Raw genomic sequence first — 72089 nt, 5'->3', positions numbered from 1 at the left:
ACCATAGACAGGTGAAAGAGGTTTTCAGACATCTCTGGTCTTCTAGTCTCTATTGTAAGTTGGAAAAATGTCTCTTTGAGCAAGAGAGGTTTCCATTTCTCGTATTGTGTGCACACAGGGTCTGCAAATTTATTCAGAGCAGGTGGCATCAATCCTCAATTGGCCTCATGCTTCTGGTCTTAAGGCTATCCAGCAGTTTGTAGTCTGTGCTAATTATTACCAGCAATTAAAAAAAAAATAATATTTTATTTTGCTAAACATTTTGTCTTAATCCATGAAAGGCAACATGGTCTCTATTTTTCATGCACTTTCATTTTATCTTTACCTATAGAGCGGGTTCCAAGAATAAAAGAGCTGGTGCTCTCTCCTGCTCTTTCAACACCATGGACCACCAAGCTACCCCCGAACCTAAACCAATTCTGGATCCAACCAGTATCCAACAATTAAGCAGCACCTCTCCCAAATTTCCACCACCAGGTTGTTCCTTTCTAGATCCCAAATTCCATCCTCAGGTGCTTTCCATGGCTCCAGACTAGGCGGATATGCAGGAGGTAAAAAAAATGTTTCTTTGATCTCAAGGTATTATTGGTGGCCTACTCGTCTTCAAGATGTCCAACTATATGTCAGGTTTGTTATATTTGTGTTTGACATACGATCTCCCGCCAGGCTCCCTTGGGTCCCCTCCAGCCATTATCTATCCCGTCTGTTTCCCCATTGGTGGTTTATATATGTCACAGCCATAGTGTTGTCAACTGAATTCGAATATTCTATCCCTCAAGAGTTTCTGAGGCAGATGGAGAGCATTTACCTCCACTCTGAGCTCGAAAAAATGTATGGATAGCCTTTTGAGGGTCTAAGTCCCTGCAGTCGGAGGTTCAGCGTCACCACTCCCTACCAACTCTCATCTGTGGTCACGATGGTCCAGTCCCAGATGACCAAGGGACGGCCCTAGCTGAGAACGGTGTTGCCAAAAGAGGGTTGGACCCTTGAACACTTGACTACAATCCCGTTTTGGAAAGTCAAGAGTGGAAGCGAGCAAACTGTACTGCTTGGAAGCAAGATACCTTTTTCCCCATTAGCTTCATGCATTGGAGGATTAAGAGGTAACAATCATCTATTACTGAATGGCCAGAATCTTCTATTACGGTAAAGGACTCTTTCACAATTGTTGCCGAAGAGAAGGCCCAGTAAAAACATGTGCTGGGCTGGGACAAGACTGGACTTTTGATTGTTTATTACCCAGACCTATGAATCTAGCTTTTCCGCTGTTAAGTGCATATGGGTCAGGAGCAGAGATCGCCTTTATTAGACGGCTGAGACGGCAGTAGAAAGACAACAAGCTTAGTTTTGGATATGTTGAGCTTGTGGTACTGTAGTACTCAGCCATCCAATTGGAGATGGCAGAGGTGCAGTTGGACACACTGGAGAGAAAAGAAGTAAAGAGAAGAGAGGGGAGGAAGATACATTAGGGTGTCATCGGCATACAGGTGATATTGGAGGACAAAGGAGTGGGTGAGTCGACCAAGAGACGAGGTATACAGAGAAAAAAGCAGTGGGCCAAGAAGACAGGCTTGGGGGACCTCAACAGATAGAGGGAGAGGAGTGGAGCCAGAGGAAGAGATGACAAAGAGCAATAAACCAGCGAAATATAGATAAAAATGTAAAGTAGTGTGTATAGTGTATTTAAAATACTAAGCACCCTGGCAGTGGAAAATATAGGGTATTACAAGGGCCAACATAAGGTATATTTCATCTATCCAGGAAACCGTTGTATATCCGATATGAGTTCCACACAGGGATAGTTTCCAAAGTTACATAAGTCTGCCTATGGTCCGTTTAAAGTGTGTAACCCATATATCAATCCCAATCCCTATGCAGTAAAACTATAAAGGGGGGAGATAGTACCCCAGATATAGATGAGCATCCATATACAGCCATATATTGGGGGTATGCAGGGCTAAGGGGGAGAGGTTTATCACATTATATAAATGGTCGCCATCAAACACTATATGGCTCTACATATGCGAGTACATATTTCACCCAGTTTATTTAACTCAGTCCTCTATGCTGTTTAGACCTGATACAAGGGTTTTAAAACAGTGTGCTATTATAGCCAATAAGGAATGGAGATATTTAGTGAAATGCCCGTAGGTTATATTTAATAAGGGCTATTGACACGATTGACAATATATTCCCCTCAGACATCATTATATATATATGTCTAAGGACCTCTCCTACTTGGTGTTATTTGTCTGGCGACCATTTATATAATGTGATAAAACCTCTCCCCCTTAGCCCTTATGTTGGCCCTTGTAATACCCTATATTTGCCACTGCCAGGGTGCTTAGTATTTTAAACACACTACACACACTACTTTACATTTTTATCTATATTTCGCCGCTTTATTTGATGTTTTAAAATGAACCCAATAAAATTTAGTTTTAATTGATATTATTGTCTTTGGGACTGGAGTGCCTCTATTTACTCTTTTTCTCTCCCCCCCCCTTTGACCATGATCAAAGTATACTTTAGAGTGCACCCCATCTTCCCTATGAGGTTATTTTGAGTACCAAGTATAGATGAATAGTCCCTAATTGTGTGCGACCATATCTTGTGCTTTTGTATGATATTTGTTTTTCTGAGGTCTTTCTCAGTCTCTGTGGTCAGCACCAATAAACAACTCTTTGTTATAGACTGGAAATTTAATTAACGATTTGTAATTTAGCATTAAAACCGTCCCTACTCCCCTAATAATATACATATTGATCATGACGAACTTTAATTTAAAAGCAGATCTCAATAAATACTGTGAAAGACGAAATGAGAACTTAGACTCTATATTTTTTGGAGGAAATGAAACTGATGCCGCATTGGCAAATGGTGATTGGAGAGAAGACCTGTATCAATTAAAAATTCTATTACGCAAACAGAGTCAGATTTGGTGGGATCTAACAACTATTGAAAACTATCTTAAAAATTCACTGACCCCGCGAGGTCTCCGTCCAAAAGTCTTCCCCTCGTATGAACTGGCAACTCCAGAATTGAAAGTTGAATGGGAAAATATCCTGCTTAAGTGCTCCAAGGATCTGATCCAGATTATACTTAAACATGATACACTTATGCTAGATCAGTATTCAAAAGAAATAGAACTAATTAGCACTAGACTTAAGGATTTTGAGAATAATGAGCTATTTGTTCAAACATATGAAAAGAATAAAAAAGAACTAGAACAATATGAAAAATTTATTGTAGAAAAGAAGAGGTCAAAATTTATACGTGATAAGAGAGATTACACCAGTGGTATTATTTTCAAATGGAATACCAAATCTAATCGAAGAAAGGATGATAGAGAATTTTCCACCAGTGGCGACTCCTCGGATTTTGAAACGTCTGATAATGAGTTTGGAAATAGGCGACGCTATAGAAATAAAAATAGGCATACTCCTAAGGATGCTACAACTCATTTTTTAGATCCAATTACGAGACCCCAAGAAGACAGAGGGGCTCTAGATCTAAACGCATCAGGAGAGGGGGGAAGAAGTCTGCGGGATCTAAATCAGTGGGGGTGGAAGAATTCGTACAATCCAGAGAGAAGACAGGGCAGGAGGAAATAAACGAGACTACATCACTCCAAATTATTAATCTTTCCGACAAAATCCTCCTAGAACAACATACCAACCTTTTATCACGAGGTTTATCTTTCTCTCCTAACACTAGATTTGATAGATTTAAATGGGAGAAGGACTTACATCTTTTCACCAGAAAACTCAAACTTACAAAAATCTTTACCCAAAAAAATTTGAGAGTAATTAATGGAGAAGAGACGAGGGAAAGTGGAGACATTATGGACCAATCAATACGTCTCAACTCTCAAGAAGATTTGGAGGCTTTGGGAAATTTGGAAGATCTTTTTTTGGAACAAAACAATCAGGAGGGATCTCCTGATTTATCCTTTAGTACTGCTAGTTGTCTCTCAAGGCCTATATGTAAGAAAAAATCTCAATTCTTCCCGATCGATAATGTGAGCCCCCAGATAGATACTTTTGAAAGGATGGTGTCAAGAGACCTTGATAATTTGAGGTCAAAATGTAGACACACATCAAATGATAATCTGAGTGTTATGGAAAGACAGGCACTCAAAGAGATCATGGACTGGGGAGATGTAATTATTAAGCCCTCTGATAAGGGTGGGAATGTTGTAGTGTGGCCTGTTGAAATGTATAGAAGGGAAATGGACAGACAACTGAGTGATGGGAAATGCTACAAACGACTTTTCTCTAATCCTATAACTGATTTCAAGATCAAATATGATCAGTTAATAGAACAAGCATATAAGAATGGTACCATAAATAAGACGGAATGGACTTTTCTAAAGGTAGACGACCCAAAGATTTCTACCATCTATTTATTACCTAAAATCCATAAGAATAAAGAAATACCACCGGGGAGACCAATTCTATCTGGCATATCTAGCTTGACGGAGCAAGCCAGTATTTTTGTTGACGTTCATTTAAGAAAACACGCAACTAATTTATCCTCGTATATCAAGGATACTTCAGACGTCCTCAAGTTAGTGGATGGTCTCTCTCTTGATGAAGATATGTGGATGTGCACAATAGATGTTGAGTCCCTATACACTAGTATAGGCCACAAAAATGGCATTGAAGCTGTTAAATTCTTCCTACGTTCTGAACAAGACCAGGAGTTCAGTGCCTTTTTGGTGGAACTTTTAGAATTTATTCTAAAAAGGAATTTTTTTGTTTTTTCCAATCGCTTCTATCTCCAAATACGAGGCACAGCGATGGGGGCGGCTTGTGCCCCCACATTTGCCAATCTCTATCTTGGCAAATGGGAACAGGAAGTCGTTTTCGAGGATGGAATGTATATGTACACTGACCAGATTCTATCATGGGTCAGGTACATAGATGACATTCTGGTCTTCTGGAAGGGTAGTAAAGAACTTTTTCATCAATTCATTAATGTTCTGAATGACAACCCAAACGATCTGAAACTTACCTTTAACATGAGTCAGGAAAAAGTAGATTTTCTTGATATCACTATTCGGAAGAGATCCGATGGCCATATTGAGACAGACCTCTTTAGAAAGTCTACAGCTACCAATAGTGTTCTCCATCATAGCAGCTTTCATTATCCCCCAGTTATTCGGAACATTCCTAGAGGGGATTTCCTAAGATTAAAACGGAACTGTTCCAATCATGTAGATTATGAAATCAGAGCTAAGGAACTCACACTTAGACTGATTGAAAGGGGATACAGTAAGAGATCGATTAAAAGAGCTGCTAATGATGTTAGAGGAAAAAACAGAAATGCTCTAATTTACTCCTCTAAAGTACCAATTGCTGGGAATCCCATCCGGTTTATAGGGGACTTCTGTGACGAATGGAGACAAATCCAGACCATCATCCAGAATAATTGGTCTATCCTTCTCCTGGATGAGGATTTAAAAAGTGCTTTAGGAGATAGAGCACTCTTTAGCTGGAGACGGGCAGCAAATCTCAAGGATAAATTGGTTCAGAGTCATTTTATGGAGAAGAAATCAAAGGATACCATTAAGGGGTCATACCGATGTGGATCATGTAGGGCATGTGATCATATGGAAAAGACACTACATGTCACAGATAGATATGGAAGTGTACATATCATTAACGAGTATATTAATTGTAATACTAGTGGAGTTGTTTATGGCTTGAGATGCCCATGTGCTAAAATCTATGTGGGCAAAACCAAGCGTAAACTAAAATTAAGAATTTTAGAACATATAGGATCAATTAGGAATGCTCAGAGGGATAAAGAACATTTGAAACAACTATCTCCAGTTGCTAGACACTTCCTCCTCAAACACAACTGCAATACGGGTGGTTTGAAGTGTTATGGTATAGAAAGAATTAATCTTGGGATTAGAGGGGGAGATGCTGACAAAGTTCTACTTCAACGAGAGTGCAAGTGGATTTTCTTGCTTGACTCACTCTCCCCACTAGGACTTAATGAATATAACAGCTATGCGAGTTTCCTTTGAAATGTAATTTAACTTAATCCAACCAAGGGATATTGTTCATATATCCCACAAAGCATCCAGAACCGCAAATGTATCTTTCAGTACATTTCCCTTTAAATGATGAACCCATTGATGATGGGTAATATAATTCATTTTGTTATGTAGGCCTAAAATTTGGGCATTATTATACTATTTAATTTAGAAAATAATTGGAACTACACTATTGATATGTGAGTGTAAGTGGTTTTTCTTATCTGATTCACCTCTCCCATTAGGATTTAATAAATACAACAGCCATATGAGTTCCTTGTAGAATACAATTTATTTGTCTTCTACTTAGGCTTATTATTCATAAATTCCATGTAATATCTGGAGTGATGGATGTTTCCTCTCGGTATAGTTCCTTTTAAATGATGATCCCGTTTTTGATGATGGGCCACTAAGAACCTACTGCTATGTAGACCTAGAACTTGGATACTCCCATTATGATAAGGACTGTATTAAACCATACTATACTTACCGTTAATATGGATTTCACTGTTGTTCTTTTTCATAGCCATGTGATGCTATGTGAGTTTCTTACAGAACACAATTTGATTTATTTCTATTTAGGTCTATTATTTATAAATTCCATGAAATATCTGGAACAATCAATGCAAGTCTCAGTATACCCCCCTTTTAGACGATGATCCCGCTGATGATGGGCCATAAAGAACTCTCCGTTATGTGGACTCAGATTTCGGACTTTTCTATCATGATAGGGGCATTATACCATACATACCGTTAGTATGGATTTCACTTTCACTTTCTCTCTATATATTCATGTGATTCATACTATAAATGATGAGACTAAGTATCTCACTGAATGCTAATCCATTCTGAAACGTGATTTGACGTTTCCTCTGTCAATCAGTTTTTCTGTTAGGGGATTGGACGGCTTACATATTTTAACTTCCCGAGGCTGTTGCTCGGGTTACCTGTGTGAAAAAGCAAAGTGCGAAACGTACGTCGAGGCTTAGTGGCGTCATATGTGACGTCACAAGCACCCGACAGTGGCACCTGGTCCCGGCTGTGTATGCCGCGGCTAGTGATTCCGTGTACCTAGTACAAAGCGCTGGAGGTATTTGACTTACCCACATATTAATAAGCGCGCCTGTGAGATGCAGTGATTAAACTATGAGTGCATGTATATACCGAGTGGGGCACAATGGGAACTGAGGGAGGTAGAATGGTAATGATGCCACTGCACTTCTTTGTTAGGTGCTAAAATGGCAGTATACCTGTAAAGGGACAACATCAAACACTATATGGCTCTACATATGCGAGTACATATTTCACCCAGTTTATTTAACTCAGTCTTCTATGCTGTTTAGACCTGATACAAGGGTTTTAAAACAGTGTGCTATTATAGCCAATAAGGAATGGAGATATTTAGTGAAATGCCCGTAGGTTATATTTAATAAGGGCTATTGACACGATTGACAATATATTCCCCTCAGACATCATTATATATATATGTCTAAGGACCTCTCCTACTTGGTGTTATTTGTCTGGCGACCATTTATATAATGTGATAAACCTCTCCCCCTTAGCCCTGCATACCCCCAATATATGGCTGTATATGGATGCTCATCTATATCTGGGGTACTATCTCCCCCCTTTATAGTTTTACTGCATAGGGATTGGGATTGATATATGGGTTACACACTTTAAACGGACCATAGGCAGACTTATGTAACTTTGGAAACTATCCCTGTGTGGAACTCATATCGGATATACAACGGTTTCCTGGATAGATGAAATATACCTTATGTTGGCCCTTGTAATACCCTATATTTGCCACTGCCAGGGTGCTTAGTATTTTAAACACACTACACACACTACTTTACATTTTTATCTATATTTCGCCGCTTTATTTGATGTTTTAAAATGAACCCAATAAAATTTAGTTTTAATTGATATTATTGTCTTGGGGACTGGAGTGCCTCTATTTACTCTTTTTCTCTCCCCCCCCCTTTGACCATGATCAAAGTGTACTTTAGAGTGCACCCCATCTTCCCTATGAGGTTATTTTGAGTACCAAGTATAGATGAATAGTCCCTAATTGTGTGCGACCATATCTTGTGCTTTTGTATGATATTTGTTTTTCTGAGGTCTTTCTCAGTCTCTGTGGTCAGCACCAATAAACAACTCTTTGTTATAGACTGGAAATTTAATTAACGATTTGTAATTTAGCATTAAAACCGTCCCTACTCCCCTAATAATATACATATTGATCATGACGAACTTTAATTTAAAAGCAGATCTCAATAAATACTGTGAAAGACGAAATGAGAACTTAGACTCTATATTTTTTGGAGGAAATGAAACTGATGCCGCATTGGCAAATGGTGATTGGAGAGAAGACCTGTATCAATTAAAAATTCTATTACGCAAACAGAGTCAGATTTGGTGGGATCTAACAACTATTGAAAACTATCTTAAAAATTCACTGACCCCGCGAGGTCTCCGTCCAAAAGTCTTCCCCTCGTATGAACTGGCAACTCCAGAATTGAAAGTTGAATGGGAAAATATCCTGCTTAAGTGCTCCAAGGATCTGATCCAGATTATACTTAAACATGATACACTTATGCTAGATCAGTATTCAAAAGAAATAGAACTAATTAGCACTAGACTTAAGGATTTTGAGAATAATGAGCTATTTGTTCAAACATATGAAAAGAATAAAAAAGAACTAGAACAATATGAAAAATTTATTGTAGAAAAGAAGAGGTCAAAATTTATACGTGATAAGAGAGATTACACCAGTGGTATTATTTTCAAATGGAATACCAAATCTAATCGAAGAAAGGATGATAGAGAATTTTCCACCAGTGGCGACTCCTCGGATTTTGAAACGTCTGATAATGAGTTTGGAAATAGGCGACGCTATAGAAATAAAAATAGGCATACTCCTAAGGATGCTACAACTCATTTTTTAGATCCAATTACGAGACCCCAAGAAGACAGAGGGGCTCTAGATCTAAACGCATCAGGAGAGGGGGGAAGAAGTCTGCGGGATCGAAATCAGTGGCGGTGGAAGAATTCGTACAATCCAGAGAGAAGACAGGGCAGGAGGAAATAAACGAGACTACATCACTCCAAATTATTAATCTTTCCGACAAAATCCTCCTAGAACAACATACCAACCTTTTATCACGAGGTTTATCTTTCTCTCCTAACACTAGATTTGATAGATTTAAATGGGAGAAGGACTTACATCTTTTCACCAGAAAACTCAAACTTACAAAAATCTTTACCCAAAAAAATTTGAGAGTAATTAATGGAGAAGAGACGAGGGAAAGTGGAGACATTATGGACCAATCAATACGTCTCAACTCTCAAGAAGATTTGGAGGCTTTGGGAAATTTGGAAGATCTTTTTTTGGAACAAAACAATCAGGAGGGATCTCCTGATTTATCCTTTAGTACTGCTAGTTGTCTCTCAAGGCCTATATGTAAGAAAAAAATCTCAATTCTTCCCGATCGATAATGTGAGCCCCCAGATAGATACTTTTGAAAGGATGGTGTCAAGAGACCTTGATAATTTGAGGTCAAAATGTAGACACACATCAAATGATAATCTGAGTGTTATGGAAAGACAGGCACTCAAAGAGATCATGGACTGGGGAGATGTAATTATTAAGCCCTCTGATAAGGGTGGGAATGTTGTAGTGTGGCCTGTTGAAATGTATAGAAGGGAAATGGACAGACAACTGAGTGATGGGAAATGCTACAAACGACTTTTCTCTAATCCTATAACTGATTTCAAGATCAAATATGATCAGTTAATAGAACAAGCATATAAGAATGGTACCATAAATAAGACGGAATGGACTTTTCTAAAGGTAGACGACCCAAAGATTTCTGCCATCTATTTATTACCTAAAATCCATAAGAATAAAGAAATACCACCGGGGAGACCAATTCTATCTGGCATATCTAGCTTGACGGAGCAAGCCAGTATTTTTGTTGACGTTCATTTAAGAAAACACGTAACTAATTTATCCTCGTATATCAAGGATACTTCAGACGTCCTCAAGTTAGTGGATGGTCTCTCTCTTGATGAAGATATGTGGATGTGCACAATAGATGTTGAGTCCCTATACACTAGTATAGGCCACAAAAATGGCATTGAAGCTGTTAAATTCTTCCTACGTTCTGAACAAGACCAGGAGTTCAGTGCCTTTTTGGTGGAACTTTTAGAATTTATTCTAAAAAGGAATTTTTTCGTTTTTTCCAATCGCTTCTATCTCCAAATACGAGGCACAGCGATGGGAGCGGCTTGTGCCCCCACATTTGCCAATCTCTATCTTGGCAAATGGGAACAGGAAGTCGTTTTCGAGGATGGAATGTATATGTACACTGACCAGATTCTATCATGGGTCAGGTACATAGATGACATTCTGGTCTTCTGGAAGGGTAGTAAAGAACTTTTTCATCAATTCATTAATGTTCTGAATGACAACCCAAACGATCTGAAACTTACCTTTAACATGAGTCAGGAAAAAGTAGATTTTCTTGATATCACTATTCGGAAGAGATCCGATGGCCATATTGAGACAGACCTCTTTAGAAAGTCTACAGCTACCAATAGTGTTCTCCATCATAGCAGCTTTCATTATCCCCCAGTTATTCGGAACATTCCTAGAGGGGAGTTCCTAAGATTAAAACGGAACTGTTCCAATCATGTAGATTATGAAATCAGAGCTAAGGAACTCACACTTAGACTGATTGAAAGGGGATACAGTAAGAGATCGATTAAAAGAGCTGCTAATGATGTTAGAGGAAAAAACAGAAATGCTCTAATTTACTCCTCTAAAGTACCAATTGCTGGGAATCCCATCCGGTTTATAGGGGACTTCTGTGACGAATGGAGACAAATCCAGACCATCATCCAGAATAATTGGTCTATCCTTCTCCTGGATGAGGATTTAAAAAGTGCTTTAGGAGATAGAGCACTCTTTAGCTGGAGACGGGCAGCAAATCTCAAGGATAAATTGGTTCAGTCATTTTATGGAGAAGAAATCAAAGGATACCATTAAGGGGTCATACCGATGTGGATCATGTAGGGCATGTGATCATATGGAAAAGACACTACATGTCACAGATAGATATGGAAGTGTACATATCATTAACGAGTATATTAATTGTAATACTAGTGGAGTTGTTTCTGGCTTGAGATGCCCATGTGCTAAAATCTATGTGGGCAAAACCAAGCGTAAACTAAAATTAAGAATTTTGGAACATATAGGATCAATTAGGAATGCTCAGAGGGATAAAGAACGTTTGAAACAACTATCTCCAGTTGCTAGACACTTCCTCCTCAAACACAACTGCAATACGGGTGGTTTGAAGTGTTATGGTATAGAAAGAATTAATCTTGGGATTAGAGGGGGAGATGCTGACAAAGTTCTACTTCAACGAGAGTGCAAGTGGATTTTCTTGCTTGACTCACTCTCCCCACTAGGACTTAATGAATATAACAGCTATGCGAGTTTCCTTTGAAATGTAATTTAACTTAATCCAACCAAAGGATATTGTTCATATATCCCACAAAGCATCCAGAACCGCAAATGTATCTTTCAGTACATTTCCCTTTAAATGATGAACCCATTGATGATGGGTAATATAATTCATTTCGTTATGTAGGCCTAAAATTTGGGCATTATTATACTATTTAATTTAGAAAATAATTGGAACTACACTATTGATATGTGAGTGTAAGTGGTTTTTCTTATCTGATTCACCTCTCCCATTAGGATTTAATAAATACAACAGCCATATGAGTTCCTTGTAGAATACAATTTATTTGTCTTCTACTTAGGCTTATTATTCATAAATTCCATGTAATATCTGGAGTGATGGATGTTTCCTCTCGGTATAGTTCCTTTTAAATGATGATCCCGTTTTTGATGATGGGCCACTAAGAACCTACTGCTATGTAGACCTAGAACTTGGATACTCCCATTATGATAAGGACTGTATTAAACCATACTATACTTACCGTTAATATGGATTTCACTGTTGTTCTTTTTCATAGCCATGTGATGCTATGTGAGTTTCTTACAGAACACAATTTGATTTATTTCTATTTAGGTCTATTATTTATAAATTCCATGAAATATCTGGAACAATCAATGCAAGTCTCAGTATACCCCCCTTTTAGACGATGATCCCGCTGATGATGGGCCATAAAGAACTCTCCGTTATGTGGACTCAGATTTCGGCCTTTTCTATCATGATAGGGGCATTATACCATACATACCGTTAGTATGGATTTCACTTTCACTTTCTCTCTATATATTCATGTGATTCATACTATAAATGATGAGACTAAGTATCTCACTGAATGCTAATCCATTCTGAAACGTGATTTGACGTTTCCTCTGTCAATCAGTTTTTCTGTTAGGGGATTGGACGGCTTACATATTTTAACTTCCCGAGGCTGTTGCTCGGGTTACCTCTGTGAAAAAGCAAAGTGCGAAACGTACGTCGAGGCTTAGTGGCGTCATATGTGACGTCACAAGCACCCGACAGTGGCACCTGGTCCCGGCTGTGTATGCCGCGGCTAGTGATTCCGTGTACCTAGTACAAAGCGCTGGAGGTATTTGACTTACCCACATATTAATAAGCGCGCCTGTGAGATGCAGTGATTAAACTATGAGTGCATGTATATACCGAGTGGGGCACAATGGGAACTGAGGGAGCTAGAATGGTAATGATGCCACTGCACTTCTTTGTTAGGTGCTAAAATGGCAGTATACCTGTAAAGGGACAACATCAAACACTATATGGCTCTACATATGCGAGTACATATTTCACCCAGTTTATTTAACTCAGTCTTCTATGCTGTTTAGACCTGATACAAGGGTTTTAAAACAGTGTGCTATTATAGCCAATAAGGAATGGAGATATTTAGTGAAATGCCCGTAGGTTATATTTAATAAGGGCTATTGACACGATTGACAATATATTCCCCTCAGACATCATTATATATATATGTCTAAGGACCTCTCCTACTTGGTGTTATTTGTCTGGCGACCATTTATATAATGTGATAAACCTCTCCCCCTTAGCCCTGCATACCCCCAATATATGGCTGTATATGGATGCTCATCTATATCTGGGGTACTATCTCCCCCCTTTATAGTTTTACTGCATAGGGATTGGGATTGATATATGGGTTACACACTTTAAACGGACCATAGGCAGACTTATGTAACTTTGGAAACTATCCCTGTGTGGAACTCATATCGGATATACAACGGTTTCCTGGATAGATGAAATATACCTTATGTTGGCCCTTGTAATACCCTATATTTGCCACTGCCAGGGTGCTTAGTATTTTAAACACACTACACACACTACTTTACATTTTTATCTATATTTCGCCGCTTTATTTGATGTTTTAAAATGAACCCAATAAAATTTAGTTTTAATTGATATTATTGTCTTGGGGACTGGAGTGCCTCTATTTACTCTTTTTCTCTCCCCCCCCTTTGACCATGATCAAAGTATACTTTAGAGTGCACCCCATCTTCCCTATGAGGTTATTTTGAGTACCAAGTATAGATGAATAGTCCCTAATTGTGTGCGACCATATCTTGTGCTTTTGTATGAGCAATAAACCAGGACAGGAAGATGATGCGAAGGCCAATGGAGTGAAGGCCGTCACGGAGGAGAGGGTGGTCCACTGTGTAAAAAGCAGTAGAATTATCAAGGAGCAAGAGCAGGGAGACGTGGCCCTTTCACTTAGCCAGCAGTCACCTTGATAAGGGCAGTCTCAGTGGAGAGGACAGAAACTCGATTGTAAGGGGCCAAGGAATGGTCAGAGTGTGTTTAACAGTTGTAGACTAGTCGATCAAGTAGTTTGGAAACAAATGGAAGTTTAGAGATGGTTTCTTGACAACAGAAGTAATGAATGTGTATTTGAAGGTGCAATGGAAGATGCCTGTATATGAAGAGATCCTGCAATGGATTTGGAAAGATCTATTTGTGTTTCAGACAAGCCGCCACTCAGGGTTGGTTCTAGATATGTTTTTGGGGAGGGGGGGATTTAGTCCCGCCCCCCTTTACACTTTGTTCAGTATGGACTGTTTGCTGTCACACACTATCTGCAGGTCCGTGTAGGCAAGCAGAGTATGCCATCCAGCCATTCTGATCGTGTTTTATACACAATCTGAGCAGCCGGGCAGGATTCTGTCTGCTGGGTTGGGTACGCTTTACCGATGTCCACTACTCCAACATGGAGAAGGTGTCACGGGCACTAGAAGTTTTACCCAGAATTCATCAGGTGTAGCTACACTTACCAGAAGTGCGGACCTCTGGGAAGTGTGGTGAATCAGTGGAACCATACAGTAGAATAGAGGAAAGGAATATCAATAGTATAATTGCTGAGTCTTGGCACTGTGGAACTGTGATGGTACAGCAGTTTAGTAAACAGGATAAAATGAGGAAAGAGTCCAAGTGCCTTAGCACGCAGGTAGCATATAGCAGGCCAGTACTTGATAACTGGTAACGTTAGGCAAAGACCAATCAACAATATAGTAGAAGAGTCAGCGACTTGCAGCTACAATACAGAGGCACTTGCAGACTTTAGTCCAGCTAATACATACAGAGTAGTAGCTATATCACAAGGAAACATGAATGGTCTACAGCTGGTAAGTTTCACCACGGATATGTAGAGAAGACTTGTCCAGCGCAGGTGTGTAACAGAATAGCGTGAGTGGTCTGCAATTGGCAAGTTGAACCACTGATGTGAAGGGAAGACTTGTCCAGGCGCAGGCATGGAACGGAGTAACGTGAGTGGTCTGCAATAGGCAAGTTTTACCACTGATGTGTAGAGAAGACTTGTCCAGGTGCAGGCGTGGAACGGAGTAATGTGAGTGGTCTGCAATAGGCAAGTTGTACCACTGATGTGAAGGGAAGACTTGTCCAGGTGCAGGCATGTAACGGAGCAACGTGAGTCATCTGCAATAGGCAAGTTGTACCACTGATGTATAGAGGAGACTTGTCCAGGAGCAGGCAGGTAACGGAGGTAGCGAGAGTGGTCTGCAGCGGGTAAGTTCTACTACCGATGTGGAGAGACTTGTCCAGAAGCAGGCAGGTAATGGAGGTAGCGAGAGTTGTCTGCAGCGGGTAAGTTCTACTACCGATGTGGAGAGACTTGTCCAGGAGCAGGCAGGTAACGGAGGTAGCGAGAGTAGTCTGCAGCGGGTAAGTTCTACTACCGATGTGGAGAGACTTGTCCAGAGCAAACGGATAACACGAGCAGAAACAGGAAACACCTCAGAGTCTCAAGGAATGAGAACCAAGAACAGGCAAAGGTAATAGGGCAACAGGTGCCTTAAGTACTGAGAGGTGATTAATTAACCAATGAGACTAGAGGCATGAGTGGTCTGCAATTGGCAAGTTGAACCACTGATGTGAAGGGAAGACTTGTCCAGGCGCAGGCATGGAACGGAGTAACGTGAGTGATCTGCAATAGGCAAGTTTTACCACTAATGTGTAGAGAAGACTTGTCCAGGTGCAGGCGTGGAACAGAGTAACGTGAGTGGTCTGCAATAGGCAAGTTGTACCACTGATGTGAAGGGAAGACATGTCCAGGCATGTAACGGAGCAACGTGAGTGGTCTGCAATAGGCAAGTTGTACCACTGATGTATAGAGGAGACTTGTCCAGAAGCAGGCAGGTAACGGAGGTAGCGAGAGTAGTCTGCAGCGGGTAAGTTCTACTACCGATGTGGAGAGGAGACTTGTCCAGAAGCAGGCAGGTAACGGAGGTAGCGAGAGTAGTCTGCAGCGGGTAAGTTCTACTACCGATGTGGAGAGGAGACTTGTCCAGGAGCAGGCAGGTAACGGAGGTAGCGAGAGTAGTCTGCAGCGGGTAAGTTCTACTACCGATGTGGAGAGGAGACTTGTCCAGGAGCAGGCAGGTAACGGGGGTAGCGAGAGTAGTCTGCAGCGGGTAAGTTCTACTACCGATGTGGAGAGGAGACTTGTCCAGAAGCAGGCAGGTAACGGAGGTAGTGAGAGTAGTCTGCAGCGGGTAAGTTCTACTACCGATGTGGAGAGGAGACTTGTCCAGGAGCAGGCAGGTAACGGAGGTAGCGAGAGTAGTCTGCAGCGGGTAAGTTCTACTACCGATGTGGAGAGGAGACTTGTCCAGGAGCAGGCAGGTGTAACAGAGGTAGTGAGAGTAGTCTGCAGCGGGTAAGTTCTACTACCGATGTGAAGAGGAGACTTGTCCAGAGCAAACGGATAACACGAGCAGAAACAGGAAACACCTCAGAGTCTCAAGGAATGAGAACCAAGAACAGGCAAAGGTAATAGGTCAACAGGTGCCTTAAGTACTGAGAGGTGATTAATTAACCAATGAGATTAGAGGCGAGGTATTAACAGTTCAGGGTTTCTGCACATGCGCAATCTTAGTCAAGATGGCGGACGGCCGCGGCTCAGGAGAGGCGCCGGCAGGAGCTAGAGAGATCCATGTCGCAAACTAGAGGCACTAACAGTCCGGTGAGTGACAGAAGGCCTACAAAGAAAATCTAAAATTCTGAAAAACCGATTGGAAAAGAAACAGACTTACCTTCAAACCAAGGCTGGAGATCTCCGTTGGGAGCACGTCGGGACAGCAAGTGATTCCGATCGGAGAAGTGTTCGGCACTGCAGGCTGATGTCATTGCGACGTTTGTCAATAGAAATTTAAAGCGGCAATGTCGGATTAAGTGTGTAAACACTTAACCTTAGGGTTCCCCACATTGCCGCTTTAAATTTCTATTGACAGACGTTGCGATGACGTCACCCTGCAGTGCCGAACACTTCTCCAATTGCAATCACTTGCTGTCAGTTTGGTGCTCCCATCGGAGATTTCCAGTGTCGGGTTGAAGATAAGTCTGTTTCTTTTCCAATCGGTTTTTCTTTGTAGGGCTTCTCCATGTCGGAATAGTGGTAATCGTAAACGATTATCACCGTGTCTGCTGACACGGACTTACACATAGTGTGCGGCCACAGACAGCATGCCCCGACGGCCCCCCCCCCTCCCGATCCGCCACTACTCTCATAACTCTACTATGTGGTAAGGGGCTACTCACTGTAACTATGTTATCACGGTGCAATATTTGTTGATACTTCACCATGGGGCACTCTCTATTTTTTGTTATGACATATATTTAAATGGTTGTCATTTAACTGAAGTTATTTTTTGCTAACTGGCTGTTTACCAAGATGTAGACACTGCAATGACAACTTCAGGTGATGTACAAGGCCTGTTTCTTTTCTTAGCTGGTTCAATAGCCATAATCTTTTTTTTATTTTATTAGGTAATTATGAAAGAAAATAATAATTTTTGTATCTGGAACAGTGTAACTCCTCCATATGTAAAGCATGGAAATTAGAGAGTACAAAGAAAAACCATTCCAAAATCTTTTTTAAAATAATACATAGAAAAAATTCCGTTATTTCTTACCGTGACAACGGTAACAAAGCTCAGCCTTGGTGTTCTCAGGAACATCGCAGCCAAATGAATCTCCACCTTAGAATGTGAATTTTCTCTATAGCAGTTATTTTTCCATGACACATATTTTTTTGCTTTTGGTCTTTACCTGTCATGTTACCTGTCAAGTAAAAAGATATAAATGTTCTGCGACCTTAGAGAACTATACAAGGCCTATGTATACTATTTGGTCAGCACGAAAAATAAGCAGTACTCACATATGATCATTTTGTGAAAACCGCTCAAAGCTCTCAGCAAGCACTAATTATGCCTTATTTCTTCCCACTTAGCCTTATTGTATTGCTCTGAAAGTACTGCAATCTAATGCGTTAAGTAAATTGGATACCATATATTGTTGGGACAGAACCCACTCTGGAATTCACTATGGGAGTCATAAAATGACTACAGCAAAGCCACAGCACAATTTGGATGGATCACTGTCCATTACTAAGTATATCTCACTTAGGGCTAGATTTACTAAGCTGCGGGTTTGAAAAAGTGGGGATGTTGCCTATAGCAACCAATCAGATTCTAGCTTTCATTTATTTAGTACCTTCTACAAAATGACAGCTAGAATCTAATTGGTTGCTATAGGCAACAACCCCACTTTTTCAAACCCGCAGCTTAGTAAATCTAGCCCTTAGTGTTAAGCTGGGTACAAACTACAGAATTTTCCACCAACTTTCTATGCCGATCGATTTTACATGCGATCGATGGTTCGATCGCTCGGTCCATGGACTGCATACACACTAGCCTTGTTTTAGACGATAAAGGGAAGAGCGGACGTCCCTTTAGCGACTTATTACAGCCATGTTGTCTGAGCAATGATTGCAATTTCGTACACAGTCTTGGAGGATTGTCGTGGATCGGTCGGAAGTTTATCACCTCCTCTCACTCTCGTCTTCAGGACTTTGCCCGGGCTGCTCCCCTGCTGTGGAACGATCTTCCACGTTCCATGAGATTAGCATCTACTCTCAAAGGCTTCAAGTGTGCCCTTAAGACTCATTTCTTTATTCAAGTCTATCAGTCCTCCTCCTAACTCCCTTGTCCTGGCTCTCTCCCCTAATTAGTACCACCCTATTTGCTTTACCCTGTCACCTGTTTGTATATATTTTTGTATCATGTTGTGTCTTGGTTGTTTTCTGTATATGTAATGTACGGTGCTGTGCACCCTTTGGGGCGCCTTATAAGTCAAAGATAATAATAATACACACTACACAACGGAAACGAGATTGTAACGAAAATATTTAACGGTACGACCAACCAAATGAGGAGACAATCGTCCATTTGGGCAGACTTTCGACCATCGTGTCACTACTAGAGATGCTTACTGACCCCCGTGTTTTGGTTTTGAATCTGGATTACCGTCGTGTTTTGGTTTTGCCAAACCGTCATTGCGTGTTTTGGTTTTATTTTGCTATTTTGATTAAAATTCATTGTTTTTGGGCCTAAAATAACCAAATTTAGTGCTCCACCTGTTTCTTAGATAAGTAATGTAATCGTAAAGTTAATAAATTATCCAAAAAACAGTTTAATTCCTGGTAGGCCTTCATTAATTCTACACACAAACCAGATTGTCTTCCTCTCCATCTATGAATATTGACAATGCAGCCATCGTCTTTGGATGTATATTACACCCTACACTTATACTTAAATATGTAAAGAAATGGACAAAGGCAGTTTTGTTTTTGTCTCTCTAGGCCCCCCTCCAGTTGTAGAAAATACAAAAAAATTCAGCCGTTATAGACTGTACAATATTAATTGAAATGGAGAAAGCCAGTTTGGTTTCTGTCTCTCTAAGCTCCCCTCTACTTGTATAAAATACCAAAAAATTCAAACTAGCCCAGATGTCAAACTGTTGTGGTCTTCCACCTGCGTCATCTCTGCTTGTGTTTGGAAAGTGCAAATTGGTGCCAGAACCTCACGTGCCAGAACTGCTGCCACTGGCGCAGGACTTACAAAATCAACCGCATCCTCATCGGCTACCCAAATCTCCCCCTCATCCTCTTCTAATTCCAAAGTGTCATCCTCACTTGGTGTATCACCAGCTACACTCGGGCTGTTCAGGCACACATCAGCAGAACTGCTGAAAAGGCCCTTCTTTATGGGTACACTAACAGAATGCTCACGATTAGACATCCCACTGTTGGATGGACTCTCCACAGGGATTGATGTAATTTCTGATTCAGAGCAAACATTATCCTCTAATGCCTTAATGCCTTACTGTTATCTTGCAGGTCGGCTTTGACGCGTAACAGTAGTTGTGCACCACTTGTAGGCTCGGTAACATTTTTGGATCTGCCACTGATAGACAAAGGTGAAGGCCTCATTCTCTCTTTGCCACTGCGTGTATAGAATGGCATGTTGGCAATTTTTTTTTATCGGCACTTAACTTTTCCTCAGTTACACTTCTTTTTCGCTTCAACACGGTAAAATTTTTTGGGGTGTGTGTTTTTTTGACTGATTTCAAAAGACTGTGTAGTTTGGCATCGCCTTTCCCAGATGACATACTGGGAACACTACCATCAGGACTGGTGACAGAACCTGGTTGCTGATTCTGCTCATATGTGGTGCTACAAATTGTTTTAGATACTGCTGACAAATATGACTTTTGATAGGCAGAAAAATTAATGCAAAAGAATGGGGGACACCCCAAAAGCACTTGGTAGTGCTAAATATTATTTTTTTTAGACTGCTGACAAACAGGACTTTTGACAGCCAGAAATATTAATGCAAAAGAATGGGGACACCCCAAAAGCACTTGGGAGTGCTAAATATTATTTTTTGAGACTGCTGACAAACAGGACTTTTGACAGCCAGAAATATTATTGCAAAAGAATGGGGGACACCCCAAAAGCACTTGGGAGTGCAAAAAATTAACCAGATAGTGCTGTTAGATAAGACTTTCAGCACCAGAAAAATTGTTGTTTTACACTGGGGGATATGGGACACCCCAAAGCACTTGTAGTGCCAAATATTGAAAAAACAGACTCCTCTATCCTCCCCTCAATTCTATCAATTGTTATCAGAATTGGATGAAGAATAAGGTATATTCTCTGTCCCTGCTCTAATCAGCCTGTGACTACACCCTGCTCTCTCCCTCTGTCAAATGATGATAGATTGCTGTGGAGTCAGGTATTTAAAATTTTCAATTATCGCGAGAACCGAGCCCCGACGACGTCACAATGACGTTTTGCTTCGATTTCGAATAGGCCCTAGAGTACCGAGCCGAGTACATAGGCAAAGTTCGGGCGGGTTCGGTTCTTGGGGAACCGAGTCCGCCCATCTCTAGTCACTACACACACTGACCCGACTTTTGAACGAGCGGTCGTATTGCGGCTGGTTGAGCCGATTATTGGACAAAAATCCTGTAGTGTGTCTAGCTTTAGCACTAAAAACACACGATTTTGGGAATACTCATTCACAATGTTACAATATTCAAATTGCTGACATGCAAACTGGCTAATGCACTTTAATGTGTCCTGTTTTTAAGACTCTTTTCTGGGATTAATGCCTGACAAGGAAGACAATATTTTAGGGATGTGCACCGGCCACTTTTGGTGTCTCGTGTTTTGTGTTTTGGATTCGGATTTGCTTGAGGTTTTGGGTTCGGATTTGTTTCGCAAAACACCTGACGAAAGGTTTTGGTTCGGATTTAAGGTTTTGGATTCGGATTTATTTTGAAAAAAGATAAAAAGTGCTAAAAAACAGTTTTGTGGGTTTTTTTTGCACTCCTACGCTATTATTAACCTCAATAACATTCAATAACAATCATTTCCACTAATTTCCAGTCTATTCTGAACACCTCACAATATTGTTTTTAGGCCAAAAGGTTGCACCGAGGTAGCTTGAGCACATAATGCCATAAAAAGAGGTACAAGATGGAATTGTTCTGGGCCCTCCCTCCCACCCCTCGCGAGATTCGACGCGAGACTTGGACGACAGAGCCTCGTTTTCATTTTTTGCCCGCCGGAAATATCCGAACAGTGCTTGGATCCCGTTCGGATCCGCACTGTTCGGGTGGGCTCGGATTAGCGGAATCCGAGCCCGCTCATCTCTACAATATTTCCATCTGAATTCCATAGAAATATTGCAATGTTTGTGGCTAGAACACTGCTCTGATTCCGCAGTACTTTACAGCACTGCTCTGATTCTGTATTAGTTTAGAATGCTGCAATAGAACACTGCTGATTCTACATTAGAACACTGCTGATTCTACTTTAGAACACTGCTGATTCTACTTTAGAACACACACTCCTCTGACTCTCTATTACTTTCAGTAGTAGCTGCACAGCAACGATCGCAGCAACAGCCTCCTCCACTGTGTACCATGTGACCGCAGTAGTCACATGACCCGGTGATGTCAGCAGGACCCTTCGATGAACATTCGAAGCAGCAGCAGCAGCAGCCTCCTCCCCCCCTGTGCACCATGTGACCGCAGCAGTCACATGACCCGGTGACGTCAGAGGGCCCTCTCCATGAAGGGGATCTAGCCATCACCGTGCGGTGAGGGCGGAGACACGAAATACCCGGAGCAGCAGGCGGGAAGAGAACGGTAATTATTAGGGAGTTATCCACCATCATACTCCTGTATATATTCCCATATAATATATATGTATAATGTGATATGTACCCCTGCATCCCCCTTCTCCCTGGCAGTCTGATCTCCCCCCCACGTGGTGAGCCATGCATCTTGTTTACATCCATCCTATGCTGGGCCCAGCACTGATCTGCTGTGTGTGCTGGTTATACAGGACCCCCAGACCAGTCCTTAGTGCAGAGCTCCTGCACAGCCATATGGTGCCTGGCTGCACTGAGCTCACAGGTGACGTGTCCTCCACAGGTCTCATAGGGGCCTGTATGTACAGTAACCTGTAGAGCTGATCTGTCCTGTGTCTGTGCTCTGATCATGTATACCACACTCGGGTCAGGCTGTGTGATCTGGCCAGATGCCTGCCCATGTGCCTGCAGGGTAATGGATGCAGCTGGCAACAGGATAAAAGTTAGTAATCAGATCCCTATGGAGGGGATGCATTGCTTTTATTAAATCAATGTGCTTCCTGCTGGAATGTGGGTCTTTTTGATAAATGCATTATTAATGCCTTTTCTATAGGGGCCTGTGGTAGATGTGGCCTGTGAAGGAGGAGCAAGGTGTGAACCACAGACACCTAATGGAAAATTTGCATCTGTCGGAAATTAGTTTAATTACATTCAATTTATTGCGTTTATTTTTTAACTTTTATTTATACAGCGCCAGTGTTTTACAATTGGAAGCAAACACAGTTCTAAAGAGGGGGGGAATCTGGCATAACATGAGCACACGGAGGTCCTGAACGGAACCTGGTATAAGCATCCAGATAAGCACAACCATTTATATTCAGGATGCAACCAGTGATCTATTCCTGATGGCAAAACATACTATACGTCTGTGCTTTGTCTTCTAGATAACTCTTACAGACAAAACTGCAATCACAACATGACAGGCTAATGTGGGAAAACACCAGAGCCCCCAGAATATATATTTTTGTATTGAATTTTACAAAGCAGATACAAGATAACTGGGCACAAATTGGTTAGTTGAGCCAGGCATACCTGACACCAGTAAATATATTAACTGAGATGTTCTCAATCTGCAGTGCATTGCTGTGCATGCAAATTTTATATACATGTATAATGTTTATGGTGCACAATATAGGGTAAGGTTTAGACATGAGCACGAAGACTGCTTTATCATGGTCATTTGAAAGAGGCAAGGTGCAGACATTTTGGGACTTTACAGCCAGGCTTGCCAAATCTAATGAAATTTCTCAGGGTAATTGCAGGGTAGCTAAATCAAGATTTTATATGGGATGGAGTTAAGAATCTGGAACTACTAGGAGCACTGAGAAGGCTTGCGAAGAGACCTAGTCATCTTGACCAGAAATAGCAGCTCATGTAGCTCGGTTTGCATGTGCCTAGAGACGTCCATCTTGCCTGAGACCAAGGACACTCGCACTTTATGTTCCTAGGGACAGGGCAGCCCATCACATCATGAATCAGTTTGGTAATCTGTTGCCAGGAGTTTGCAATAACAGGACATACCCATGTCTTGCACTATTAAGATTTATTTATATAGCACCAGTGTACTCTGTAGCATCTTACTGCTGGGAACAAACACTGTAATAAAACAACTGGGTATCAACAGAGGTAAGAGGGATGTGCGCACAAACTTACAATTTTTTGGAGACTAGGGGCCTGAGTAATTATGGAACGTATCTGTTTTTTGTGCGTATTGTACACAATTCCCTTCCGCGCATGCCCAGAACGAGAACACTCGGCCGTCAACAAGAGGAAGTCCACTGCGTATGCCAACGCAAATGACCGTTATGACAGTCTATGATTTCGGGGAGTGAACAGGACGGGGAAGGAACCCGTACTCGATGCACAATGTGGACGGGCCAAATTCAAGCGAATGCAGCCACATCGAAATGAAGCTGTGTGTGAAAGTTTCTTGTTTTTCTGCCGTATCTCTTACACCAGCTAAGGGTCTAGTCTAAGTCCTGAGTCATTATCGTATGCATGCTGTAACGTGTCTGCAATCAACTGTAATAATGTATTTTATGTACAGTAGACATTAATATTTATCAACGGGGAAAAAAAAATTATAACATATATATATATATATATATATATATATATATATATATAATCGTTTCTGATCATAAATGACCATATTATTGAAAGGTAACATTAATTGATTATTTTTTTTCCTGTGCGTTCTTTTGAGCTTTCATATTCCACATACGTATTGTACGCATCCTGCAGTGTCTGGTCTAATACAGCACAGTGGAGCTACACCTGTAGTCAACACCACACGTATCTTGAGATCTGTTCCTTGCTGACTCGGGGAGTATGCAAAGCTGATTTACGTGCCGTTGAGAACAACCGCACAATACGCTCCGTACGCATGCCTTAGTGACTCAGACCCTAGGAGTTTGATACATGATGCTAAATCTTTGTTCTCCCCAGAAAATTTTGCCAATCGAGTGGCTTTGAGAAGTAGCCGGGTGGGGGCAGTTGTAATACTTAGCAATAATTTTAAATCGTTTTGAAGGTTATTGCCAGGACTGGTCAGACTGGTGGTCAGTGGTCTAACACACACTGCTGGCCGTAGTGCTCACATAGTGCCTGTTCTAATAGAACAGGTGCTTTATTCTATTATAATAGGACTCTGTTGGGCTCCAAGAGCTGGGTGACAAGTAAAAACAGCCGGGTGTAGCACCCGGGAAATAGGTGCTGGGAGAACACTGCTAAATGCCATAGGTTGCATACTGGTCCAGTCAGATTGCAATGGGAAGAATTGCTTAGTTGGGGCTGTGTTATATAGTCACACAGCAGTGTTGATCTGGAGGCCAGTTAGTAGCCCGACTATATCAAGAAAATAAATGTAAGTTTTGTGTGAATGAGGTTAAGTAGATGATTTGGAAATTTCCCTGACGAGGGGAGTTTTCAGGGAATGTTTGTAGGCTATGGGAAATTATTCAGAGGGATTTCACAGAAGGGGCATCCCGAAAAGCCTGGTGACCAGGAATGGGAGCAAGCAATGTACATGAAAAGTAAAGAGATGCATTTTGGTGCTGTTTTGTTAACAGACTTGTAAGGTAAAAGTATTTTAGATTGTGGTCTGTGAAGTACATACACTAGCCGATCAGAACAGCCATAGAGCGTTTTGTTAGGAATGTTAATCTAGCCGCTGCATTTGGAATAGATTGTAGGGTCAGCGCCTGTCTAGGGGAACACTGGTAAGAATGGAATTACAATGGTCAATGCAGGAGATTAGGTGCATGAGTTTTTGCAGTGACATTAGATAATTGGGGAACTGCAGATGGTATTCAGAATCTTTTAGTAGAAAGTATCTGTTGGTAGCTGTGATGAGCCCACGGACGCAGAAGGTGATCCAAGTACGCCTGTTGTGGCGATATGTGGTCTCTTCAAATTAGTGTCCCAACAAATGTCTGACTGTAATTCGGTAGAGTTGTCTTCTGCTCCTGGAAACAAACAGTCCCATAGAAATGTCATTAAAGGCCGCAGAATAGCAGCAGAAGTCTCAAATCCAAATAGGAATTCTAAGCTCTTTTAAAACCTGTTAGCAGTTTTGACTGGACACATTTCGGTCCTTTTATCAGAAAAGTGCTTACCAGCACTGAAACACGCTAATCAAAACTACAAAAATATTCTATTTTACTGTTTGCTTCAGCCATAGGGTTTATTTTTGTGTTTTCAACCAAAATAGGGATATCGGGGAAATAGCATCCGTTGACTGATGGAAAGGTTAGCTCAGTTTTTGAGAGATTGAGTAGAGGACATCCAAGATGAAATGGTAAAGACATTGAGTAACGGAGGCCAACACAGATGGTGAATGATCCAGATAGGTTAGATGCATTTATGAATCATCCACACAGGTGATGCTGAGACCCAAATGAGCTTAATCTTCCAAGAGAAGTGGTATCGATAGGGAAGGGCAGAAGGCATAGGACTGGTAGAGGAGGCGGTGACAAGGTGGTTCCAGAAATGAAACACTGCAGCAGTGTTTGATAAGTAGGATGGGAACCGGGATAGATCGAGGGAGTGTAGTGTTTAAATGAAAAGTGAGTCAGTAGTCAACAGTGTCAAATGCAGCAGAGAGATCCAGGAACATTAGTACAAGGGCGGCCTTTAGATGTAGTAGTGATGAATCCTTCACTACCTTTATTGGTGCCGTCTTTGGAGTGTTGGAAGTGAAAGCCTGACTGAAGCATGGTCCATTAAGTTTCATGAAGTAATTCTTGGTAAGCTTGGAGGGGCATGGTAGTTGAGGAGGGACAGTAATCAGAGATCATTTTGTTCAGAAAAGTCATGTAACGATGACCCTGAAGAGGAGCAGATTAAAGATGTTGACTAAGGCTGGGATGAGCCCAGTAGAATGTGAATAACTGATTTGTTGAGTGGATGGGGTACAGTGGGCAGGTAGTAGAGAGAGGAGAAGAAGGTGGAGGCATCCTGTTCAAATCAAAAGATCATATGTTCTCCCTCGTTCTCGATTGTTCAAAAAGTTCACAATAATGAATCTGTGTTTCCATTTTGTTGGAAAAGGGTTCTATATGCAGTTTAAGAATTTACAAATTTCTGCTGTATATTTGTGTTCCAGAGGAGGAAATGGGTCGCAGGAAGTCAAAGAGAAAGCCCCCACCCAAGAAGAAGATGACTGGGAATTTGGACACCCAGTTCACATGTCCCTTCTGTAACCACGAAAAATCCTGTGATGTCAAAATGTAAGTTGTCCCAAGGCCCCTCTGGTTGTATAATACAGAATCTGCAAATCGGTTTCGTTCTCCACTTTAAAATGTCGGTGGAAGGGGCATGGCCATTCGCATGCCACGATCAAGAGTCCTGTCCTCCTGCTCAGTTTTCATCCGTGGCTGTGACCGCAGTAAAATGTGTAGAGTAGATGGTAGCTGCAGCTTAAAGTTCATACAATTGTTTTGTGTGCAGCATCATGTTTCTGACTATACTTGCCAGTTGTGTTGGAGAGCGAGGGAGGGGGAGCAAAGGTCATACCCTAAGTCTAATATGGACTTTATCTAGAGTTGCTGGAGCAGCCCTCCAAATGTCTGTCAGTGGTAGTCTCTGAAAAGGTCGGACTGATGTGTGTAGCTTATAGTAGGTCATTCGGAAACCATCGTGGCTGCTGTAGGTGCTTGGAATCTTAATGTCGGTCTGGACTGCCAGATGGTATTGTGGTTTGTTGTGTCACAGATAATGGATTTAACCTAAACTGCTCTGAATTACAGCTGTTACATTTGACTGTTTCTTTAAACTGGCTCAAATGAACTAGAAACACATACAGGTTTTCCTGAGCCATTTTCAACACCTCCAAACGCAGCACTAGTACGTATCTGAGACTAAGTAGCTTATATATTGACATTAGAATTATTGCAAGTATAAACATCCAGACCTGTAAAATTTGGAGAAATTCACCCCAACATGGGAGGATACGATAAGAAAAAGACAAATCTTTTTATAGATCTTTTCTCTTTATACATTTTTAGATTTTTCATGAAAAAATAGAATTTCACGCAGATGAGTATCACCGGGCCTATTGAGTCTGCCTATTTTTATTCCTATAAACATCAGCCCCTATTATTTTCTTTTTCCCATTAAAATTTGATAGTCTTATGCCTATCTCAACAGTGTTTAAACTCCCCTGACATATTACCCTCTACCACCTCTTTGTGTTTATATTATATGAATCCTTTTGATTTTTGCGACCCATGTGCATGAGTTTGCGTTTTTGTCATTGAAGTTTAGTCGTTACTTGTGACTATTCCTCTAATGTACCGGGGTCATCATTAATAAAATATAATTAAATTAGAAAAGAACTTGCAGAAGAAAGTGGAGTCAGCATGTTGGCTCGTTCACAAAGATGTTAAATGATATATTATGGATATTTCCCTACAGCTGTCAATGTTTTGTGAAGAGCACTAGTTACAACTAGACACAATTAACTTCTTCACCCTCCGGACTTTATTATTACACAAACCACGTATTTCCCTAACTGTCCCGTCAGTAGAACTTGCTGTAATGAGAGATTTATACCTTGTTACCTTGCACAAGACCAGAATGTCTGCTACCAGTAAGTGGTGGCTGTTTTTGATCTGTTCCTCTTTGCTTCTTCCTACAGGGACAGAGCTCGAAACACGGGGGTCATCTCGTGCACCGTTTGTCTGGAAGAATTTCAAACGCCAATAACTTGTATCCTTTCACTTGTTATCTGTACACCTGAATCCACTCCTTCCACCTGCGTCGCTTCCTCCCCGTGACTAGTATAATGTTTGGGGGGAGTTCCCGTGACCATTGCGTTCCCAAGCTGCAGGACTTAGTGAGGCTGTCCCATTCGTGGTGAACGCTTTAGATGTCTGCAGGGCAGGTGGCTGTTTCAGAGAGAGGTCTGGGTCCTTGATGATCTGATCCATATGTCAGGGCAGATTGCGTTACCCCTGCTTGAATACTAACCTTGCTTGCCTTTAATTTATTTTCGCTTTTTTTTTTTTTATCAATGATATCTAGGTCATTTTACAAATGGCCTTATTTAAATGTCAGACACTGTTACTACAATAATGAGGCCCACAGTTCTTTCCTGTCTATTTCCGTTTTTAGCGCTTCGGAGGGTATTCGAGAGAAGGGACCCTGTTATTTGCCCAGTGTGACTTGTATAATGAATATATGTGATGTTGGGATGTGGATGGAAGTCTTCTTACTGTTTATGGAGAACATACGTAGTGATCTCCACCCAATACTAGACTGATGACATGAAAATCCTGCTTCTTATGCTGATCACTCTGCACTATCACAGCGCTTGTCCCTAAAACTCAGCATTGCCAGATAAGCCTGATCCAAATAAATTGGGTGACTATACCACGTTGGTAATTGTGATCATTAGATGAATGTAGATGACCGCTAGTAGAGTGTTTGTGGTCTCAGACTGCTCTAGCCGGCCACGAGAGATCACCGTTTGGCCATATTGCAGTGTTGAGGCACTGGTGGTAGTCCGGGACCCAATCGAAATGAATCTGCTGCATTCTGATTCATTGCCAGACTGTCACTCTCAGTACAGCAATGCGGAACGCTTAGACTCGCGAAAGAGGCCTTATCAGAGTCTCAAGAAGTTGTCAGAAGCTGTGGATTATGCTCTTTGAAGCGCTGCAGTTTGTTAACAAATGCTTATCTTACAACACGCTCTCCTTCACACTCCCAAGTCCGTTTCCCCTTAACTCCCATATCTCAGATCTTTCAGAGCCGGTGGATGTTTACAGCGACTGGATCGACGCCTGCGAAGCAGCCAACCAGTAGCAGGCGTCCGTCTCCTTGGAGGAAAGCGATCTAACAAATTTTGCACCTCTGAATCTCGGTCTACAATTCTCACCGCTCCTGATCCAACGATGGAAAAGTCCACAGCGCCCTCTACCTGCATCTGTGGGATCTTCAATATCTATATCGGACCTCAGCTGCTAATAGCTGTTTATAAAGGGACACATTTGTTCAGTTAACTTAATTTAAAAGGGTTTTTTTTTTGTTTTTTATTTTATTTTTAACATTTTTGTCAATGATAAATTCTCAAATGATTTATTTATATACCTATTTCTTTGTATGTGGGTTCTTTTTAACCAGCACCCAGCAACGTATGTATGGAAACGTCAAGATGTTTCCAAAACAAGTTCCTGCTACTCTGGTTGGAAAACCTATTTTAGACGGTTGCCGACATTGTCTTCTCATCACTCTGAAACGTTTTTAATGTGTGAATACTACATAGAAGTAGCGCCCTCGTGTGCGTAAGAGATGCGGTAGCGAAGGCAGACGTCCACGTGATATGAGGCATTTCTTATCTGAAAGAGAGACCCTACAATCTTCTGCTATACGAAGCGTGATTAGGAAGTACAATTAAGCAATGTCAGGACTTTAAGCTGCTTATATGGGATATAAAGCCTAATTCATAAGAAAATAGTCTATTTCCATTGACGCAGGTAGTGATTTCACCAGCTATGCCCCTGTGCATCTCCAAACCTCTCTAAATCAATAATTAATAAGGTAGTACAGATAATTTCACCTCCCTATATTGTGACTGCAAAGAATTGACCGCATATAGGACAAAAACATTTTTTTGGTTTTATATATAATTTAGTTAAATAATAGCATTTGATATATAGAAATATCTAGTAGTGCGTTCAGCTGCTCTCTAGGCATTGTTCTCCACTATACAACCGTATAGAATATTAGCGGATAGTTTAGCCTTCGTTAAAGGGGGAGACGTTATCTCCTTATAAGCACCATTTTCCTTATTCTTGGAAATACCTGTAATGGTTCAGTGAAGCCTGCATTACCTCTGCCTTCTGCCTATTTCTAACAGGGAATTGTGTGGACACCCCCTCTGTAAAAATCCTATTCATTTAAAGAACATGACCATAGGGGAGGAGCATTGACAACGGGTTAAACGAAAAAGGAGGTGCCTTAGCATGGGCTAGGATAGGAGAAAGTTTCTGGGTGCTTAGGACCTGCTGGATCCAAAGTAATCAGTATTTTTTAACCTAAACGGATAATTTCACCTAACACTCAAAATTGTATTGTGTGGAGTTCCTTGCGTATACTTTACTGACTGCTCCTGGTCAGTACCAGAGCATAGTTTTTATGGCCCCTTAGTTGTGTATCCACCTGCTGGGGAAAGTGGAGCATGTGCTTAAGTCTGAGGGTCACCGTGATGCTGAAACGTTGCCAAATATATGTAATGTTATGCTGCAAAAGGACGTCTGGACAGGATTGCAATCATTAATGATTATGAAAATCTAGTTTCTGTAAATGATCATGATTGGGGGGGGGGGGAAGTCTGTGTGAGCCGCTTTCTGGGTGATAACGCCTCTGATCATGAATGGGTGTAAAGGATGAGCAACCGAATTATCACTGGACGATGGAAGCTTACATTCTATACAATGTGATCCTTATGTAGAAGATTGCACGAGAGCGTGGCTAAACTGAGAGGCGAGTTGCTTTATATAAAAGATCAGATGTGTGTGCATATATTATGCAGTGATGTTATTGGCCTAAAGGGCATTGAGATATGAGTTTGACCATGGGGAGGTGGAGGGTGGACTTCTGTCTGGGTGTAGGGGTTGCATATATACATCTGTTATAATTATAAGATGTCATTTTGCTGATTGGCACAACTTATTTTAGGTTAAACGTCTGTTTCCATTGACCACACCATTGTCTGTTGTACTTCAATACTGTTTTATTAAAGAATAAGCACAGGCCTTGTATTCTGGGCTTTATATTTACTCTACTGTTACAGTGCACATCTCATTAGAAAGATCTTTCAATTATACCAATTCCCATGGTTAAAGAGACATATACTTATCTTTATATCAAGATGATTTACCCTATTATTTGCAGCATGTGCAGTACCCTAGGTCTGCCACAAGGTGGTCCCCATGGTGCGCACCATGGATAGGGGAGTATAGGAAACTACATGAAATGTATAATTACGAGCTTCTATTACATGAGAACCTTAATGTTACATACGGAACTGCTTGCAGTGGATTAGCTTAATAGAGTGTTAATCTGATCAGTTGTGTTACTAATGTAAGAAGACAGATACCTGACCTAGGACCTTTGTCGGTGTTATGATAACATGCTGACATTTGTAGTACTACATCTGCTGAAGAGCTACCGGTTGGTTACCTCTGTTCTAGACTCTGCCAGACATCAAACCTTGGCATACTGTGTTGGTAATGTAGCACGGAAGTAGGGATAGCTGCCTTAATGTTTATTTTCCCCTTTCCTATGAGTAGAGGGTTAATGTGAAACAAACTTATTTCATGACCAAGAATCCACCGTATAATATTATAGTATAATTTGAGATTTATTTTTTTTATCTTCCATCCTTTTGTAATTATGTAGACCTGTGCTGATCTGAAGTGTTAATATGTAAACTGAATTACACTATATTGTACATAATTAAAAGAAACTTCATTTTGGAGGTGTATTTGAACCCAAGTAGCAACGATCTGTTACCACTTTTGATGTAAAAGTGTTTTTGTTTTTTTTAATTAAAATAGAGACAATGTGACAAAACTGACTGACGTGTTATGTAAACTCCTATCCATGTGTTTCACATCCGCTGCAGTATGACCTGTATCTGAATCTAATTTCCTGATGGAAACTATATAACCCTCCCTCTACTTCTCCAATGGGGTTTTGTTTTGTTTTTTGTTTTGTTTTAAAGATCTTTAATTATGTCTTCAAATGAAATATAATAATAATTGCCCAGTATACAAGGTGAAATCGGAGCTACATTGTGGTGGGCGTAAGTATTCCGAACAATTTCAGAAAAGTGTATCAAAACAAAGACGTTGTTGGTACTTGTCCTCAGCACTGCATATATATGTGTGTATCTAGCAAAATGAAAACATGAGGAATTGGCTCATATTTTGATCAAAACATTTAAGCCTGCATCCCAGCATCAAGGGTATATCATTGTATGCAGGTCCTACACTGACCTATATATTGAGGCTGGAACACCTGACTGTCTCGACTCTGTAGAGTGGAAACAAAGCGATGAGGCGAAGTTATGTGTGTGGAGAAGCTCTGCTCAAAAGATTAATACTTCTATATTACTAACATAAGAAGGTCTGAAACGCCCAGGGAGGGGGGCACCTGTTATTAAAGGAATCGATCGCACCAGTTTGGAGTGTATTTGTGGAATTTGTTGTTTAAGTGTGCAGGGGTTTTCTCCATAGTTGTGAAGTCCCAAATTTTGTTACAGAGCTGCTGCCAGGAGTGGACATTTGTGTATTTCCAGAGCATCTAGCCATGTTTAGAATTTGCATGGAGAGTTTTTCAGAAAGATCATTAATCCATCTAGTGGGGAGCCGAGACATTGGAACTTTTATAATATGATTAATAAGGTTAGAAATGCAGTCCCAAAACCAGGCTATCGTTGGTCAAAACCACCAGGGGGGTAAATGTATCAAGCTGAGAGTTTTCCGGCGGGTTTGAAAAGTGGAGATGTTGCCTATAGCAACCAATCAGATTCTATGTCATTTTGTAGAATGTTCTAAATAAATGATAGCTAGAATCTGATTGGTTGTTCAAACCAGCCGGAAAACTCTCAGCTTGATACATTTACCCCCAGATGTGATTGAAGGATCCTCTCTCCACAACCCCTTCAGCATTGAGTAGAGGGAGCACCATAGATTCTCCTTAATCTAGCGTGAACCAAGTATAACCTATAATATCCTTTTGTAGGAATTCTTCTTAATAAAGAAAGAGATTTGGATTGTATAGACCATTCCCCTCATAACAGACCATGCGTTTTCTTCCGGTGGGTTGCCCAAGTCAGCTAATCTGCTTCCAGATAGCTACCAGCTTAACATTCACCAATAGGTGTTGAAGCACAGAGGTTGTGCACACAAAGACTTCAACAGGGTCAGGGTCCTTGTTATATTAGGCTTGGGAAGGGAATTACAAAGTGTTTCACTTGCAGGTATGCAATGGGATTAACAGGTGGGAGGCTGTATTTTACCTGCAAGAAGGCCAGAGGGGCGCATTGATCAGATTCCATCATATAACCTTCCTCATGCCGTCTTCAAGCTAAGATAGAAAATGGGACACACATTGCCCAGGTTAAGACACTGTTGACTGTGGCCGATGGAGATGAGTACAGACATTGGATCCTTGCAGCAAGCCCAAACTTCTTAATGGTTTGCGTAATAGAGGGACATCCGATCAAATGCTTTCTGATGGAGTGAATAAGGCAGTGAATCTTTGACCTCCATTATGTATTAATTGAGACTGGACCATGTTCAAGCATAAACCTTAATAAGTGTTAAGCAGTGAGATGGCCCACTAGTGGGCACGTTTATACGTATCTGCTATCTCCACCATTCTTGTAGATTCGATAGTGAACACCAACAAGATGAGACGAGAGAAACAAATTGAACATATTAATATTTGTTTCCTGGCATTGGAGCCTTGTTCGCTCTAAAGTTGTTCATGATTACTGAGATTTCCTGCTCTGTATCTTCCTCACCCAACTCCTCAAATGCACCAGAAGTTAGTCTGAGCAGGTTGTATTCGCATATGAAGTTCTGCTTCACTTCTACAATAGGGGAGAAAGAATTTGCGGCATGTGTGATATTTTAGACTTTACATGAACGCCTCTGTAATTTGGGTAGGATCATGTATAACTGTATCAGAGTTGTATTTCATTGTGAAAATATTGTTTTGTGAGAGCCTTGACCTTAGTCTGGATACCAACAACATGTCCACTGATCCCGTTCTTATAATAGGTCAAATATTGTCTTTTAAGGTCTGCTTTGGATCAAAACAGAAGTCCCAAATCAGCCCATTGACCTCAGAGCCTGTGGATTTATGGATTTTTAAGCTGAGTGACTGTTTTGAAGGTTTCAAGAGGTTTCTCCAACCTAACTTTCTTAGCATAGGCTGTGTCCTGGATCACTACTTTATGGGCATCCCAAATTAGCATGAGGAGGTTGATTGTAAAATAATTCTGTATTTCAGTGTCTATTTGCATTTCCCACCAATGTGTCCGTTTAATTTGTCAGACAGGAGGACGTGCACAAGACATAGAGGTTGATAACATAAAGCAGGCCTGTCCAACCTGTGGCCCTCCAGATGTTGTGAAACTACAAGTCCCGGCATGCCCTTCCAGCTATCAACAGGTTGTCTACTGGCAAAGCATGCTGGGGCTTGTAGTTTCACAACATCTGGAGGGCCGCAGGTTGGACAGGCCTGACATAAAGCGTTCTAGGCGGCTCCAGCGGAATCCTGACCCAGTATTCGTGAGAATAAGCCCAGGTCCATAAGAGACAGTACTTCATGATTGGATGTAGTGATGATCCTGGTCCCTAGTGGGCGTCACCCTGGATATCCCTGCTGCTTTTCAGTGTATACAGCCTAACACTGACATGACATATATGCTTTATGTGACAGCTGCCAGTGAATTTATTACAGCTAAATGTATTAGACAAGGACATGATGTGGGGAAAACGTATTCCCTTGTACAGAACAGACTTCTGGTACGTAAGACCATTGCATACAGCAGTTCTGTAAAGGACTGCACTTACACTTAACACACACCAGTAAAATGTCAAAAATATAAGTTTTGTTAAATCTTTCCAAATGAATATCTGAGAGTGGTACATGTTCAGTTAATATTTTAGGTATTAAAATGTTTTGATATACCCGCATTTCTTTGAGGTGATCTATGTTTGGTTGGCCCTGAAGTCACTTTATTACCTACTATAGTACAGAGAACAGAGGAGAAATAAGACCAACAACTATTAGACTTTGTGTATCTGGTATTGGTGGTGCTCTCCACCTGTGTAATGTGGGTGCTGTGTGTGTGTGATACTGGGATGGAAGCTCTCCTCCTGCACAGTGTAGTGTGTGTGTGTGTGTGTGTGTGTGTGTGTGTGTGTGTGTGTGTGTGTGTGTGTGTGTGTGTGTGTGATTCTGGGATGAGAGCTCTCCTCCTGCACAGTGTAATGTGGGTGCTGTGTATGTGTGTGATACTGGGATGGGAGCTCTCCTCCTGCACAGTGTAATGTGGGTGCTGTGTATGTGTGTGATTCTGGGGTGGGAGCTCTCCTCCTGCACAGTGTAATGTGGGGCGCTGTGTGTGTGATTCTGGGATGAGAGCTCTCCTCCTGCACAGTGTAATGTGGGTGCTGTGTGTGTGTGTGTGTGTGTGTGTGTGATACTGGGATGGGAGCTCTCCTCCTGCACAGTGTAATGTGGGGCACTGTGTGTGTGATACTGGGGTGGGAGCTCTCCTCCTGCACAGTGTAATGTGGGTGCTGTGTGTGTGATACTGGGATGGGAGCTCTCCTCCTGCACAGTGTAATGTGGGGCACTGTGTGTGTGATACTGGGATGGGAGCTCTCCTCCTGCACAGTGTAATGTGGGTGCTGTGTGTGTGATTCTGGGATGGGAGCTCTCCTCCTGCACAGTGTAATGTGGGTGCTGTGTGTGTGATACTGGGATGGGAGCTCTCCTCCTGCACAGTGTAATGTGGGGCGCTGTGTGTGTGATTCTGGGATGGGAGCTCTCCTCCTGCACAGTGTAATGTGGTGTGTGTGTGTGTGTGTGTGTGTGTGTGAGAATCTGGGATGGGAGCTCTCCTCCTGCACAGTGTGATTCTGGGATGGGAGCTCTCCTGCACAGTGTAATGTGGGGCACTGTGTGTGTGATTTTGGGGTGGGAGCTCTCCTTTTGCACAGTGTGATTCTGGGGTGGGAGCTCTCCTTCTGCACAGTGTAATGTGGGGCACTGTGTGTGTGTGATTCTGGGGTGGGAGCTCTCCCCCTCCACAGTGTAATGTGGGTGCTGTGTGTGTGATTCTGGGGTCGGAGCTCTCCCCCTGCACAGTGTAATGTGGGTGCTGTGTGTGTGTGTGTGTGTGTGTGTGTGTGTGTGTGTGTGTGTGTGTGTGTGAGATTCTGGGATGGGAGCTCTCCTGCACAGTGTAATGTGGGGTGCTGTGTGTGGTTCTGGGATGAGAGCTCTCCTGCACAGTGTAATGTGGGGCGCTGTGTGTGTGTGATTCTGGGATGGGAGCTCTCCTCCTGCACAGTGTAATGTGGGGTGCTGTGTGTGGTTCTGGGATGAGAGCTCTCCTGCACAGTGTAATGTGGGGTGCTGTGTGTGGTACTGGGATGAGAGCTCTCCTGCACTGTGTAATGTGGGGCACTGTGTGTGTGTGATACTGGGATGGGAGCTCTCCTCCTGCACAGTGTAATGTGGGGTGCTGTGTGTGATTCTGGGATGAGAGCTCTCCTCCTGCACAGTGTAATGTGGGGCACTGTGTGTGTGTGTGTGTGTGAGAGATACTGGGATGGGAGCTCTCCTCCTGCACAGTGTGATTCTGGGGTGGGAGCTCTCCTCCTGCACAGTGTAATGCAGGGTGCTGTCTGTGTGATTCTGGGATGTGAGCTCTCCTTTTGCACAGTGTGATTCTGGGGTGGGAGCTCTCCTCCTGCACAGTGTAATGTGGGGCACTGTGTGTGTGTGATTCTGGGATGGGAGCTCTCCTGCACAGTGTAATGTGGGGTGCTGTGTGTGGTTCTGGGATGAGAGCTCTCCTCCTGCACCGTGTAATGTGGGGCAGTGTGTGTGTGTGTGTGTGATACTGGGATGGGAGCTCTCCTCCTGCACAGTGTAATGTGGGGTGCTGTGTGTGGTTCTGGGATGAGAGCTCTCCTGCACAGTGTAATGTGGGGCGCTGTGTGTGTGTGTGTGTGTGTGTGATTCTGGGATGGGAGCTCTCCTCCTGCACAGTGTAATGTGGGGCGCTGTGTGTGTGTGTGATTCTGGGATGGGAGCTCTCCTCCTGCACAGTGTAATGTGGGGTGCTGTGTGTGTGATTCTGGGGTGGGAGCTCTCCTCCTGCACCGTGTAATGTGTGTGTGTGTGTGTGTGTGATTCTGGGATGGGAGCTCTCCTCCTGCACCGTGTAATGTGGGGCACTGTGTGTGTGATTCTGGGATGAGAGCTCTCTTCCTGCTCAGTGTAATGTGTGTGTGTGATACTGGGATGGGAGCTCTCCTCCTGCACAGTGTAATGTGGGGCACTGTGTGTGTGATACTGGGGTGGGAGCTCTCCTCCTGCACAGTGTAATGTGGGTGCTGTGTGTGTGATACTGGGATGGGAGCTCTCCTCCTGCACAGTGTAATGTGGGGCACTGTGTGTGTGATACTGGGATGGGAGCTCTCCTCCTGCACAGTGTAATGTGGGTGCTGTGTGTGTGATACTGGGATGGGAGCTCTCCTCCTGCACAGTGTAATGTGGGTGCTGTGTGTGTGATACTGGGATGGGAGCTCTCCTCCTGCACAGTGTAATGTGGGGCGCTGTGTGTGTGTGATTCTGGGATGGGAGCTCTCCTCCTGCACAGTGTAATGTGGGTGCTGTGTGTGTGTGTGTGTGTGTGTGTGTGTGTGTGTGTGTGTGTGTGTGTGTGTGTGTGTGTGTGTGTGTGAGAATCTGGGATGGGAGCTCTCCTCCTGCACAGTGTGATTCTGGGATGCGAGCTCTCCTGCACAGTGTAATGTGGGGCACTGTGTGTGTGATTTTGGGGTGGGAGCTCTCCTTTTGCACAGTGTGATTCTGGGGTGGGAGCTCTCCTTCTGCACAGTGTAATGTGGGGCACTGTGTGTGTGTGATTCTGGGGTGGGAGCTCTCCCCCTGCACAGTGTAATGTGGGTGCTGTGTGTGTGTGTGTGTGATTCTGGGGTCGGAGCTCTCCCCCTGCACAGTGTAATGTGGGTGCTGTGTGTGTGTGTGTGTGTGTGTGTGTGTGTGTGTGTGTGTGTGAGATTCTGGGATGGGAGCTCTCCTGCACAGTGTAATGTGGGGTGCTGTGTGTGGTTCTGGGATGAGAGCTCTCCTGCACAGTGTAATGTGGGGCGCTGTGTGTGTGTGTGGTTCTGGGATGAGAGCTCTCCTGCTCAGTGTAATGTGGGGTGCTGTGTGTGGTACTGGGATGAGAGCTCTCCTGCACTGTGTAATGTGGGGCACTGTGTGTGTGTGATACTGGGATGGGAGCTCTCCTCCTGCACAGTGTAATGTGGGGTGCTGTGTGTGATTCTGGGATGAGAGCTCTCCTCCTGCACAGTGTAATGTGGGGCACTGTGTGTGTGTGTGTGTGAGAGATACTGGGATGGGAGCTCTCCTCCTGCACAGTGTGATTCTGGGGTGGGAGCTCTCCTCCTGCACAGTGTAATGCAGGGTGCTGTCTGTGTGATTCTGGGATGTGAGCTCTCCTTTTGCACAGTGTGATTCTGGGGTGGGAGCTCTCCTCCTGCACAGTGTAATGTGGGGCACTGTGTGTGTGTGATTCTGGGATGGGAGCTCTCCTGCACAGTGTAATGTGGGGTGCTGTGTGTGGTTCTGGGATGAGAGCTCTCCTCCTGCACCGTGTAATGTGGGGCAGTGTGTGTGTGTGTGTGTGTGTGTGTGTGTGTGTGTGTGATACTGGGATGGGAGCTCTCCTCCTGCACAGTGTAATGTGGGGTGCTGTGTGTGGTTCTGGGATGAGAGCTCTCCTGCACAGTGTAATGTGGGGCGCTGTGTGTGTGTGTGTGTGTGTGTGTGTGTGATTCTGGGATGGGAGCTCTCCTCCTGCACAGTGTAATGTGGGGCGCTGTGTGTGTGTGTGATTCTGGGATGGGAGCTCTCCTCCTGCACAGTGTAATGTGGGGTGCTGTGTGTGTGATTCTGGGGTGGGAGCTCTCCTCCTGCACCGTGTAATGTGTGTGTGTGTGATTCTGGGATGGGAGCTCTCCTCCTGCACCGTGTAATGTGGGGCACTGTGTGTGTGATTCTGGGATGAGAGCTCTCTTCCTGCTCAGTGTAATGTGGGTGCTGTGTGTGTGTGTGTGTGTGATACTGGGATGGGAGCTCTCTTCCTGCACAGTGTAATGTGGGGCGCTGTGTGTGTGATTCTGGGGTGGGAGCTCTCCTCCTGCACCGTGTAATGTGTGTGTGTGTGTGTGATTCTGGGATGGGAGCTCTCCTCCTGCACAGTGTAATGTGGGGCAGTGTGTGTGTGTGTGATACTGGGATGGGAGCTCTCTTCCTGCACAGTGTAATGTGGGGTGCTGTGTGTGTGATACTGGGATGAGAGCTCTCCTCCTGCACCGTGTAATGTGGGGCGCTGTGTGTGTGTGTGTGTGTGTGTGTGTGTGATACTGGGATGGGAGCTCTCCTCCTGCACAGTGTAATGTGGGGCACTGTGTGTGTGTGTGTGTGTGTGTGTGTGATACTGGGATGGGAGCTCTCCTCCTGCACAGTGTGATTCTGGGGTGGGAGCTCTCCTCCTGCACAGTGTAATGTGGGGTGCTGTGTGTGTGATTCTGGGATGGGAGCTCTCCTCCTGCACAGTGTAATGTGGGGCACTGTGTGTGTGTGTGTGTGTGTGTGTGTGTGTGTGATTCTGGGGTGGGAGCTCTCCTCCTGCACAGTGTGATTCTGGGGTGGGAGCTCTCCTCCTGCACAGTGTGATTCTGGGGTGGGAGCTCTCCTCCTGCACAGTGTAATGTAGGGCACTGTGTGTGTGTGTGTGTGTGTGAGTGATTCTGGGGTGGGAGCTCTACTCCTGCACAGTGTAATGTGTGTGTGTGTGTGTGTGTGTGTGTGTGAGTGATACTGGGATGGGAGCGCTCTTCCTGCACCGTGTAATGTGGGTGCTGTGTGTGTGTGTGATACTGGGATGGGAGCTCTCCTCCTGCACAGTGTAATGTGGGGCACTGTGTGTGTGTGTGTGTGTGTGTGTTACTGGGATGGGAGCTCTCTTCCTGCACCGTGTAATGTGGGGCATTGTGTGTGTGAGATTCTGGGATGGGAGCTCTCCTCCTGCACTGTGTGTGTGTGTGTGTGTGTGTGATACTGGGATGGGAGCGCTCTTCCTGCACCGTGTAATGTGGGGCAGTGTGTGTGTGTGTGTGTGTGATTCTGGGATGGGAGCTCTCCTCCTGCACAGTGTAATGTGGGGCGCTGTGGTTGTATCCAGAATGGGCGTTTTTCCCCTGTGTCATATATGGCTGTACATTAACCTTCCTAATGCTAACATACTGTAGATGTGATTCTAGGATCTACACTGCTTTTTGCCAATTTCTAATACCTTGCAAGGACAGAGTGACCAGGTCATCTATGTATGTAGATAGGTATTTGCCAATACTCCACCTCCCTGCATAGTATCATTGCACTATTACTACACTAGTACTTATGCTATTACTTAAGTGCACGTACACAAATAAACCACACAGAGACCAGTTAGAAATATATATAGAAATATATTTGCAGTCGGGTCTTTAACAGAGCGGAGGTGAGGTGTTGTTGACTACTGCGGTGATGAGAAGGGGGCTGGGAACATGCAGAAAACAGAGCCAGTTAAGACATTACATTGTAGTCTGCAGAGCATTGCACCCATCACAGTGGTGATCCTACTGAAGAGCACTGCCCTATTAACCTCTCACCTGCCAGAGCATTAGTCTACAACCGCCCCTCCCATCAGAGACCTGCATAACATCCTATCTTGTCACTGCTATATATGACGTTAGTAGTAAGACTCCTGAAGCTGCAGAGCATCGCAGCCCGGACTACTTTCACCTGTTTAATTCCTTTTATTTTTTTAGCCCACCCCTGGCAGTGATGCTCTGCAGACCGGCTAAGACAAGGCATTGGACACAGCTATAGACAAAGGATAGATTAACGCTGCTTGGTACAGATTAAGGCAAGTACATATAAAGAATTGTGACTTAATTGTGTAGCTTAAATAGACCCCCAAACCCTCAACGACTGTCATGTATTCATTAAACAAATAATAAAAATGGCTTTATCTCCTTGTTGACACTATACTGCAGCATTGCAGGCCTGTAAAAGGTGAAATAGAGGTGGGGGTGGGAAGTTGAAGGTTATGGTGTAATATTCTGCCAGACGTCCTAAGAGTGAGACAGTAGGAGCAATGCTCTGCACACAGCAACTTGAATAATGAGCTGTTTTTGGTATTTAGAAAAACAAAACAAAAAAGGTGATGTACTGCAGATGGCTTATTCTGACAATCTCAAGTTCAACATGGAAGAAATGAGTTTATTGCTTTCCTGCCAAAGCAGGGGGCAATGTCTGGTACAGAATGGGAAGTTTTACCCCTTTCCTGCCAGGAAAGCAGAAAGTGGATAAGACAAATTATCATTCTGTGCCAGACTATGGGACGGGCAGAATCTACATGCCAGGAGGCAGGTTGGCACAGAGCGGGTATCATTAAGTCTTACTCTGCAAGAGCAAACACGGATAGTGGGTAGCGTTTACCCCCCTTTGCCAGAGCAACTAGCACATGCTGGCACAGAATGGGCAGCATTAACACCGTTCTCTGTCACAGTAGCAGGCACACACTGGCACAAAAGAGGGCATTGTACAGGTTATTTTGGGAATGGATGCTGTTACTCGGAGTTGTAATACTGATGGCTGTTATCATAGTGCCCGTCCTCCTCACCGCTGGCCTCCATGCAGTACTTGGAATCGTATACTTGGCGTGGGAGCCCATACACAGTCATGCCTTGCTGCGATGCCCCCTTGTTGGTTCCCATTTGCAAGGGTATGGTCTGGGTGTCACAGTGCTCCATGCCAAGCTTCTGCTCGAAGATCTGGCGCTTAGTACCTGGAGCAGTCATGCCAGTCTGAAGAGAGAGGGAATGGTACATTGGTTACACTACACATAGTGTTTCGTGTGATGTCACAAGTTCCTAGTGATCTAATATGAGTATAGGTTCAGGCCACTATATAGTTGTCTCTACATTGCATAGGCGGTGGGTGACGGGCAACGTGGAGGGCACTATATATACACAAGGACAAAGATGTTACCCCCTCACCTGGGATGCCCCTTTATTGGTGCCCATCTGTAAGCTTATGGTAGCTTGGTCCAACGGCTGTTCATTGCCCAGTTTGGGGTCATACAGGTGTCTGCGGGTGCCATATGATGTCATTCCTTTTTGGCTGGCAAACTTGTTGGTTCCCATCTGCCAAAGGACAAAGAGAAATGTGAAGGGTTCTGCAGCTCTCTCTGCTTGTAGAAACGAACAACACTACAGCGGGCACACGGCCTGATGTGAGGTTCTCCTCCTACATCCTACTGATGGATAAACTAAGCACATAGAATATAGGGTCCGAACGAATCAGTCATCAATGCCTCACGTTCATCATTGAGTGCCTAACGTTCATCATTGAGTGCCTAATGTAGAATATTCAGTGCCTCACGTACAGCATTCAGTGCCTCACGTTCATCATTCAGTGCCTAATGTAGAATATTCAGTGCCTAATGTAGAATATTCAGTGCCTCACGTTCATCATTCAGTGCCTAATGTACAACATTCAGTGCCTCACGTACAGCATTCAGTGCCTCACATACAACATTCAGTATCTCGCATACAACAATCAGTGCCTAACGTTCATCATTCATTTAGTACATTTTATTTAGGAGTGTTAATGAAATCACATCTCGTACTGTACTTACAGATGTAAATCTGTCCTATAATAGCCCAACAAGCCCCCTGCTGGCACCCTGTGAAAACACACGCTTTCATTGTCTTACAGAAGACTCACCTGCAGTCCAATTATATTTCTTCCTTCTCTGAGTTTTTGAGGGTTAAATTTCCTCTCCTGAGGGTCCGCATACTTAACTCCAAAATTGACTTTGGCACCTTTTGCCTTGGCCTTGAACAACAGGAGAGGAGTTACATGTCAGGGTTAGTTAAGGTTGTGCACACAGGCATTATTTTTTGCAGGTGAGCGCAGAAGAGTCTGGGAGGTAAATATATCAAGCTGCGAGTTTCCGGTGGGTTTTCTCATATTGTAAAATGTAATAAATAAATAAATAGCTAGAATCTGATTGGTGGCTATAGGCAACATCTCCACTTTTCAAACCCGCTCCCGGAAAAATCACAGCTTGATACATTAACCCCCGGATCTCAATAGACATCATTGATCTGCATGTAGGGGTGACAGTATAGCACACACAGACCATTTACAGAAGCAGATAACAGGGATGACGGAAAGTGGAGCATAGTCTAGTTTTCCCTGTTCCATTATCCACTTCCGTGTATGCTGTGTGCACTGCCAGTCTGTCTCTTTGTAGAGTCAATGGGAAAATCTCTCCTATGTTCACCTGTCATAACTTGTAACAGAGAGGAGACTGATATCAAAACAGCATTTTTGATAGTATCGATAATGTTTTGTAATAAACATATTAAACCATAAAGAAACTAACAAATATAGTTAGATCGCTTTTCGGGTAAAATAAATGAAATCAGATGATCATCATTTTATTTTAAAAATATATTTTATATATTGGCATTGAGACCCCCATTTGTACCAGATATAATTGTCATAGCTAAAGCTATTAATACATGTTAAATCTTTTTCTCAGACTGAATCTTTATCGGAATATTTGACACTTGATACATTTTTAATGCTTTTAGATACATATTCTGGATTTTACCGGAGTTCTTTGGCTGATTTTTTTCCACAGTAGCAAACAAAGGCATTGTCAGAAATCTACTGTTTATTTATGTATTCATCGTGTAAATGGATATAAATATATTAATGGTGGCTTAGTGGTTAGCACTTCTGCCTTACAGCACTGGGGTCATGAGTTCAATTCCTGACCATGGCCTTATCTGTGAGGAGTTTGTATGTTCTTCCTGTGTTTCCTCCGGGTGCTCCGGTTTCCTCCCAAACTCCAAAAACATAATGGTAGGTTAATTGGCTGCTATCAAATTGACCCTATATATTATTACCACTTGTTTATATAGTGCCACTAATTCCGCTGTACAGAGAACTCACCGACATCAGTCCCTGTCCCATTGAGGCTTACAGTGTAAACACACACACACACACACACACACACACACACACACACACACACACACACACACACACACACACACACACACACACACACACACACACACACACACACACACACACACACACACACACACACACACACACACACACACACACACACACACACACACACACACACACACACACACACACACACACACACACACACACACACACACACCAATTTGTGAGCAGCCAATTAACCTACCAGTATGTTTTTGGAGTGTGGGAGGTAACCGAGCACCTAAAGCAAACCCTAGTCTCTCTCTGTCTGTTTGTGTGTATATTAGGGAATTTATACTGTAAGCTCTATTGGGGCAGGGACTGATGTGAGTGAGTTCTCTGTACAGCGCTGCGGAATTAGTGGCGCTATATAAATAGCTGCTGCTGATGTTAACTTAATTTACTACTCTGTATTGGGAGTCCCTGAGCAGTTCCAATATCAACCACCAGGTGGCACATAAAAATAGGATCAGAACTTTCTTTTATTATGCAGAGCTTTCAATAGAAAATAGATCCTTGTATGTAGGTGTTCTCCCTTCATAGGAATTTACACAGTGTGCTGGATGTGCTGCTCAAAGCACCTTGGTTTTACATTGGTGTATCTAGATCATCCATCCAGCGCATAGCAAACTGCTCGCCAGGAGACACCTCTACTGTTGAGAAGTGCACCTAGGTGTGTGGAGAGAGGGGATCTGAAGACACACAGTGTATATAAACGACAGGTGACCTAGGCAGGTAGAGAAGGGGAGGCTGAGAGGACGGCAGTGTTTATCACAACTTACCACGCTGGCTAACGCTATTAGTGTGGACTGGACCTGGGTGAGGTTGGTGTTCTCGAACAGGTCGTTTGCTTCAAATATATCATGTGCTTTGAGTCCATACGCTGTGATTCCCTTTATGAAGTTTCCAATGTTTTCCAGCTGCAGAGACAGAGAAGGGCGACAGTGATGACAGTAAGAAAACATAACTGGTCCATGTCCATCTCTTTATTGTGCAAAACTACTGTTCTAGGTGTACAGTCACTGCTGGTCTACCCAGCGCTCAACTCAATTCCGGGAACAGGCTGCAGAGAACACTGGGGAGGGTGAGACATGCAGGTCAAAAAGCATCACCATTTGGGGAGGGGGAGATGTGACCATTTACATTGTGGCACAACGGGGAATTGTCTGTGTTTGGTGCCAGATATGGGATTATGCCAGTTACCTGATGCCAGTTCTGTGTAGAATCGTTGATCTTCCTGACGGACCCAGGCTGAAGCTTGTTAATTAATCTGTGGAAAGAAGAGTCATGTTATATCCTCTCTTATAAGGCACAGGAAGAGACCGCAGCCTCCCTTTATGAGATGTGAGAAGAGACCGCAGCCTCCCTTTTCAGAAGACAAAGAGAGACCTGAACCTCCACTTATAGACATATTACTTAGACATATGAGGGAACAGCAGATTTCATTAATGCAGACAAAGAAAATACAAGTCTTGCGCCATCAACTCACTCGCACAGGATGACTCCATCTTTCAGTGACTCCATGAACTTGTTTCCGATGTTCCTCCCTGTGGTGCTCTCAATCCAGTCCCTCAGCTCAGCCTCCTTCTGGGGATCATACTTTGAAGCAAGCTGAAAGAACACACACGGTAACATGTAAATAGCGGTGCTCATACCCAGCAGCCATCACCATATTTCTGTCTTTTGATACAACAATCATCTTACTGAAAACTTCCTTCGTAATGTTACTAATCCTAATACATCTCTACATGCCTCTATAGTCATGTGCTCGATCAACCAAGGACCTAAGACTGTCATCCTCCCTTATTACTATTATACAAGACTTCTGTGCTGCAAATATACTCTAGAACGTATTACTTTGCCCAATTAGATTGACCCTTAACAGTCAACGTTTTAAGCGTTCCTGGAAAGTATGTCTCTTTATGGATATTTTTTTACATTGCTTATGAACACTAATCCTAGTGCCACCCCTCATTTAATAGGAGGAAGCTAACATTTTGTGGCGTGAACCAACATTCTGCCCATCAGTTCACTAGTAGCCAGTGACATCACAAAAGACCTGGGGGTATATTTACTAAACTGTGGGTTTGAAACAGTGGAGATGTTGCCTATAGCAACCAATCAGATTCTAGTTATCATTTATTTACTACATTCTACAAAATGATAGCTAGAACACGATTGGTTGCTATAGGCAACATCTCCACTTTTTCAAACCCGCAGTTTAGTAATTATACACCTTGGTGTCACCAGTTGCTAATGAATTGATAGGCTGAAGATGGCGGCCTACATCGTAAGAAGGTGACAGGTCCCCAACAATTGTTCACAGATAGGAAATGAGGGGGATGGGGGAGGGGGTTGTACTTGAAGACTTGATAACACTGTAGAAAATTATTTACCATCATATCTACCTAAGTTACGGAAGAAGAAATAATAGGGCTTTCTGTCTGTCCCAATATTCCCCCAAGAGTCCCTGATTTTGCCAATGGTTATATTTACTTTATATTTAATTTTTTATGGGTCCTTTAAAAACAATGAGGTCCATGGATTGCCTGCATTCACCCCCCTTCCCTTAACCATTATAATAACTGTATGTTGATGGGTTTATTTCCCTTGTCAAATTATGAACTTTAAATAGTTTTTGAGAGAAATATGTCTACTGGCTGAAACACACAATATTATAATAGAATGCTCTGCGCTGCACCAATCACTGCCTGGTTCCAGTGCTGTCTGTCTCCACCACTCATATTGAAGGAAAATGAAACTATGCAACAGGAATATCGACATTTTTTCTGTCATTGCTTTTTATCGTTGTTTTAAATTGAGCTGTTCTCAGTAGTAAAACAAGACTTTAGCAGCAGACGCTTTAAATCCTGTGCGTTGCAAGGTGGGGCGCGTCCATGGCTCTGACTTGTTTTTCCAGCTCGTCCCACAGATGCTCGATATGATTGAGATCTGGGCAATTTGGAGGCCAAGTCAACATCTTGAACCCTTTGTCCTGCTCCTCAAACCATTCATGAACAACTGTTGCAGTGTAGCAGGGTGCATTATCCTGCTGAAAGAGGCCACTGCCATCAGGGAATACCGTTGTCTTGAAGGGGTGTACAACGTTTAGGTAGATGGTACGTGTCAAAGTAACATCCTCATGAATGCCAGGACCCAAGGTTTCCCAGCAGAACATTGCCCAGAACATCTCACTGCCTCTGCCGATTCCCTTCTGCCCATAGTGCATTCTGGTGCCATCTCTTTCCCAGATAAACGATGCAAAATTGTAGGTGCTTTGATGGTGGACAGGGGTCAGCATGGGCACTCTGACCAGTCTGCAGCTACACAGCCCCATACGCAGCAAGCTGCGATGCTCTGTGTGTTCTGACACCTTTATATCATAGCCAGCTATAACATTTTCAGCAATTTGTGCTACAGTAGCTCCTCTGTGGGATTGGACCAGATGGGCTAGCCTTCACGCCTTACACGCATCAGTGAGCCTTGGGTGCCTATGACCCTGTCACCAGTTCACTGGTTGTCCTTTTGGTAAGTACTAACCACTGCATACCAGGAACACCCCACAAGATCTGCTGTTTTGGAGATGCTCTGACCCAGTTGTCCGGCCATCACATATTAGCCCTTGTCAAAGTCGCTCAGATCCTAACGCTTGACCATTTTTCCTGCTTCCAACACATAAACTTCAAGAACTGACTGTTCTGCCTAAATTAGGACAACTGGCAGGTGTGCTCCAAACATACATCTTTTGGCAGTTAGATGGCTACACTTTTGCCAAGAGCCAAATGTTGTAGCTAGAGACAATATCAATGTGAAATTCACTGGTAAAATGTTACATCGACAATATTGCATCGGTGAATTAAATCCATTTATCATCATGCAATCGTGTTTTCTTGTGCTAATTTCTGGGAATTATCAGCAACCAGGTGGGCAACTGCCATCCTCTATAGGTTGCAGTATATACTGTATGCTCCCCGAACACAGTTCCCTGCTGCCCCCTTCTGGAAACATAGCTAACTGCAGGGAACACAATCGGAGGGAGGACTTAATACACACAGTCATGTGTTCTCTTGATGTGCCAGAAAATCCCAGACACTAACAAATATACACAGTGTGTACACTATATAAACTAACATTACAGCTCTCATTATTAATATATATAAATATGGCCACCACAGCTAAACTACACCACAGTCATACATAAATGATTCACACGTACTTCATTTTCATTTTACAGGGTTTAAAGTGTCTCCATGACAATTCAGACCCATGTAACTCTTGGCCCCATATACAGAGTTATTCATAGCAAGATACTGTCGTGTGAGAGGCATCGAGATGAACATAATGCCTTTGAGGCAGGCGGTGGTGACTATGTAGGGGTTCTGTACCCATTTGCTGTGCTATCTGAGCTGGACTTGGCAGGGGAGAGTCATTGCTCAGACTAATAGCTTCTTATTGGTCCACGTGGTTAACAGGTCACCATGTGATCTAGTTGCTCGTCATGAGTGCTGATTGGACCAGTGTGTCCGATTTGACCATTCTAGGTCGCTGCCCATTAAATAATGCATGTGCGAAAGATTTTATTCTGAGCCTAGTCATTTCTCTGCAATCAGCTGTAGTAGTATTAAGGGGAAACCATTTAATTGGGTCATTTCTGACAAGAATTTAAAGGGTAACTCCACTCAAAATTGATTTTTCTTAAAATCACCATGCTGGGTACTACAACTTACTGTAATAACTCCTGATATCTGAAATGGGACTTCTGCCTGCAATCACTTATTGAAAACTAAGAAACACACTGAGACTCATTTTTTGAAGCTCATTTGATATGGATGAAATTTGCAGGAGTGAAGCTTTTTATTATTTTTGCTCGGAATGTGCCCAGAAATGCAATTCCCAGCGGTTGGCCCTCACTTTAATGCGACTTGTTCTTGGAGAAAAGCATTTGCAGGTGCCCTGCGTAACACAAAGCCAAGAGCTGGTGCCTCTATTTTTGCAATTCAACGAGTACACTGGGTCCAAGACTGTATTTGCATTGCAGACGTTTTACCCTACATAAACTACCTCCACTGCTGCAGATAGTTTGCAATGATTGACCATCCTTAGCAACCATAGAAACAAGCAGTGCAGTCCACACTTTGCTTCCCTGGTTACAGAGATTACTAAGGAAGGTCAACATTTAACTGTCGAATGGCAACAGCAGTGTGTGCCTGAGCTTTCAACAGCTGATTACATGGCAGAAATCCGGTTTCATGCTTTAGGAATTATTCCAGTAATTTGTAGTACCTATTATCATGGTTTTAATTAGACAATATCATTTGATAGTGCAGTTACCCTTTACGGCATAGTAAACCCCACATGGCTATGTGAGAGCACTGTACACATCTGCACTACAGCTGCCCACGTGACTCACAAAGCTTGCACAACTGTAAGTGAGCCAAGGTCATGCCATTTGCTCTACATTTACATCGGCAGCAGAGGAGAGATCATGTGACTTAAAGACCATGTGACCTGCTCTATCTGCATAAAATCATGTGACTTGCTCTGGTGTTACACCTGGAGTGGAGCCCAGGTCACGTGACTTGCTCTGGTATTACACCTGGAGTGGAGCCCAGGTCACGTGACTTGCTCTGGTATTACACCTGGTGTGGAGCCCAGGTCACATGACTTGTTCTTATTGCACACTTTCACCAGACACATGGAGGAGGAGAATGCTCAATGTATAGTCTGTATGTATGCAGCTTTCAGACATGATGCCAGGAGGGATGTGGAAGAGAGGAACATAGGGGGTATAGAAGAAGGATGTGTGGGTGGTAAGATGGGGGGGAGGGGGGCTAATTCCAGCCTTTAGGGGCATAACACTGGCGTCTGTGAGGTTTATATAAAGAACAATGACCCAATAAATCTCAGCATGAACCAAGTACACAGCTATGTAAGAAATTATCAGGCGAGGCTGCCAACATTCACTGCATGCCAGGCTGCTAGGACCACACAGCAGTGCCTATAGGACCAATGGCCTTTGTGTTGTGTCAGAGCGGCTATTAATAGAACACAATATTATAATAAGTCTAGTCCCTGTAACAATCCTAATCTCAGCTCAGAACAACAGAATGTATACTCACTGGGGCAATGCCAAAGTATTCTGTACCTGGGCATCCCTGTAAATCCTATGAAGGTATTGAAATATTTTCCAAAGGCAATTTGCTGCTGAGCCAAAGGGTCCACCTTGGAGGACTACAATTTTAGTTTGTTTTAATAAGAAATACATCTAACATGCAGAATAGGAGTAAATACTGAGGCCTAAGGACATTCCTAGGGGTTAAACTTGCCTGAACATTGTGTACAGTGGGAACTATGTATTTGTACAGCTCAAGGCAATCTGTCAGTGTTATATAAATAAAGATAATAAAAATAGGAAATGTAATAAATGTTGTGCATTGTAGATTTACAGGACGGTGTAACAATAGCGATAGTAGAGTGAGCTACAGGACAGAAAGGAGGTGTAGTGACAGAGCTGTGAGTACAATGTAACAATAGGGATAGTAGAGGGAGCTGCAGGGCAGGATGGAGGTGTAGTGACAGACTGTGAGTACAGTGTAACAATAGGGATAGTAGAGGGAGCTACACTGCAGGATGGAGGTGTAGTGACAGAGCTGTAAGTACAGTGTAACAATAGGGATAGTAGAGGGAGCTGCAGGGCAGGATGGAGGTGTAGTGACAGACTGTGAGTACAGTGTAACAATAGGGATAGTAGAGGGAGCTGCAGGGCAGGATGGAGGTGTAGTGACAGAGCTGTGAGTACAGTCTAACAATAGGGATAGTAGAGGGAGCTACAGGACAGGATGGAGGTGTAGTGACAGAGCTGTGAGTACAGTGTAACAATAGGGATAGAAGAGGAGGCTACAGGGCAGGATGGAGGTGTAGTGACAGAGCTGTGAGTACAGTCTAACAATAGGGATAGTAGAGGGAGCTACAGGACAGGATGGAGGTGTAGTGACAGAGCTGTGAGTACAGTGTAACAATAGGGATAGAAGAGGAGGCTACAGGGCAGGATGGAGGTGTAGTGACAGAGCTGTTAGCACAGTGTAACAATAGGGATAGTAGAGGGAGCTGCAGGGCAGGATGGAGGTGTAGTGACAGAGCTGTGAGTACAGTGTAACAATAGGGATAGTAGAGGGAGCTACAGGGAAGGATGGAGGTGTCGTGACAGAGCTGTGAGTACAGTGTAACAATAGGGATAGAAGAGGAGGCTACAGGGCAGGATGGAGGTGTAGTGACAGAGCTGTTAGCACAGTGTAACAATAGGGATAGTAGAGGGAGCTGCAGGGCAGGATGGAGGTGTAGTGACAGAGCTGTGAGTACAGTGTAACAATAGGGATAGTAGAGGGAGCTACAGGGAAGGATGGAGGTGTCGTGACAGAGCTGTGAGTACAGTGTAACAATAGGGATAGAAGAGGGAGCTACAGGACAGGATGGAGGTGTAGTGACAGAGCTGTGAGTAAAGTGTAACAATAGGGATAGTAGAGGGAGCTACAGGGAAGGATGGAGGTGTCGTGACAGAGCTGTGAGTACAGTGTAACAATAGGGATAGAAGAGGGAGCTACAGGACAGGATGGAGGTGTAGTGACAGAGCTGTGAGTAAAGTGTAACAATAGGGATAGTAGAGGGAGCTACAGGACAGAATGGAGGTGTAGTGACAGAGCTGTGAGTACAGTGTAACAATAGGGATAGTAGAGGGAGCTACAGGACAGGATGGAGGTGTAGTGACAGAGCGGTGAGTACAGTGTAACAATAGGGATAGTAGAGGGAGCTACAGGACAGGATGGAGGTGTAGTGACAGCTGTGAGTACAGTGTAACAATAGGGATAGTAGAGGGAGCTACAGGACAGGATGGAGGTGTAGTGACAGAGCTGTGAGTACAGTGTAACAACAGGGATAGTAGAGGGAGCTACAGGACAGGATGGAGGTGTAGTGACAGAGCTGTGAGTACAGTGTAACAATAGGGATAGTAGAGGGAGCTACAGGACAGGATGGAGGTGTAGTGACAGAGCTGTGAGTACAGTGTAACAATAGGGATAGTAGAGGGAGCTACAGGACAGGATGGAGGTGTAGTGACAGAGATGTGAGTACAGTGTAACAATAGGGATAGTAGAGGGAGCTACAGGGCTGGATGGAGGTGTAGTGACAGAGCTGTGAGTACAGTGTAACAATAGGGATAGTAGAGGGAGCTACAGGACAGGATGGAGGTGTAGTGACAGAGCTGTGAGTACAGTGTAACAATAGGGATAGTAGAGGGAGCTACAGGGCTGGATGGAGGTGTAGTGACAGAGCTGTGAGTACAGTGTAACAATAGGGATAGTAGAGGGAGCTACAGGGCTGGATGGAGGTGTAGTGACAGAGCTGTGAGTACAGTGTAACAATAGGGATAGTAGAGGGAGCTACAGGACAGGATGGAGGTGTAGTGACAGAGATGTGAGTACAGTGTAACAATAGGGATAGTAGAGGGAGCTACAGGGCTGGATGGAGGTGTAGTGACAGAGCTGTGAGTACAGTGTAACAATAGGGATAGTAGAGGGAGCTACAGGGCAGGATGGAGGTGTCGTGACAGAGCTGTGAGTACAGTGTAACAATAGGGATAGTAGAGGGAGCTACAGGACAGGATGGAGGTGTAGTGACAGAGCTGTGAGTACAGTGTAACAATAGGGATAGTAGAGGGAGCTATAGGGCTGGATGGAGGTGTAGTGACAGAGCTGTGAGTACAGTGTAACAATAGGGATAGTAGAGGGAGCTACAGGGCTGGATGGAGGTGTAGTGACAGAGCTGTGAGTACAGTGTAACAATAGGGATAGTAGAGGGAGCTACAGGGCTGGATGGAGGTGTAGTGACAGAGCTGTGAGTACAGTGTAACAATAGGGATAGTAGAGGGAGCTACAGGGCTGGATGGAGGTGTAGTGACAGAGCTGTGAGTATAGTGTAACAATAGGGATAGTAGAGGGAGCTACAGGACAGGGTGGAGGTGTAGTGACAGAGATGTGAGTACAGTGTAACAATAGGGATCGTAGAGGGAGCTACAGGGCTGGATGGAGGTGTAGTGACAGAGCTGTGAGTACAGTGTAACAATAGGGATAGTAGAGGGAGCTACAGGGCTGGATGGAGGTGTAGTGACAGAGCTGTGAGTACAGTGTAACAATAGGGATAGTAGAGGGAGCTACAGGACAGGATGGAGGTGTAGTGACAGAGCTGTGAGTACAGTGTAACAATAGGGATAGTAGAGGGAGCTACAGGACAGGATGGAGGTGTAGTGACAGAGCTGTGAGTACAGTGTAACAATAGGGATAGTAGAGGGAGCTACAGGGCTGGATGGAGGTGTAGTGACAGAGCTGTGAGTACAGTGTAACAATAGGGATAGTAGAGGGAGCTACAGGGCTGGATGGAGGTGTAGTGACAGAGCTGTGAGTACAGTGTAACAATAGGGATAGTAGAGGGAGCTACAGGACAGGATGGAGGTGTAGTGACAGAGATGTGAGTACAGTGTAACAATAGGGATAGTAGAGGGAGCTACAGGGCTGGATGGAGGTGTAGTGACAGAGCTGTGAGTACAGTGTAACAATAGGGATAGTAGAGGGAGCTACAGGGCAGGATGGAGGTGTCGTGACAGAGCTGTGAGTACAGTGTAACAATAGGGATAGTAGAGGGAGCTACAGGACAGGATGGAGGTGTAGTGACAGAGCTGTGAGTACAGTGTAACAATAGGGATAGTAGAGGGAGCTATAGGGCTGGATGGAGGTGTAGTGACAGAGCTGTGAGTACAGTGTAACAATAGGGATAGTAGAGGGAGCTACAGGGCTGGATGGAGGTGTAGTGACAGAGCTGTGAGTACAGTGTAACAATAGGGATAGTAGAGGGAGCTACAGGGCTGGATGGAGGTGTAGTGACAGAGCTGTGAGTACAGTGTAACAATAGGGATAGTAGAGGGAGCTACAGGGCTGGATGGAGGTGTAGTGACAGAGCTGTGAGTATAGTGTAACAATAGGGATAGTAGAGGGAGCTACAGGACAGGGTGGAGGTGTAGTGACAGAGATGTGAGTACAGTGTAACAATAGGGATCGTAGAGGGAGCTACAGGGCTGGATGGAGGTGTAGTGACAGAGCTGTGAGTACAGTGTAACAATAGGGATAGTAGAGGGAGCTACAGGGCTGGATGGAGGTGTAGTGACAGAGCTGTGAGTACAGTGTAACAATAGGGATAGTAGAGGGAGCTACAGGACAGGATGGAGGTGTAGTGACAGAGCTGTGAGTACAGTGTAACAATAGGGATAGTAGAGGGAGCTACAGGACAGGATGGAGGTGTAGTGACAGAGCTGTGAGTACAGTGTAACAATAGGGATAGTAGAGGGAGCTATAGGGCTGGATGGAGGTGTAGTGACAGACTGTGAGTACAGTGTAACAATAGGGATAGTAGAGGGAGCTACACTGCAGGATGGAGGTGTAGTGACAGAGCTGTGAGTACAGTGTAACTATAGGGATAGTAGAGGGAGCTACAGGGCTGGATGGAGGTGTAGTGACAGAGCTGTGAGTACAGTGTAACAATAGGGATAGTAGAGGGAGCTACAGGACAGGGTGGAGGTGTAGTGACAGAGATGTGAGTACAGTGTAACAATAGGGATCGTAGAGGGAGCTACAGGGCTGGATGGAGGTGTAGTGACAGAGCTGTGAGTACAGTGTAACAATAGGGATAGTAGAGGGAGCTACAGGGCTGGATGGAGGTGTAGTGACAGAGCTGTGAGTACAGTGTAACAATAGGGATAGTAGAGGGAGCTACAGGGCTGGATGGAGGTGTAGTGACAGAGCTGTGAGTACAGTGTAACAATAGGGATAGTAGAGGGAGCTGCAGGGCAGGATGGAGGTGTAGTGACAGACTGTGAGTACAGTGTAACAATAGGGATAGTAGAGGGAGCTACAGGACAGGATGGAGGTGTAGTGACAGAGCTGTGAGTACAGTGTAACAATAGGGATAGTAGAGGGAGCTACAGGGCTGGATGGAGGTGTAGTGACAGAGCTGTGAGTACAGTGTAACAATAGGGATAGTAGAGGGAGCTACAGGGCTGGATGGAGGTGTAGTGACAGAGCTGTGAGTACAGTGTAACAATAGGGATAGTAGAGGGAGCTACAGGACAGGATGGAGGTGTAGTGACAGAGCTGTGAGCTGTGCCCGACCAGGGTCGCCATTAGGGGGGTATGGCCGGTACAGCTGTAAGGGGCCCGGACACACCCCTCCCTCCATCCGGACCCCCTGGTCTGTCCAGTCCCCATAGTCTGACCACCTGTCCCACTCCGTGATGCGGCGGCTCCTGGTCACTGACAGGCTGGCAGTGCGCAGTGCAGGGATGTCATCGTGTGAACAACAGGTAAGTGATTTGGCCATTTATTCTGATAGGGAGGCGCGGAGCATGTATTCTGATATGGGGGGGGGGGCATTTATTGTGATAAGGGTGGGGGATGCAGAGTATTATTCTGATAGAGCAGGGGAGGATCGAAGGATTTATTGTGAATAGGGAGGGGGGCATTTACTGTGATGAGGGAGGGGGGCGCAGAGTATTATTCTGATAGAGTAAGGGAGGATCGGAGGATTTATTGTGATGAGGGAGGGGGGCATATATACAGCGAAGAGGAAGGGGGTGGCCCTGCCAGATTAATTAGTACTGGGCCCTGATGGCAGCCCTGGGTCCTGCTGTCTCTCACCACCCCTCCCTCTAGAATGCAAGCTCCAGCGGGCAGGGTCCTCTCTACCTATTATCCCAGGTCTGTCTACTGTCTGACTCTCTAGTACGTCCTGTCACGTCTTTTGCTGCACTCTGTGTGAGCTCCCATAGCATTATTCACACTCATCTGTGCTACTGACATGTAATACCTCATCTATTTGTTACTTGTTTCTGTATCCAGCGCTGCGGAATCTGTGGCGCCTTATAAATAAATAATAATAATCATCAGTGTTGGAATATTAGAATGTCAGCAATGGGTGTAGATAATACAGCAGGAATAGCAGAGACAACAGCGGGCTGGGATGTAGTGAGAGAGCTGTTTGTGGTGTTGGAATAGCAGAATGAAGGCAGTGGGTGTAGATAATACAGCAGGAATAGCAGAGAGAACAGCGGGCTGGGATGTAGTGACAGAGCTGTTTGTGGTATTGGAATAGCAGAATGTCGGCAGTGGGTGTAGATAACACAGCAGGAATAGCAGAGAGAACAGCGGGCTGGGATGTAGTGACAGAGCTGTTTGTGGTGTTGGAATAGCAGAATGAAGGCAATGGGTGTAGATAATACAGCAGGAATAGCAGAGAGAACAGCAGGCTGGGATGTAGTGACAGAGCTGTTTGTGGTATTGGAATAGCAGAATGAAATGAGTGGGTGTAGATAATACAGCAGGAATAGTAGAGAGAACAACAGGCTGGGATGACGATGATGCAATGACACTAGACATTCTCTACCCTCTCTCTCACTCTCTCTATCCTGCCAACCTAAACATTGATAGATCTGGAATTGACCAAATTAGGCAGAGGACAAAACGAGAGGACAAGAGACTGCACCCATCCTAAACCGACACACTGCTCCCATACAGTGATATACTGAGTATAAGTATAATATAACTAGAACAAGTGTGTTTCCCAGGCTTCAATCAGGTGCTGCCCATGCCACTAGTCAGTGTGTATAATAATAATTATGTGAATGTCTCTATCTATTACTTTAACTGTTTTATAAATATGAATCAATATGTAAATGTTTATAGAATATATTTACACTGAAATAAACACAACGTGAATAAAATATACTAGAATCATCCAGCGAAAAGCAAGATTCGTTTCCCACACCTGACCCCGTCCAAGGGGCCTGTTAAACTAGGAGTTTCCATGTATAATAATATACAAGTTCCATATTGTTATAACTGTGATCATTTGATATGAATTTATGGTTGTCATTTTTTGACTAAATAATTTAATTTTGTATGAATAAATAATTTCTATTTCTTTTTAATGAGACGGGGCGCACTTAATGTTCCCGCTGCCACTAATTCCAGATCTGATGTGGCTTCCAGAGCTCTTAACGTACGTGGTCAACGGCCCTTATGTTTCTCGTTGTGCAGCATTCCTACGGAATACCGCGGAGACAGAGGATCAACGGGACGCTCTGTTGGGAACGTTTGTGCCCGGTGAGAATCCTTAATCCGTGATCCTCTTCCCATACCCCATGTATTGGCAGCAGAGGAGGATATTAATAAATATTAAACATACAGACGATGCCACTCAGTTTGCCAGCTTTGAATAAACTTTTAAAGTAGAATTAAAATATCCTTTTAAGGATGGGGCAAAGAATTATTTCACATAAATGTAAATTAGAAAAGTCTGAGAGATCTACGCACAGCCCACAGTCTCCTCCATTGGTTATAAAATACCTCTGTCCCTCTTTTCTTCCAGTTTTCCCTATTTTGGGTCTGATCCACACAACTCACAAAAATGTCTTGGCTCCCGTTTAGACGTAATAGCGCGTAATCCGGGTATATTGGTGAGTTTGTAATTAGCGATGTCTGTAGCAGTGTGCTGTCAGATGGGCCTGTAATTAGAGAGAGACGTACAGGGCGTTTGCCACAGGTACACTACGGTGTCAGAGACTCGTGTGCGTTATGTGCAACGTTTCAATGATTCAGCACTCTTGGCACCACCAGCCTGCCAGAGGGGGTATTAAACGGGCAAACCCCTGCTATTTTATATATGGAGTTTAGCAAAAGTAGACAACTAGATCTCCCTTATTCAGGGGCAGGCTGGCAAATTTTAGCCTGGGGGGGAGGGCGTGAGTCAGTTCAGCAGCCCATGAGGAACCAACCCGGCTGGCTGGGCCGAAGGGGCATTTTTCCCCCAGACCTGTCCCTTAGTGGTCTAATGTGGGCTGGGTCACTGGCTATCTACCTGCATCTTTTTCACCTTTAAAATGTCCCTAACAGGCTGCTGAGCTTTGTCTGCCCCCCCCCAGGCAAAATTTTGCCTGCCAGCCCCTGCTCCGACAGCTATAACGGTCCCAGTGGGTACCCGCTCTTCCTGTTTGACAAGTTGTCAATGTCACTGTACTATTCACCTGAATGGCAAGTTTAGGGGGGTAACACACTCAAAACTGGCAGTGAACCCACAGTAGATGTGGGTAGCAGAGCGGGCAGGAGTATAGGAACTAGGGGGGGGCAGATGGGGAAGTTGCCCTCCCATGATTTCTGTTGGGTGGGCAAAAACTATGTTTAAGATGAACTTTTACACAAAAGCCTTCATGCTACTTTCTGAAGTCATGGAGGTATATTTACTAAACTGCGGGTTTAAAAAAGTGGAGATGTTGCCTATAGCAACCAAAAAGATTCTAGCTGTCATTTTGTAGAATGTACTAAATAAATGATAACTAGAATCTGATTGGTTGGTATAGGCAACTTCTCCACTTTATCAAACCCGCAGTTTATTCAATATAACCCTATGGTATCTGTTCTAAACGTGTGAAACTTTTTCAAATTAAAGATTGTCCTAGTATAACTACCAAATGTGCTTTAATATAGATTGCCTTAGTATAGATTTAACACAGATTGGTTGATTTGTTTTTTGTTTTTTTTTAAAAACTCTTCAGTGTTCCATTCACAAACATTTAATAAATAACCTGTATTAATGATAAACTTTACGTTTACCCTGAATTTCTTGCGGTGCGTCCAGTAACAAACATGCGATATACCAATTTAAATTTATAGCCTATAACATAACCAGTGAGGCAGTGACTATAGATTTAAAAATACTCCCAATCAAATGAGATTAGTCTGTCAATGAAATCTGAATAAAAACTAGGTTGACTATGAAAATTGTACATTTTTAAGATGAACAATTGAATTTATCTATATTTCTAATAGCTATTGAACTAATTGGTAGTTAATATTAATAATAATATTTATTTAATAATGTATTTAATATATATATTTTTATAGTAAAATAAACAATGAAACTGGGGTTGCCCAACCCCTGAAAAACTGACAAAAATGAACATAGGATCGGGAGTGTTGAATAGCTACAGTCACTGTTACATCTGTAGTAAGACGAGATACCAAACGTGAGAAAAAGTAGTCCTTGGCCTTTTGCCCCACATGAAAATTTTTGTTCCTACGCCCCTGAGAGCAGGTAACGTAGGGAAAAATGTGTTTCTTTTTTTCTGATGTATCTCGACAACTGTCACCCTGAAACATTTTGTGGAGCGATCCTTTAACTGTCTCAATTTGGTCATTTGAAATGTTGGCTCATGCATAATGATCACACTGCACTTTATACTGGTAATGAACTACACTGTATAATGACACTGAGTATCTGTACACTGATAATGATCACACTGCACTGTATAATGATACTGAGTATCTATACGCTGATAATGATCACACTGCACTGTATAATGATACTGAGTATCTATACACTGATAATGATCACACTGCACTGTATAATGACACTGAGTATCTGTACACTGATAATGATCACACTGCACTGTATAATGATACTGAGTATCTATACCCTGATAATGATCACACTGCACTGTATAATGATACTGAGTATACACTGATAATGATGACACTGCACTGTATAATGATACTGAGTATCTATACGCTGATAATGATCACACTGCACTGTATAATGATGCTGAGTATCTATACACTGATAATGATCACACTGCACTGTATAATGATCACACTGCACTGTATAATGATCACACTGCACTGTATAATGACACTGAGTATCTGTACACTAATAATGATCACACTGCACTGTATAATGATACTGAGTATCTATACACTGATAATGATCACACTGCACTGTATAATGATACTGAGTATCTATACGCTGATAATGATCACACTGCACTGTATAATGATGCTGAGTATCTATACACTGATAATGATCACACTGCACTGTATAATGATCACACTGCACTGTATAATGATCACACTGCACTGTATAATGATCACACTGTGCTGTATAATGATACTGAGTGTCTATACACTGATAATGATCACACTGCACTGTATAATGATACTGAGTATCTATACACTGATAATGATCACACTGCACTGTATAATGACACCGAGCATCTATATACTGATAATGATCACACTGCACTGTATAATGATACTGAGTATCTATACACTGATAATGACCACACTGCACTGTATAATGATACCGAGTATCTATACACTGATAATGATCACACTGCACTGTATAATGATCACACTGTGCTGTATAATGATACTGAGTGTCTATACACTGATAATGATCACACTGCACTGTATAATGATCACACTGCACTGTATAATGATACTGAGTATCTATACGCTGATAATGATCACACTGTACTGTATAATGATGCTGAGTATCTATACACTGATAATGATCACACTGCACTGTATAATGATCACACTGCACTGTATAATGATCACACTGCACTGTATAATGACACTGAGTATCTGTACACTGATAATGATCACACTGCACTGTATAATGATACTGAGTATCTATACGCTGATAATGATCACACTGCACTGTATAATGATCACACTGCACTGTATAATGATCACACTGCACTGTATAATGACACTGAGTATCTGTACACTGATAATGATCACACTGCACTGTATAATGATACTGAGTATCTATACGCTGATAATGATCACACTGCACTGTATAATGATGCTGAGTATCTATACACTGATAATGACCACACTGCACTGTATAATGATACCGAGTATCTATACACTGATAATGATCACACTGCGCTGTATAATGATCACACTGCACTGTATAATGATCCTGAGTGTCTATACACTGATAATGATCATACCACACTGTATAATGATACTGAGTATATATTTTATAATCCCCTCTATCGTTTCTCCATATCCACATATCTTATGTTTGGCGTTTTCCTCGGTGTCCTGGGGAAACACTATGTGAACCCAGAAATTCTCTGAGAATATCCCCAAAAGTGACAATCGTGCCAGAAAATGCATCTTCCTAAGAATAGCTGCAGAGCGTTGTACAGAGGCTGGCGACGGAGACATTCCCAGGCAGGAATGTTCTGCTAATTGCCAGCTGCTAATTAACAGGCCGGGCAGACAATATGAATGGGGGGATGTGAGAAAATAGTGACAGGAGAAGGAGGGGGTCAATTCACACCTGGTTTATCCCCCCTTATAGACTCGATTTCACCAATACCCTTATATAGTAGAGATATTTCATGTGAGCACAGCCAGCCTTATATGGTCTGCACTCTCTTCTAGGGCAGAGTATGCACTTTGTAAGGCCTGCAGAACAGGCTGGAACACACAGAGTTAAATTAACCAAGTCTACATGCTCTGTGCTCCCAGACTGGTAAATATGTCATTTATACCAGAGTTATTTTACCTGTTCCCTGTCTACATGTCAGGATGGAGGAAGAGCGTCCTGGTCTATGCATACTGTACAAGTCACACTGCAGCTGTGTACAGCAGCATGATCTATATCACATCCATTAATGCCAACTCCCCCCTGTCTGTGTCACCATTGTCACATAGCTCCCTCCTGTCTGTGTCACCCTGTGGTGGGAGGGACAGACTCCATGTCACATAGCTCCCTCCTGTCTGTGTCACCCTGTGGTGGGAGGGACAGGCTCCATGTTACATAGCTCCCTCCTGTCTGTGTCACCCTGTGGTGGGAGGGACAGGCTCCATGTCACATAGCTCCCTCCTGTCTGTGTCACCCTGTGGTGGGAGGGGCAGACTCCATGTCACATAGCTCCCTCCTGTCTGTGTCACCCTGTGGTGGGAGGGACAGGCTCCACGTCACATAGCTCCCTCCTGTCTGTGTCACCCTGTGGTGGGAGGGACAGACTCCATGTCACATAGCTCCCTCCTGTCTGTGTCACCCTGTGGTGGGAGGGACAGACTCCATGTCACATAGCTCCTTCCTGTCTGTGTCACCCTGTGGTGGGAGGGACAGACTCCATGTCACATAGCTCCCTCCTGTCTGTGTCACCCTGTGGTGGGAGGGACAGACTCCATGTCACATAGCTCCCTCCTGTCTGTGTCACCCTGTGGTGAGAGGGACAGGCTCCACGTCACATAGCTCCCTCCTGTCTGTGTCACCCTGTGGTGGGAGGGGCAGACTCCACGTCACATAGCTCCCTCCTGTCTGTGTCATCCTGTGGTGGGAGGGACAGACTCCAGGTCACATAGCTCGCTCCTGTCTGTGTCACCCTGTGGTGGGAGGGACAGGCTCCACGTCACATAGCTCCCTCCTGTCTGTGTCACCCTGTGGTGGGAGGGACAGACTTCACGTCACATAGCTCCCTCCTGTCTGTGTCACCCTATGGTGGGAGGGACAGACCCCATGTCACATAGCTCCCTCCTGTCTGTGTCACCCTGTGGTGGGAGGGACAGGCTCCACGTCACATAGCTCCCTCCTGTCTGTGTCACCCTGTGGTGGGAGGGACAGACTCCACGTCACATAGCTCCCTCCTGTCTGTGTCACCCTGTGGTGGGAGGGACAGACTCCACGTCACATAGCTCCCTCCTGTCTGTGTCACCCTGTGGTGGGAGCGACAGACTCCACGTCACATAGCTCCCTCCTGTCTGTGTCACCCTGTGGTGGGAGGGACAGACTCCACGTCACATAGCTCCCTCCTGTCTGTGTCACCCTGTGGTGGGAGGGACAGACTCCACGTCACATAGCTCCCTCCTGTCTGTGTCACCCTGTGGTGGGAGAGACAGACTCCACGTCACATTGCTCCCTCCTGTCTGTGTCACCCTGTGGTGGGAGAGACAGACTCCACGTCACATTGCTCCCTCCTGTCTGTGTCACCCTGTGGTGGGAGGGACAGACTCCACGTCACATTGCTCCCTCCTGTCTGTGTCACCCTGTGGTGGGAGGGACAGACTTCATGTCCCATAGCTCCCTCCTGTTTGTGTCACCCTGTGGTTGGAGGGACAGACTCCATGTCACATTTTCTCCTATCTGTGTCACAACATACCATACTTGCTGACTTTTTGATGTTCCCCTCCGGGTGGGAGGTGGGGCGTATGGACGGAGGGGGGCGGAGCTTGGTGAACTGCTTCATTTTTGGCCCCACATCCGTGATAGAATGACGCAAACACATACTTACCAACTTTTTAAGGTTGGTCTGCAGGAGATTCAGGTACGAGGTGGGCGTGCGGGGATGGGGATAGATGAATTGCATCATTTTCACCCCACCCCCGTGACACATTGACGCAAACGCGTCATTCTACCATGGAGGGCTGACCAATATGACGCGATTTAAGGGGAATCGCATCATGGAGGCTTTAAATCTGCCCACTTTACTAGAAAGTGGGCAGTTGCGGGAGGCTGCCCCACTCTTCCTGGTGTCTGGGAGACCTACCCGGAATTCGGAAGTCTCCCGGACATTTTGAGAGAGTTGGCAAGTTATGCAGCATAGCTCCCAACATTTCATTCCCTGGCAGCGGGACAGGGGCCTTGACCACACAATGATGAGGGCACTCCCATGTCACGATGGGGGGCTGCCTAGCGCTGTAAAGCATTAGGCTGCCCAATTTTAATGCTATTGTGACTGTGCAATAATTTTTATTAATGGGTTTGTTTTTTTAACACTGTGTTGAAATTGCTTTGTTTGATTCGGGTATTAAATACTTGAACATTTAGCTGTTTGTGGTCTGGCCGATCATTATGTATCCTGCCACAGTGTCATTTGAATTTATGCTATCTCTCCATTTACCACATTTCAGCGCTGCTTTTTTCTGTTCTTTATAAAAACTGATTTTTAATGGGTTTTTTTGTAAACTGATACTGGGTTGACCCTTCGGCCAATGCCTAGGGTTCCTGCCTACCGTCTGCCCATGCCTAGGGTTCCAGCATACCGTCCCACATTGTCCCAGTGCAAATCGGCGTTGTGTCATATTCAGAGCTTGTCCTGTGACTCTGAAGTACATAGCCACCCCCCCAGCCCGTCTCGGCTAAAAAATCTTCTAGATTGGTGCACAAGGCACATACCTCCCAACAATAATTACAATCAGGATAAAAGGTCAGGACAGTCACCAAAAATCGGGACTGTCCCGCCCAAACTGATTTGGTATTTGGTATGGTTCCTGACCTACTTTTTTCCATATTAATGAAAGAATATTGTAATTTCTTTTACTGGTTATCAGTGAAGTTACCCCATCTTCCAGCCAGGCACACTACGGCTTTGTCCTTCGTTCTATTAAAGTGAAAGAGGATGTGTGAGAGAATGTTCTGAAAGCTCGATAGTGAGGCCTGAGTGGTGAGATTTAGAGCCCTAGGGAATTTACCCTTTATTAAAAACATACTATACCTAACCAGGGCAGTCGGAACACTGTAAGCCCGTTAAATGAGGGCACTCTGCCAGCTAAAATATAAATATATTTTTCTGGAGCGGGTGTGTCGGCAAGTGCCTTTCCACCATCTGAGTGCTCCTCACAGGGGCTGCCTGGCAAATTTTAGACCAGGGGGTGAGACTTGGCTCAGCAGTCTATTAGAAATATTTAAAAGGAAAGAAAATATGGGTAGCCCAGTGACCCAGCCAAGGTAGCCCACTGTAGGACCGGCCTGGGGGGACAAATGCCCCCATGCCCCCAAGCCCAACCAGACCCTGCTTGAGGGTATCAGGGTGTTAGTTTTTGCACCAAAAAAGAATTGTCATACTATATTGCCACCCCTAAACTTCCCTACACCCGGCCCAGCCAGCCCCTGCCTCCTTACTGCTCTCCATACTGGTAGGTGGTAGAGGCATATGTGTAGTTTAGCCTCCTCCGTGCATGCACGGTGAAGCACGCGGGCAGACGGGCACTGGATAACCCAGTGCCGGCCCTGTAACTATTTCATACTGGGCTTCAGGTTGGATTATGTCCTCAACGTAAAAGTCACCAGGCACAAAATATGGGATAGTAGGGGCCACAGGGTTGAAGGGGCCCTATCCCGGTGCAAATGTGTCCTTGGCAGTTTGCTGTTTCCTGTAATGGACAAGGTAGGAATGTACCCGTTGTACACTATGATAGACTTGGGACATGAGTGTGACTTTATCTTCTCTATGAACATAGGGTGGTAGAGTATCAACAGAGTCGCAGCTGTCCTAACTACAACCAGACCCAAAACCTCGGACTCCTCTATGCTAAATGGGGTCAGGGGTCCATCAGTCTATTTCTATCTGCATTAGGATGAGGGTTTGGAAGCAACTGGCAGCTCTGTGTGATGACCAGACACCAGTGCCTACTGAATAGGCTGCTTTAATCACAGACCAAAGAAAGGGAGAAGAGAGATGAGTGGATCTCCATCCAGGCAGGAGCTAAGGAGGACAGGGCGGACAGACAGAGGAGAGGTAGAGAGAAGGACAGTGGGTGCTTCATAAATCAGGTCCTGTGTAAGTGTTTCTCTTTACACAGTCAGGTTTGGACCCCAGGAGACTAAGAAAAACTAATTTCCAGCTGAGCTGGTCCATTGTGCGTGTCACGTGTTCCAGAGCTAGTCCATGAAGCCACCTACCACAGGAATGGGACAACACCCTTCCTGGAGCTCAGGGGGGCAGCACAGTCTGCTGTCAGCCAGAGTAATCCCAGAGGGGCCCCAAGGGACACAGGTTTCTCCAGGAGCTACAGACTTGGAGCAGTCTCGGATCTTTCCCCTGAGATTTGGGATCCACTTGATGTCAAACTCGGTGACCGAGGTTCATGGAGAAATTAGCTGAAGGACACCTTCAGTCTCGAAAAGTAGAAGTGCTACTAGGTGTCTGACAACAGAACCAAGCCGGCCATATCATGAGGATGGTTGAAGAGGTCATGTAGTTCCCTACCGGTGGCAGATCCCACACTCTGGATCCCTTGGCAGTCAGTCCTTGTATACTATATTTTCACCATCAAAATTCCTAGTATTATCACTCCTAAAATTACTTCTCACCCACTGCGATATTAAATTTATGTATCATAAGGAACGACATACCTTTACCGTAAACTATTAAAGATTGTGGATGATACCGAAGAAGCACCATCTTCGTATACAAGGGCCATGAACAAGGGGTGACAACTAATAGTATTATAATTTGCAGAAGGGGGGGATACGTTATATATTAACGTAACTGGCGATTTATACATGTTTATTAAACTCCAAGAGTGGCTGAGAAGAAGTTTAGGAGGGCAACTCCTCCACCCTTTCTCAGCAGGGCCACTTTTAGCGAAGGGCAAAGAAGAACTCTGGGCTCCCGGTATCAATGATTTACCCTAGTTCTAAGTTCCATTCTGAAACAATATAGTTTGATGATGGCGTGTACCAAATTAGGGCGTTTCATCTGCTGTGGATCCCTTCACCTTTAACCCCAACCCCTATTCTCAGGTCAAACTTGATTTTACATAGGAGAGCCAGCACCGAGAGGTATGTCCTCCCTTTAGCCATCCACTTAGTAGGATCAGCAGTCATAAGTAGAAATATTTAAAGGCCACAGTGGCTGTGGCAGTCAGAGTGTTTTAGGGTATGCAACGTGGAGCAGAGGAGGTGGAGGGTGTGTCTGACACCAGTGGAATGTCTTTGGGGCAGGGGCTGGCTGGCAAATATTAGCCCCAGGGGGGGTAGGGGGGGGGACGGGGACGAGACTTAGCTTAACAGCTTATTAGATCTTTTAAAGGGAAAAAAAGCATGTAATCCAGTCGGAGGTAGCCCACTATGGGACAGGCCGGGGAGAAGATGCCCCCCTGCTTTGGGGGTATCTGGGTGTAAGTTTCTTCACCTTAATAGGAGTTTTCAAACTATATTGCCACCCCTGAACGTCTCTGCTCCTTGTCTTTTAAGTAAAGATGAGATTATAGATTCTGGTCTTGAGTTAAACGGAATATTAATATTATCAGCTGTTTATCCTAGAACTCAGAATCTCTCAACAAATAGACAAAATAATTACACTAATACGAAGCCACTCAGTCATGTCGGGAACCTATTCAGTACTGCAGAATCATCATATACTTGACCCTTATTTGAATAGATGGTCAGCTCTACAGATCAGGCATTAAAAGTCAGCTACCTTTATAGAGTGTCAGCTCTGCAAAATAACATTAATATACATTATTAAATCAGAGGTGCACAACCTGTGAGCGGTGACCTGGACTGGGGTCCTAGAACCTGTATTTGAGACCCCTGGTTATAAAATAGGCAATACAATCTATTATCCACCACCTGTGTCCCAGAATAACGGCACAGTGATACCTGGAGTCCCGCTGGTAGCAAAGAAAAAGCTTGGCGCCATTATAATAGATAGCCAGCTCTTCAGACCACACCAATACAAATATCTAAACCGACTGTCAGCCCTTCATGACAGTCACGTACAGACAGCTAAATGATCAACGCGTCAGCCTTTCAGCTCAGACGAGCTGTGGTATCAGAGTGTCAGCTCTTCAGGCTAGATGTGTATTCACAACTACTTAACAGTCACCAGAATAGAGTGTCAGCCCCTAAAAGCAGGTCTAAGTAACCGTCAGACTAAAGTGGAACACACCATAGAGAATATGCTCTGCCGTTTAGACAGCTATATTTAGATGTCTATACCTCCGTGACAGATTATCTAGATTACTAGACCTTCAAATCAGACAGTTATGAGTTAATTAAGTTTGAGCTCTTCTGCTGTATATAGTAGTACTAATATACCAGTTTCAGGGTAAATTTACAACATATACAATATTGCACCGTACATCTGAATAGATTGTGAGCTCTTCAGCTTAACCATCAAGTTTATTAAACTACTTTATCAACATTTTGGTGTCAGATTTTGAAATGTGACGGGAAAAAAACATTGTTATTTGACTATAATCTTACAAATATACAAATCTCATAATAAAGTGTTAGCTCTTTAGACCAGCAAAAACAGGCATTAATCCTAACAAACTGCTGATTATCTAGACAAGGCAGAAAAGAGTCAGTATATTAATAAAGTGTCAGCTCTTCAGACCAAATCACATTGTTTGGTCTATACATATTTATACCTATATAAATATTATTTGTCTCTGCTGGACACAACAGACTGTATGCTCTTGGGCCAAGCTCCTCACCTTGTTCTTAACCTCTGCGCTGAGTCCATAGGCTGGGCCTCTGTTAAAGTGGGTAGACATGTTTCCTGATCTGTCTCGTTGCCTCGCTCCGTCAGAAGATGCTCTTAAAAGTTTTCCTGCAACTTTTTAAATGTCTCATTCTCTGGAAGATGTGTGTCTGGAAAGAAGATCAGGGATTGGTCCAGTGTCTGGCCAATGGTGGAGCAGCATTCCCTGTGATGTCAACATGTTGGTATTAAAAAAAAAAAAAAAATTAAATATATATATATATATTTATATAGTGAGCGATATCAGGAGTGTGTCAGATTTTCCAACTTTGGATTTTTGGAGTGATGATGGCAGGGAGAGGGGGAGGAGAAAGTGTGGGAGGTAAGAGAAGAATAGAAACTGGGATAACAAAAAAAATAGGGAATGAGGGAGACAGAGAGATACAAATTAAGCAAAAGACTGGACTATAAAGGGGTTAAACGGAGGGAGGAGAATCAGACTGTGTAAAAAAATAGAGCAACAAAGGTAAATGAGGGGAAAAATAATGAGTGTATTAAACAAGTGGTAAGCACTGGGGAGAGTGAACAGCTGATGAGCTGCAAGAGTTATAATGGGACAGATTAATAATGAAAGGAGAAGCTCCAGGCAACAGATAGTAATCTGCATCCAGGAAAGAGAATCTCAGATAGGTTTAAAATGAGGCAACAAGACGTATTAAGATTGTAAGCTCTGCAGAACACGTAACTTTCTCCTCCGTATCCAGTGACGTACCCAAGAGATCCATTACCACTTTATCATCCAGCGTTCACGTACAGATGATTGTATAAATTAACGAGTACTTATAAGGATAGTATATGTCTGGAATTCCCTGCCCGTCTATATTATATACATCTTTATTTATTTAAGTTAACTGAGTGGAATAGATCTTTGAACAAATCTAAAGTATTTTAACATCTTATTACCTCTGTAACATCTTATTACAGTAACCCAGCTCCTGAGTGTCTTATTACCTCTGTAACATCTTATTACAGTAACCCAGCTCCTGAGTGTCTTATTACCTCTGTAACGTCTTATTACAGTAACCCAGCTCCTGAGTGTCTTATTACCCTGTAACATCTTATTACAGTAACCCAGCTCCTGAGTGTCTTATTACCCTGTAACATCTTATTACAGTAACCCAGCTCCTGAGTGTCTTATTATCTCTGTAACATCTTATTACAGTAACCCAGCTCCTGAGTGTCTTATTACCCCTGTAACATATTATTACAGTAACCCAGCTCCTGAGTGTCTTATTACCCCTATAACATCTTATTACAGTAACCCAGCTCCTGAGTGAATTATTACCCCTGTAACATCTTATTACAGTAACCCAGCTCCTGAGTGTCTTATTACCTCTGTAACATCTTATTACAGTAACCCAGCTCCTGAGTGTCTTATTACCCTGTAACATCTTATTACAGTAACCCAGCTCCTGAGTGTCTTATTATCCCTGTAACATCTTATTACAGTAACCCAGCTCCTGAGTGTCTTATTACCCTGTAACATCTTATTACAGTAACCCAGCTCCTGAGTGTCTTATTACCCCTGTAACATCTTATTACAGTAACCCAGCTCCTGAGTGTCTTATTACCCCTGTAACATCTTATTACAGTAACCCAGCTCCTGAGTGTCTTATTACCACTGTAACATCTTATTACAGTAACCCAGCTCCTGAGTGTCTTATTATCCCTGTAACATCTTATTACAGTAACCCAGCTCCTGAGTGTCTTATTACCACTGTAACATCTTATTACAGTAACCCAGCTCCTCAGTGTCTTATTACCACTGTAACATCTTATTACAGTAACCCAGCTCCTGAGTGTCTTATTACCCCTGTAACATCTTATTACAGTAACCCAGCTCCTGAGTGTCTTATTACCCCTGTAACATCTTATTACAGTAACCCAGCTCCTGAGTGTTTTATTACACCTGTAACATCTTATTACAGTAACCCAGCTCCTGAGTGTCTTATTACCCTGTAACATCTTATTACAGTAACCCAGCTCCTGAGTGTCTTATTACCCCTGTAACATCTTATTACAGTAACCCAGCTCCTGAGTGTCTTATTACTCCTGTAACATCTTATTACAGTAACCCAGCTCCTGAGTGTCTTATTACCCCAGTAACATCTTATTACAGTAACCCAGCTCCTGAGTGTCTTATTATGCCTGTAACATCTTATTACAGTAACCCAGCTCCTGAGTGTTTTATTACCCCTGTAACATCTTATTTCAGTAACCCCAGCTCCTCAGTGTCTTATTACCCCTGTAACATCTTATTACAGTAACCCAGCTCCTGAGTGTCTTATTACCCCTGTAACATCTTATTACAGTAACCCAGCTCCTGAGTGTCTTATTACCTCTGTAACATCTTATTACAGTAACCCAGCTCCTGAATGTCTTATTACCTCTGTAACATCTTATTACAGTAACCCAGCTCCTGAGTGTCTTATTACCTCTGTAACATCTTATTACAGTAACCCAGCTACTGAGTGTCTTATTACCCCTCTAACATCTTATTACAGTAACCCAGCTCCTGAGTGTCTTATTACCCCAGTAACATCTTATTACAGTAACCCAGCTCCTAAATGTCTTATTACCCCTGTAACATCCTATTATAGTAACCCAGCTCCTCAGTGTCTTATTACCTCTGTAACATCTTATTACAGTAACCCAGATCCTGAGTGACTTATTACCCCTGTAACATCTTATTACAGTAACCCAGCTCCTGAGTGTCTTATTACCCCTGTAACATATTATTACAGTAACCCAGCTCCTGAGTGTCTTATTACCCCTGCAACATCTTATTACAGTAACCCAGCTCCTGAGTGTCTTATTACCCCTGTAACATATTATTACAGTAACCCAGCTCCTGAGTGTCTTATTACCCCTGCAACATCTTATTACAGTAACCCAGCTCCTGAGTGTCTTATTACCTCTGTAACATCTTATTACAGTAACCCAGCTCCTGAGTGTCTTATTATCCCTGTAACATATTATTACAGTAACCTAGCTCCTGAGTGTCTTATTATCCCTGTAACATCTTATTACAGTAATCCAGCTCCTGAGTGTCTTATTACCCCTGTAACATCTTATTACAGTAACTCAGCTCCTGAGTGTCTTATTACCCCTTTAACATATTATTACAGTAACCTAGCTCCTGAGTGTCTTATTACCCCTGTAACATCTTATTACAGTAACCCAGCTCCTGAGTGTCTTATTACCCCTGTAACATCTTATTACAGTAACCCAGAACCTGAGTGTCTTATTACCCCTGTAACATCTTATTACAGTAACCCAGCTCCTGAGTGTCTTATTACCCCTGTAACATCTTATTACAGTAACCCAGCTCCTGAGTGTCTTATTACCCCTGTAACATCTTATTATGGTAACCCAGCTCCTGA

The 72089-nt window shown here is 43.5% G+C and overlaps 2 protein-coding genes across 2 annotated transcripts; one reads left to right on the top strand and one right to left on the bottom strand.

The window, feature by feature from the left end:
- The first annotated feature begins 21972 nt into the window (after positions 1–21972).
- ELOF1 (elongation factor 1) lies at positions 21973–31367 on the top strand. The gene is made up of 4 exons (XM_075206711.1): positions 21973–22104; positions 26716–26839; positions 28249–28319; positions 29353–31367. The coding sequence occupies exons 2-4, from the start codon at positions 26724–26726 to the stop codon at positions 29415–29417; spliced, it is 252 nt and encodes an 83-aa protein (XP_075062812.1). The 5' UTR covers positions 21973–22104; positions 26716–26723; the 3' UTR covers positions 29418–31367.
- Positions 31368–40907: 9540 nt separating this feature from the next.
- On the bottom strand, positions 40908–68781 carry CNN1 (calponin 1). The gene is made up of 7 exons (XM_075206710.1): positions 68660–68781; positions 46027–46148; positions 45741–45807; positions 45320–45457; positions 43233–43343; positions 42503–42649; positions 40908–42310 (listed from the first exon to the last, which is right to left on the bottom strand). The coding sequence occupies exons 1-7, from the start codon at positions 68717–68719 to the stop codon at positions 42074–42076; spliced, it is 882 nt and encodes a 293-aa protein (XP_075062811.1). The 5' UTR covers positions 68720–68781; the 3' UTR covers positions 40908–42073.
- Between the last annotated feature and the right edge of the window lie 3308 nt (positions 68782–72089).

The sequence above is a fragment of the Mixophyes fleayi genome, chromosome 4, assembly GCF_038048845.1.
Source record: "Mixophyes fleayi isolate aMixFle1 chromosome 4, aMixFle1.hap1, whole genome shotgun sequence".
NCBI classification, from domain to species: Eukaryota; Metazoa; Chordata; class Amphibia; order Anura; family Limnodynastidae; genus Mixophyes; species Mixophyes fleayi.
This window is presented reverse-complemented; position numbering and strand designations above follow the sequence as displayed.

What these genes read in the sequence shown, in the direction of transcription:
- ELOF1 (XM_075206711.1), top strand. Translation starts at nt 26,724, where the DNA reads ATGGGTCGCAGGAAGTCAAAGAGAAAGCCCCCACCCAAGAAGAAGATG. An exon ending in AAATCCTGTGATGTCAAAAT is followed by an intron (nt 26,840 to 28,248) that starts GTAAGTTGTCCC and finishes TTCTTCCTACAG; the next exon opens with GGACAGAGCTCGAAACACGG. An exon ending in ATTTCAAACGCCAATAACTT is followed by an intron (nt 28,320 to 29,352) that starts GTATCCTTTCAC and finishes CCCATATCTCAG; the next exon opens with ATCTTTCAGAGCCGGTGGAT.
- CNN1 (XM_075206710.1), bottom strand. Translation starts at nt 68,719, where the DNA reads ATGTCTACCCACTTTAACAGAGGCCCAGCCTATGGACTCAGCGCAGAG. An exon ending in GATGGAGTCATCCTGTGCGA is followed by an intron (nt 45,808 to 46,026) that starts GTGAGTTGATGG and finishes TTCTTTCCACAG; the next exon opens with ATTAATTAACAAGCTTCAGC. An exon ending in GAAATATAATTGGACTGCAG is followed by an intron (nt 42,650 to 43,232) that starts GTGAGTCTTCTG and finishes GTCCTTTGGCAG; the next exon opens with ATGGGAACCAACAAGTTTGC.